The sequence below is a fragment of the Podarcis bocagei genome (assembly GCF_964188305.1).
Source record: "Podarcis bocagei genome assembly, chromosome: 16".
Taxonomy (NCBI): domain Eukaryota; kingdom Metazoa; phylum Chordata; class Lepidosauria; order Squamata; family Lacertidae; genus Podarcis; species Podarcis bocagei.
This window is the reverse complement of record NC_138142.1, coordinates 20,514,601-20,586,511: the sequence shown is the minus strand read 5'-3', so window position 1 is coordinate 20,586,511 and position 71,911 is coordinate 20,514,601. Positions and strand designations below refer to the sequence as shown.

Here is a 71,911-nt window from a genome sequence, read left to right as displayed (position 1 = left end):
TAACCCCCCCCCCCCCGCAAAGGTAAAGGGACCCCTGACCGTTAGGTCCAGTCGTGGACAACTGGGGTTGTGGCGCTCATCTCGCTTTACTGGCTGAGGGAGCCGGTGTACAGCTTTCGGGTCATGTGGCCAGCATGACTAAGCCACTTCTGGCGAACCAGAGCAGAACACAGAAACGTTGTTTACCTTCCCTCCAGAGTGGTACCTATTTATCTACTTGCACTTTGATGTGTTTTTGAATTGCTAGGGTGGCAGGAACAGGGACCGAGGAATGGGAGCTCACCCTGTTGGGGGATTCAAACCGTTCAGTGGTTTATCCCCTAAACACACACAAACCACACATCAGCCGACTTGCTGGGGACTGAATACTGCTGCTTTTGTCTGCACACCCCTATTCCCTACTATGAACAGGTGCCAACACAGGATTGAACCCCCACCAACCTGCCCATCAGCTGGCATCACAAACTGGGGGGAGGGAATGGACTTACTGGCTGAACTGGACTCCTCTGGAGGTCCAGGAATGGCCTGTGGGCTGGAGATTCCTCACCCTTGCAATATCTCATCTTTCTCAGGGCACTGCTGGGTTCATGAGCGTGAGACCAGCATTAAATATTGGAATCTGTTGGCTTCCTGTGTCATGGTCCTTTTGCTGAGCACCCTGGGAGCAGAGAGTTAGAATCACAGAACTGCAGAGTTGGAACAGATCCTCCTGCAGGATGGTTACATTATCTGTAGATGGCAGAAGATCACAGAAGCATAGGAGGAGAGCCCACCACCTTCTGAAGTAGTCTGTTCCACTGAAGAATGGCTTTTGCTGTCAAAAAGTTCTTCCTGATGTTGAGTCACAATCTCCTTACCCTTTGAAGCCATTGGTTCAGGTCTTCTCTTCTGGAACATCAGAAAACAAGCTTGCTCCACCTTCCATGGGACAGCGCTTCAGATGATTGATGTTGGCTATAGTATCGCCTATAGGGATGTGGGTGGTGCTGTGGGTTAAACCACAGAGCCTAGGACTTGCCGATCAGAAGGTCAGCGGTTCAAATCCCCATGACGGGGTGAGCTCCCGTTGCTCGGTCCCTGCTCCTGCCAACCTAGCACATTCGAAAGCACATCAAAGTGCAAGTAGATAAATAGGTACCACTCCGGCGGGAAGGTAAATGGCGTTTCTGTGTGCTGCTCTGGTTCTCCAGAAGCGGCTTAGTCATGCTGGCCACATGACCTGGAAGCTGTACGCCGGCTCCCTTGGCCAGTAAAGCGAGATGAGCGCTGCCACCCCAGAGTCGGCCACGACTGGACCTAATGGTCAGGGGTCCCTTTACCTTTATAGTATTGCCACTCAGTTTCCTCTTTTCCAGGCTAAACATACCCAATTCCTTCAACTGTTCCTAATGAGGCTTGAGTTTCCAGACCCTTGATCATCCTCTGCACACCTTCCAGCTTGTCAATATCCTTAAACAACGATGACTCCAGGTGTGGTCTAACCAAGGTAGAATACAGTGGTACCTCAGTTTAAGAACAGCCCTGTTTATGAACTATTCGGTATAAGAACTCCGCAAAACTGGAAGTAGTGTTCCGGTCAGCGAACTTTACCTTGGTCTACGAATGGAAGCCGAACAGTGGAAGGGCATCGTTAGTGGGAGGCCTCATTAGGGAAAGCGTGCCTTTGTTTAAGAACGGACTTCAGGAACGGATTAAGTTTGTAAACCGAGGTACCACTGTAGAGTGGTACAATTACTTCCCTTGATCTGGACGCTATACTTGTATTGCTGCAGCAAATAATTGCATTACCCTTTCCAAAGCTATTTTTGCTGCTGCATCACACTGTCTCGTTACCATCAATCTGTTTGAACACATAGACTGCTTATATTAATATGTAGGATTAAATTAGAATTGATGTGTTGTTCTTATTGCTAATGTGAGGTGATGTTGCTTCTGTTTTTCTTTCTGGTTTTGTGTGTGTGTGTGTCCTGCAAGGCATAATTCAGTGTTCTCACAGAACTCCAGTTACTGACACCCTCCCCCCCCTCCCACGGCCTCCTTTTATAAACGATTGCAGAGTGACAGCTTTGGAAAAGCTTTTTTCCTTTAGCAAATTTGTGTGTCATTTACCATGTCTGATATGCACTTAAGCTTCCTGAACTGGGCTTGGGAGAGGGGTGGGGGGGGGGAGATACAAATGTACAGATCTATAACTCTTATCATAGCAACAGGAAATTGGAGACAAGCAAAGCAAATCAGACACTTTTTTTTTTTAATAAGAAGAAGACCAGAAAATCCATTGATCAGAAATAGGCATCTTGAGCATGGCCAATCCTGTCAAGTAAGAAGGGGAAAAAAGGGCTAGGACTTTGGAGAAGAGCCGTGGCTCAGTGGTCAGAGCATCTGCTTAGCATGCGGAAGCTCGCAGGTTCAATTCCTGGCATCTCCAAGTAGTGATGGAAGAGAGTCCTGTCCGAAATCCTGGAGCTCCACTGATGGAAGAGAGTCCTGTCCGAAATCCTGGAGCTCCACTGCCAGTCCATGTAGCTAGAAGGGCCAATGATCTCACTCAATACAGTGGTACCTTGGTTCTCAAATGCCTTGGTACTCAAACAGCTTGGAACCCAAGCACTGCAAACCCAGAAGTAAGTTTTCCGGTTTGTGAACTTTTTTTGGAAGTCAAACGGGCCCCATTTGAGTGTTATGCTTCCAATTTGAGTGCCACACTTCTGTTTTGAGTGTTAGGCTCTCTGTTTTTGCTTTTTTCTTGGAGGCTCTTTTTTGTTTTGTTTTTGTGGCTGTGTGGAACCCATTTCAGCTACTGACTGACTGATTGTGTGATTGCAGTACATTGTTTATTGCTTTCATTTTATGGATCAGTGGTCTCATTAGATCGTAAAATTCATGTTAAATTCCTGTTTTAGGGGTTGTTTTTAAAAATCTGGAATGGATTAATGCATGGGTAGGCAAACTAAGGCCCGGGGGCCGGATCCTACCCAATCGCCTTCTAAATCCGGCCCGTGGACAGTCCAGGAATCATGTTTTTACATGAGTAGAATGTGTCCTTTTATTTAAAATGCACCTGTCAGAGCTGCTTCAAGATCCTAGCTCACAGAGGATCACGCTAGCCAGCGGTCATTAAGTAAAAGTCTTTATTGAGTTACAGTTTCCATTCCCAAGCTGCTGCGTGCAACTCTACGTCTAATGGCTAGATCGGCGAAGCTCCGTCTGAGTCTCCGCCCCTTGTGCACCAACTTAATATCCTAGCCCTGCTCCACCTTTTCCGCCTGACTGCTCTCCTCTGGGTCCCTCTGCCCCCCGGGGTCTCTTCCTTCCGGGATTCTTCTGACGCCGACCCCCCGGAACTCCCTGTCTCCTTGCGCCGGGCTTTAGGACCTGGCTCCCTTTCCTGGCTGCCTACTGCGTCACTTTCCTGTGCATTTGAACTTGGCGCGCGCGCCCAACCTTCCACTTTCCGTCTGACCGTTTCTTCGCTCCCCGATGGAGGTGTGGCCACTCCTGACTCGTGCCCTCCCCCCTGTTGCGAGCTGCCAGCGCTTGATCTCTGGCGCTCCTCCTCTTCCCTGCTCTCTGGCTGTGACGCTGGTCCCGATTTCCAACTGCTCTCCTCTGAGTCCCCTCTGGCTCTATCTTCCTGGGGTGTCCCCCTAGGCTCCCCCCTTGCCCTGACCACTGGTGCTCCTTTCTGTGAATCTTCTGATTCACTGGAAAGACTCGGAGATCTCGGGTCGTCGTCATCACTCATCTTTTCTTCTGCCTCCTCCCCCTCGCTCTCTGTTTCCTCCCTTGCCCTTGCCTCTGCTCCTGAACCCCTGACAGCACCTCTGGATTATTTGTGGGGCATAGGGATTCGTCCATCCCCCCCAAAAAAATATAGTCCAGCCCCCCACAAGGTCTGAGGGACAGTGGACCAGCCCTGCTGAAAAGGTTTGCTGACCCCTGGATTAATGCATTTTGCATTACTTTCTATGGGAAAGCGCGCTTTGGTTTTGGAACTCTTTGGTTTTGGAACGGACTTCTGGAATGGATTAAGTTTGAGAACCAAGGGACCACTGTATAAGGCAGTTTCCTATGGATATCCTCAGGCAATGCATCCTATTGAACCTCAATTAAGAAGGTAAATCATGGATGGACAAATCTGTCATTTTCACTTCCTCATTTTTCCATTAGTCTTCCACATCAGTTTGAGATATTTTTTTTTAAAAAAAGTCCTCAGGAAAATTCATCAGTATTTTAAGGCGATTTTCTCTTAATATACCCATTTTATGGAACTTTGCCTAATACACTTTTTTTTCTTTCTGCAAATAAGTTTTCCCTACCTTTTTTTGTCTGTTGTTTTCACTATAATATGCACTTTTATGCACGCTTCCATGCATTTTTGAATGCATAACTTGGCTGGAGAACTCCACTGCGCAATTCACATTAGGGTGAATCTGGGAGGATGGCTGTTTCCTCTGTATCATTTAAGGAAGTGCAAATGAGTCAGGTTCCCTTTAAATATGTGCTGAACCAAATTTCTCCTCCGCCCCAAGTCTAAACTGAGAATTCTCATTCATTATGACATGGTCTACAATATCAAATCCTGGCTTCATAAGCTTTTTGCAACCATATACCACCCTCCTTGTTTCTTTAAACCAGGAAGCTACAGGCAACAGCTGAACCAGGAATTATGTTTAATGGCTTCCTAACAACCTGGGATCTGGAAACCTGCTTTAAACCGCAGCTTCATTATCTAGCTTGTTTGGAAGCTGTTAACCATAGTTTCCAGCTGATTGCAGTTTCTGGCTTCTTTTCCCACATGAAGGGAAGAGGCAAATGGGGGTGCATAGTTAAACTATGGAACTCACTGCCACAAGAGACATTAGTGACCACCAACTTGTTGTATTGTTTAGTCATTTAGTCATGTCCGACTCTTCGTGACCCCATGGATCAAAGCACGCCAGGCACTCCTGTCTTCCACTGCCTCCTGCAGTTTGGTCAAATTCATGCTGGTAGCTTCGAGAACACTGTCCAACCATCTCGTCCTCTGTCGTCCCCTTCTCCTCGTGCCCTCCATCTTTCCCAACATCAGGGTCTTTTCCAGGGAGTCTTCTTTTCTCATGAGGTGGCCAAAGTATTGGAGCCTCAGCTTCACGATCTGTCCTTCCAGTGAGCACTCAGGGCTGATTTCCTTCAGAATGGAGAGGTTTGATCTTCTTGCAGTCCCTGGGACTCTCAAGAGTCTCCTCCAGCACCATAATTGAAAAGCATCAATTTTTCAGTGATCAGCCTTCTTTATGGTCCAGCTCTCACTTCCATACATCACTACTGGGAAAATCATAGCTTTAACTACACGGACCTTTGTTGGCAAGGTGATGTCTCTGCTTTTTAAGATGCTGTCTAGGTTTGTCATTGCTTTTCTCCCAAGAAGCAGGCGTCTTTTAATTTTGATGGCTTTAAAAGAGAACTGGACACATTCAGGGAAGAGAAGCCTATCAATGGCTACTAGCCCTGATGACTATGCTCTGCTCCATGGCTGGAGGCAGTAATGCTTTTAAATACCAGTTGCTGGAAACCACAGGAGATGAGAGTGCTCTTGTGGTTGTGTTTCTACTTGCAGGTTTATTGCAGATATCTGGGTGGCCACTGCAAGAACAGCTTGGGCCACTGGCTTGACCCAGCAGTCTCTTCTTATATTCTCATGGAAGGAAAGGGGCTATGGGTGAATGCATTGGACCTGGCATACTGAGCTGGGGTTTGATCACCTGGATGTGGCCGCTGCCTTTGCTTTCCCATTGGATCCCTGCAGTACGGCTGAGGCATTCCATTTCTGCCGTTAGTGGGAAGTGGAGCTTGAATGAAGGTTCCACATCATCTCTCAGAATAGTACCATCTTCTCCAGCAAAGCCTTTTCCTTGTGGCCGACTGCCAAGTTATAATGTTTCTTTGGAAATAAGTCCCTTTCAGCAACGGTTCGCTGCAATGTTGAAGAAAAAGTTGCTCTCTTGTAGTCAGGCCACTTAAGAGACTGTTGAAAGGATGAGTGATAGTCCTATTCATCAGTAACTCCTCTGCTCATCAGAGAGCAATAAAACAAGCAGGACCTGAAAACAGGGAACTTTAAATTAAAGGCACAGGAGACCCCAGAAGTCTCAACAACACTTTGCCCACCCCACATTAGATGGGTGGATGTTGCAGTTGTGATTTTGTTGAAGAAAAAGCACAAAAAAATCAGATCTGGGGCAAAAAACCACAAGGAAGGGCAAGACAGGGGATGCTGGATTTGAACAAACTAATAGTGACTGGGTCAGGAACGAGGAAATCTGGAAAAGATGGCAATTCCAGAGAACAGAGGGAGCATGAAAGAAGCCTGGGTCATTCTCCAGATTTCTAAGGTTGCAGATTTGGAGGGAAAGCAAACCCAGCTTAATTCATATTCTGAATTAAACGGTGCCTCCCATGTGTGGGAGGCCTAGGATGTGAAAGGCACACCAGGGCGGGGGGAGGACAGAGGTTCTGCAGATATAGTGCTGGGGGATTTGCTAACGACTCTTGGAGTTTACCCCATTTTTATTTATTATTTTAATCTGTTTCCTATTAAAAATTCATAATTTGGGGGACTAAGGGAGGATCATCCATTAGGTAAGTGTCAGAGACTTCTGCCTAGAATGCAGGCAGAAATGATCTCGAGAAAGTATTTTACGTAAACGAGACATCGTTTTCATTAGTAACACATTTCACATCCCTCTTTGCAGAGCTGGAATTATAGCTGAGCGCAACATTATGGCAAAGACACAGGGGTATGTGTCCTCTGATCCTGGTCGCACGGTCAAATTGCTCTGTCTTCAACAGGTCAGAGCTAATATCAGCTGCAGCATTTAAGAGAATTGAGTTAAATCTGCGGTCACTGTGCCTGGCAGAACTTAGCATGTCCTTAAAGTTAAGTGAGGCTTTAACAGGCTTTGCTGCTGTGGGCTGAAACACTTTATCTGGTTATAGCTGTGCAAGGTAAGAGAATATTTTCTCTAGAGCAGTCTTCCCAAGCCTGGATGACAATTCCCATCAACCCCAGCAAAATATGGCCATGCTGGTTTTGGCTGATAGGGGCTGTAGTCCAAAACATATGAAGGGAACCAGGTTGAGTTAGTATAGGTTAATGCCCAGAGCTGTACTTGTCTGGAAGTCCACAGGCAGTCTGGTAGTTTAAGCACCATGGAGAGCTCCAAACAAGCAAGTTGCTCCAGGAATATCTGGAGCTCTTCTTCTCAGTTCTGATTGAAATTGGGGGTTTTTTGGGGTGGGTGTGGGAATGCATCAAAATGCAGTATTTAATATGGTCATGCTTGCAGGGGCTTATTGGAGCTGCAGTTTCAAGTCCTGACTTGACTTGGATTGGGAGCCCACAGGGCACCAGCTAGGCTGGTAGTTTCATCAGCACACAGAGGGCACAGGGCTAATTACTGGTTTCAGCACCGCAGAGAGCTCCAAGTGAGCACGTTGCCCCAGGAATATCTACAGCTCTTTTCCTCATTTTGGATTGAAGTTGGTGTTTGGGGGAAATGCATCAAAATGCAGTATTTCACAAGAAACGACAGGATAGACGTAGATCGTTGCTCACACCATCTCTACACCGCCTCCGAAACCTGCAGTGGAAGCTCACAGGATGCAGAGCAAATGGGTATGTGTACACAGCCTTAGATTAGAAGCCAGGGGTTGTGCTGTTCATTATTAATATTGTGTCAACCACTCCAAGGCCTATCGGCCCATCTAATCCAGTATCCTGTTCTCACAGCGACCACCTTGAGAAACCTACAAGCAGGATTCGAGCACAAAAGAACTCCCCTTTTCTGTGGATTTCAGCAACTGGCACCCAAAAGCATCACTGCTTCCAACTGTGGAGGCAGAGCATAGTCACTATGGCTACAGCCATTACTAGCCTTTTCCTCCATGCACATGTCCAGTTCTCTTTTAAAGCCATCCAGGTTGGTGGACATCACTGCCTCTTGTGGGAGTGAGTTCCATAGTTTAACTATGTGCTGCATGAATGTTACTTACAGGACTGCACAGAGAGGTGCAATATGTTTCGGCAGCACAAAGAGACACATTCTGCACACACAAATGCACACACAGGGTCTTGGAAAAGAGCAGCTACTACCTCCCTCGCCACACATAACCTGCCCATCAAATTGACAGGCATCCCCCCCCAAGAAAAACAACAGTAAGGACTGTTGTCACCAGCATGCAAAAATTATGGTTAATAATGCACAGCAGGCTGAATTGTTTAATCTATACTTAAAAAAACAAACAGCAACCAAGAGCTCTTTATTTAGAAATTAGCAGTATGATTTATGCCTTTTATTATAAATGATGGCGAGCAATTCCCTCTTTGATTGTAACAATGGAACAATATTCACTCTGTCAGGAGCATTGCAAACAGAACCAAGACTCTCTCTTTTTAAAAAATAAACCCCCTCGGGCTTACATTTTTGAATAAATTCTGAGAATGTGCACATTATTTCAAACACCTTGGCGAATTGTACCAGTGGGGTTTTTGTCATGGCAACTTTTATTTCAGCCTTCCCCATCCTGGGGCCCTCCGGATGTGTTGACTATGACTCCCATCATCCCATGCTACCTGTCCTTGACCCAGATCACAGGGGACCATAGCTCAGTGGTAGAACATATACCTGTAGAAGATCCAAAATTCAAGTCTCAGCCTCTCCAGGTAGGGCTGGGAATGTCCTCTGCCTAATACCCCGGAAAGCTCCTCGCAGTCAGTGTAGACAGCCAGAGCTAGACGGACCAGGCTTCTGACTCAGTATAGTGATGGACCATAGCTCAGGGATACAGCTTCTGATCTGCATGCAGGAGACTCCAAGTTCAATCTCCAGTTAGGGCTGGGACATTATTACTTACTCCTTGCCATCATTACTTACTCCATGTATTCCACCTCACTCTGCCCAATGGAGGGACTCGCCTAGCACACCGAGACTGTCAATTGCTGGACGCAAGTCCTCACCATTATTATTATTATTATTATTAAAAAAACCCTTATAGAAAGGTCAAAGTCAGATATGGAAGTAAATGTGTGCACTTAATGTGTCTGGTCCCCCCCCCCAAAAAAAAACAGCACTTGCAGTGGTGGAGAGAGCAGGATGAAGATTACAACACACACAAAGGTTTGAAAACAACAACCCTAAACTCTTCCTCTTCCCTGCCAAAAATTGCCCCTGTAATACTAACACCTGTTAGCTCAAAGAGGGAAGCTTCTGTCGCTAGTTTCTGGCATCTGGATGCACAGATCCTTCCGGGTGCTCAGCACTTTCTGTCGGCTGTGTGCATAGGTTTCGGAAGAATGTGTGACAGTGAAAATCCTCAAATACATCTCACGGTTTTTCCGTTATCGGAAGTGGTCTCACAAATTACTAAAAGGCAGGTCTTAGATGCTGGTAGATGCCAGCTGCCACCAGGTGGGGTCGCCTTTGCTATCTGAAACTGGCCAGAGAGAATTCTGGTGTGGTTTTGCTATTGTACCAGCCTCAAATGGAAAGCTATACCTGAATATTCAGGCTGATAGCGTTTATTGGGTGGGAGAGTGCGGGGGGGGCAGTTGCCAAGCAAAGTGCACATATATAGTGCAGTCCACACCTTATTCTGGGTTCCATCCTTTTTTCGTCCTCAAAAGCTTACTTTTTTGATCCCAGGTCCCTGATAAAAAAACTCAGGATAGGTTTTTGACATCCCAGTTCTGCCAAATCGCTTCTTTTCCTCCTCACCCCTAATACACAAATGATTGACCATGGAAGAAGCTCCATAGTATTCTTCACCAACCTGGTGCCCTCCAGAAGTTCTGGACTACCATTCCCATTAGCCTCGGCCAGCACAGCTGAGGCTGATGGGAGTTGTAGTCCAAAACATCTGGAAGGGGACAAGGTTGGCAAAACCTGCTTTGCAGGTAGTCAGCATGGAACCCTTTGGATGTCATTGGACTTCAACTCCTATCAGCCTCAGCGAGCATAGCCAGTTGTCAATACCACACCAGTATCTCCTATGCTAGCTTATTTGGCAATAGCTCATCTGTTGATAAAAGCAGAGGGGGTGGTTTTGTTCTTTCGGTTAAATATATGTTTTTTGGGGGAAAATCCATGCTGGTCTTACAATATATTATCAACACAAGGAAAGCCCTGCTAGATCATGCCAATGACCCATCTAGTCCAATGTTCTGTTCTCACAAAGACAAACTGGATCCCCATGGAAAGCCCATAGTGGTTAGAGTGTTGGACTCTGGACCCGGGAGAGTAGGGTTCAAATCCCCAAGGTCACTGGGTGACCTTGGACCAGTAACTGCCTCTCAGCCTAGCCTACCTCACGCGGTTGTTGTGGGGATTAAATGAGGAGGGGGGGACCGTGGACGTCATCTTGAGCTCTCTGGAGAAAATGTTGGGATATACAGTGGTACCTCTGGTTGTGAACGGGATCCGTTCTGGAGGCCCATTCACAACATGAAAAGAGCGCAACCTGAAGCGCCGTATCTGCGCAGGTGTGCGGCACGACTTGGCGCTTGTGCGCATGCGTGAAGCACGATTTAGTGCTTCGGCGCATGCACGAGCGACGAAACCCGGAAGTAACCCTTTCCGGTAATTCCAGGTCGCTGCAGGACGTAACCTGAAAGAACGTAACATGAAGCAAATGTAACATGAGGTATGACTGTAAATGAAATGAGTAAGATATAAATAATAATATACCTGAGTGAAAGAGAACATTCCACACTTCCGAGCCCCAGCAAACTGGCATTCAGAGGCATATACCCTCCAGTACCGGAGGAAGAGCATAGTCATCTTAGCTAGTAGCCATTGACAGCCCACGAATCTGCCCAATCCTCTTTTAAACCCATCCAGGTTGGTGGCCACCATTGCCTCCTGTGGAAGGGAGTTCCATAGTATAACTATGCACTGCCTGAAGAAGTTCTTTCTTTGGTCTGTCCTGAACCTTCCAACATTCAGCTTCATAGGATTTCTATAAGTTCTAGCGTTATGAGAGAGGGAGAAAAAACCTTTCTCTCTCTCTGCTTCCTCCTTCCTCCTTCCTATGCGTGCTTTTTATAAACCTCTATAATGTTGCCTCTGATTCACCTTTTCAAAGCGGGCGGCTGGAGTGCTTCACTCACATAATCAGCCATTCATGGACATTCACTAGCTTCCCCCTAAAAGCAGCCAATGCACACTTGCCAACAAAAAAACTGAACATGTGAAAACTCCATAGAAAACCATGATACAGGTTGACACAATAGGAGGGTTCCATTGTTAGTATTGTGTCTTGGGTGGCCTAGTCATGCGTACAAGCCATCCCCTTGATGGACATGCACATATCTGAACCGGACAGGCCCAAATGCACAGGAATTCAAGGCAGAGAACTCCCATGATGTCCACTGCTTGCTTAGGCCAGTCCCAAGAGCAGGCAAAATGTAGCTCAGCAAAGAGGCCTGAGCTGTCTCACCTTATCCTCGACCAGAGCTTTGATTCACAATACAGTTACTAACAATTCCATCTCTTTCTGATGTTCGGGCTACAAGTGCTGTCCCAAAGATGCATGATTCATCTAGCCAGCATGATGTCTAAACTTCAAACTGATGAGTGGATTTACACTGAAGACATATCAGTTTTCTGCGGCATATAATACTCTCTGCAAAGCAGGGAATGTTCACAGGGCCATCTCTACCGGTAGGCAAGACAAGGCATCCTTGAACCACGGCAGCAGCCCCTGGCTGCTCCTCCTAAGACCCCCTGGCCAATTCCTCTCTGTTGGAGGGCATTGCATTAAGATTCAACAGGCAGTCCAGTCATCTTTGATACATGGAATCGGGACAGAGAGTTGTCTTCTCCATCAACTTAGGCAGCAAAATGTATCTGGGGGGACCTGCCTGTTCAGATATCTGTACTTTCTCAACATGCACTAAGTGGGACCACTCTTACTGGATGTGCCCCCAGTACCAACATGCCCTGCTCTCACTGCTGCATGCATAGAATCATAGAACTGTAGAGTTCGAAGGGACCCAAAAAATTATCTAGTACAACCACCTGTGATGCATGGAAGGCCCTTTCTGATGAACACCGAATGCTGAGGGGTTGTGACTGGCACGTGTTTCAGTCTCGATCCTACGGCCCCCTCTCATGCACATGAGGGGTTTCTGCTCAACAGCTCTAGTGTTAGGCTGGATTAAATTTAACGTGACCCAAAGGTGCCCATAGGGATTGTTGGGTGGAAGGCAGGGAGCCCAACACTAGGGGGCGCCAGAGCCAATGGCATGCAGAGCCAGCTAATTCTAATTTTGTCTCCATCCTCCTTCCGGCTGAGTTCTACAAGGGCAACACTGATGAGACTACAGAGGAGGAATTTTATGGCCAGGTCTCCCCTGCCCACCCCCCACCTCCTGCCCTGGACTGGCTGCAAGTAAGAAGGCAGGCAGATGGGGGCTGGCTGACGACAGACTTAGTTTGGTGGGGCAGTGCCCCATACTATGCTAACGTACCAGCTTCTGGTGTACTTTTCTGAGCAGAACACATTTCCAAAAAACAGAAGCGGAAAAGGGCAACAGACTCGAGGAAGAGGACCTGCTTGGCTTTTCTTTAAAGTTTAAGAATTGACTCATTGCGGCACAAAATACATTCATGGAAAGAAAGCATGGGAAGAGCGAAAGTCTCTTTGATCTAGCCATAGTATAACAAGAACCAACAGCTTGCAAGTTAAAAGTTGGACAAATTCAAATCAGAAATAAGGCACAATATATATATAGATAGATATCTCTCTCTTTCCCCCCTCCCTTCCTTCCTCTTTTTTTATTTTAAAACAACAGGGGAAATAGTTAACTGCTGAGGCAGCTGCCCAGGAATAGCAGTGATATCTCCATCACTCAGACGTATCCACCTCAAGACAAAACACTGTTGGAAAAGAGACCTCCCTTCTAGCCGGGTGACGTTATACTGGGCTTAGCGGAAGGGAAATTTGCAGCTGGAAAGATGGCGGAGTTGGTGATGTCAGTGGTGCTCTCTGGACACCTTTGTTTATATATACAGGATGTGACACCGTCGTGAGTGGATGGCTCAGGGCACAAAGGAGGTGGAGTCTCTTATGTCTCCTGGAACATTCTGGCCCAGCGCCCCCTTGAGGAGGAAGAAGGGATTTCCTCGTGCCTGGTGTGGCCTGCCGTAGCTCGTTCGCATGCAGTGGAGAAGAGAACGGCTGCAGAGGCCACACCAAGGCGCGGTTCCTCCTCTGAGCAAGCCGACCTTTGGCCGGCGTCCTCCATCTGAATAACCCCCAGGTCCACATAAGCAGGCTCTAGTAAGCCCCTCCCTCCCAGGTTTTTTTTTGGGAGGGTAGGGGGCGGGGAGAAAAAAGTGCATAGATGCCCCCAAAGGGCCTGCTGGGAAGGGGGGGAGGTCGGATGAAAATACAAACAGCAAGTGATTCGCGTCCAGCCCTTGGAGTGTTTAATGTTCATGCAGCGCCTGAATTTCAGATTGGAAAATCCTGACGCAAGTGTATTGCTTAACTGATTATTCAGTTTATCATAAATATATATATGTATATTATATATAATAAGAAGAATAATAATTTCATATATATATATATATATATTTGTAGGAGTCTAATATCTGGTTATAAAAGCACACGGTATTGCATCACTCAGATTTTAGGAGGTGGGGTGGGGTCTCCATGCACGTCGACATGCTTTTAAAGTTGAGTTTAAAAGTTCCACCGTGGGGAGGGGGTGGTGCCAGGGACTCCCCAGCCGGACTGAGCTGGGCCCACCCCAGGGGGAGACCATGCTATCTGCTGAGAGAAGACAGCAGCATCTCGGGTAAGGAGGGGAGCCCCCCCCAAATACAGGAGGGAGGGGAGGTGGGTTTATGGGTGTGTGTGCAGGAGGCTTGCCGTGGAGGAATCACAATTCCCCCCCATCCCACCCCTGGCCCTCGTGGCTATAGGTATTTATAGATATGTATAGTTTGTTTTCTCCATTTGTTTTTCAAGGAAGTCCATCTCTCCAATTATCCGTCCGTCCGTCCATCCATCCATCCATCCATCCTTCCAGCTGTGGCTACTTCATCCCACTTCTCAGCACCTGGTTGGCAGCAATCAACATGACACTGATGATGAACGCGATGGCAAAGGCGCAGATGAGGCTTTTGCGGACGCACGTCTGTCTGATCTGTTGGTTTGAGCAGGCTGAAGAAGAGGGAGGAAAGGTGAAGAGGAGAGGAGGAGGAGGAGGGTGGTTTGAACAGAGAATGAGAAAAGAGAGAGCATAAACGTCAGTGGCATAACTTTGGGATGGCGGTAGAAAAAGGATACCTGCTCAGCTTAAAGATTCTCTAGCCCAGGGGTTGGCAAGGTTTATCTCGCCTGGGCTGGTTCACTCCAGCGGAGATCCCTCTGTAGGCCAGATTTCGCACGCGTGTGTGGTTTCCAGTGCCTGCGCCTGCGCAGATGCAATTTCTGGTGTCTGCTTCTGCGCAGACATGATTTCTGGCACCGTGGAAGCGAGTCCCCGCACTGCTCTGCGTCGGTTTAGCGCAGTGCGCGGGGACTCGCCAAGCGGGCAGCTCAGTTAGGGGGTGGCTCGTGGGCTGGTTAAACGACCCCCGTGGGGTGCTTGTGGTCCATGGGCCTTAGGCTGCCTGCCCCTGCTCTAGCCCTTGAAGAACAGAACCTTCATGAGCACCAGTTCCTTAATATATATATATACAGTGGTACCTTGAGTTACAAACAGCTTAGGTCACAAACACTTCAGGTTACAAACTCCGCTAACCTGAAAGAGTTACCTCGAGTTGAGAACTTTGCCCCAGGATGAGAATGGAAATCATGTGCCAGCGGCACAGCGGCAGCAAAAGGCCCCATTAGCAAAAGCACGCCTCTAGTTAAGAACAGGTTCAGGTTAAGAACAGACCTCCGGAACAAATTAAGTCCATAACTTAGAGGTACCGCTGTATGTATGTATGTGTGTGTTTTACAAAATTTTATACATTTTATCTTTAACCATTTCAAACATGGAATAAAATTAGATTTTCTGCATCTTTTACCGTTATCTAACTGTTACATATCCATAGTTACCATCATTAATTCCACATTGCAAGTGTCATTACATCCCTGCCAATGATTTTAACTGTTTACAGTGGTCTTTTAAGTAAATTAATAATGTACTCCATTTTTTTAAAAAAAAAATACTTGATCTTCCTGGTTCTTCAGTTCCACTTCCACACCCATACAGCATATATTAACATCAGAGCTGTTTGGGAGAATAAAAGACACATGCCAGCAAATATTGCTAATCCCCTGGAAGCATGGACGCTGGGTTTCCAAACCATCAGACAATGGTAGCCAATAATGCCACTCTGAACAATTATTTTGGGGTCTTCCCCATGACTAGCAAAACCCAAATAGAATTGATGGGATATATATTTAAGAACATGTATAAAAAATAACATGTAAATATGTGCATAATTTATACAGGTTGCTGCCTACAGTTTTTCTTGAAGCAGGGCTATGGCAGGCACCCATTGTCTGCACTTCTCAGAAACAGTTAAAGACATTTTTGTTCCAACAAGCTTCCGTAGCAGGATAAATGGGTCTTTACCATGTGTGTGCTCTTCTTAGGGTTTCAGCCTTGTTTTAAATGTAAAGTGGTACTTCTGGTTACCAACTTAATTCATTCCGGAGGTCCGTTCTTAACCCGAAACCGTTCTTAACCTGAGGTACCAGTTTAGCTAATGGGGCCTCCCGCTGCCGCCATGCCACCGGCACACGATTTCTGTTCTATCCTGGGGCAAAGTTCTTAACCCGAGGTACTACTTCCAGGTTAGCGGAGTCTGTAACCTGAAGTGTTTGTAACCTGAGGTGTTTGTAACCTGAGGTACCACTGTATTTGTTGCTTTTGGTGTTTTAAACCGTTTTAAAAAATATTATCTTATGGGTAAATTGTCTTGAGACAGTGCTTTAGATGGTAATTAATAAATTAATTGTAATAATGATGATAATGGTAACTTGGAGCAGTTGGAAAGGATTTAGAGCACCAAGTAAGAATGTTGGTTGATTCAGTTCAGTGTTAGCTAGGCCAGGGGTGGGGAATCTGTGGCCTGCATGCGGCCCTAGGTCGGATTTCTTGCAACCCATGTTCTGATTTCACATGGGGGGGGGCTGATGTGTCATGTGCATGCCCTGTGGTTTGCATGTGTGACATGAACCTGCCCTGTGGCATGCGTGCATGGCCGCCTGGGAATTTTAAGGGGCCTGGCCCCCTCCTTGATTTTTTTTTGGGGCGGGGGGCTCATCCCCCCACGGCACACTTGGTGGTCAACCAGATATGGGAAACCCACATGCGGGACCCAAGTGCAAGACCAACTCTCCTCTCCAGTGCTTTCCTGCAACTGGTATTCAGAAGCATTAAGAATATAAGAAAAACCTACTGGATCAGGCCAATACAGTGGTACCTTGGGTTACATACGCTTCAGGTTACAGACTCCGCTAACCCATAAATATTACCTCGGGTTAAGAACTTTGCTTCAGGATGAGAACAGAAATCGCACAGCGGTGGTGCAGCGGGAGGCCCTATTAGCTAAAGTGGTGCTTCAGGTTAAGAACAGTTTCAGGTTAAGAACAGACCTCCAGAACGAATTAAGTACCACTGTAGTTCATCTAGTCCCATATCTTGTTCTTACAGATACCCGTGGGAAATTTTCAACCTGGAGCCCCTGCCCTCCCTGCAATATCTGGGGATCAGTTTCCAGCGATATATCCAACTTCTGAGACTTGCTCCTTCCTACACACTGACTGCCAACCCCCCGCCGCTCTGGACTGGTGTGATTTGGCATGCAAAGCCATTCTTTCTCCACTGGTCCCCTTGCAGCTACCATTGGCATTAGTATTCAAAGCAGCTCATAGCCTAAACAGAACAACCACTTCCCTAATTAAACAAAAGACGAGTGAGCAAGATCTAGCACAGGAACAGACAGGACTTGCTGATGTTGTGGCCTTGCCAGGGCCGGATCGACATGGGACATGTGGGGCATTTGTCCCAGTCCTCAGTCCTTTTGGGACACTGAACAGCTAACCACCTGCTCTGTCCTTCCTTTTGGTTCCCAGGTGCTGTAGTTTCTTAAGGAGAGTTAAATACTACAGCCTTTGTAGAAGACAACACAAAAGGATGGTTTCCCTCCCCACTTTGACGTTGGCTGCTAGCGGGTGAATCATGCCCCTGAATAGGTAAAGGTAAAAAGGTAAAGGAACCCTGGATGGTTAAGTCCAGTCAAAGGTGACTCTGGGGTTGTGGTGCTCATCTCGCTTTCAGGCTGAGGGACCCGGCATTTGTCCACAGACAGTTTTCCGGGTCATGTGGCCAGCATGACTAAACCGCTACTGGCACATGGAGGACCATGGCGAGCGCCAGAGCTCACGGAAACACCATTTACCTTCCCGCCACAGCAGTACCTTTTTATCTACTTGTGCTGGCATGCTTTCGAACTGCTAGGTTGGCAGGAGCTGGGACAGAGCAAGGGGAGCTCACCCCGTTGTGGGGATTCGAACCGCCAACCTTCTGATCGGCAAGCCCACGAGGCTCAGTGGTTTAGACCACAGCGGCACCCACCATCCCTTATGCCCCTGAATAGGTTGAGAGGAAAGGAAGGCCTGAGGGATGGATACCCCAATAGCTGGGAGAATGGGAATAGAGACTGACCATAACCAGTGGGTTAAAAGTGAAGAACGTCAATGAAGGACTGTAGCTCAGTGGTAGAGCATCTGCTTTGCATGCAGAAGGTCCCAGGTTGAATTCCTGGCAACTGGTGGTTGCTGAGCTAATTTGCCCCACTCAGTTTAACAGTGAGGGTCTCTAGGTGAGGAAGCTTCCTGAACCCCTGAGTACCTGCTGGAGGGTCGCTGTCTAGTTTGATTTATCCTGAGGACGGTCTGGACTTTATGAACATTATGCATAAGATCTGGTTCTTTCGGTGTAGCAGGGCTAGGGAACATGCCAGCCAGAGACCTTGTAGAACTGCTTCTTGCCCAGGTATATAGTACTGCAGGGGTAAAGAACCTGTGGCCCTCTGGACATTGCTGGACTACAGCTCCCACCATCCCTGACTGTTGGCTAAGCTAGGTAGGGATGATGGGAATTGGAGACCAACAACTTCTTTAGGGCCAAAGGTTCCCCATCCCTCTGAGTCGTGGATCAGATCTAGGTGGATGCAGAGAGGTACTGAGGGACAACCATGTGGCTTCCCAGAGTACTTTTAAAGGTAAAGGTAAAGGGACCCCTGACTATTAGGTCCAGTCGTGGCCGACTCTGGGGTTGCGGCGCTCATCGCGCTTTACTGGCCAAGGGAGCCGGTGTACAGCTTCCGGATCATGTGGCCAGCATGACTAAGCCACTTCTGGAGAACCAGAGCAGCACACGGAAATGCCGTTTACCTTCCCGCCGGAGTGGTACCTATTTATCTACTTGCACTTTGAGGTGCTTTCGAGCTGCTAGGTTGGCAGGAGCAGGGACTGATCACAGGAGCTCACCCTGTCATGGGGATTCGAACCACCGACCTTCTGATTGGCAAGTCCTAGGCTCTGTGGTTTAACCCACAGCGCCACCCGCGTCCCAGAGTACTTTTAGTTCAGTTTAAAGAACCCCTATCCTACCTACAGGGAGAAGCCAGAGATGATTGGCTCCTTCCCCATCACCTGATACCTTGGCTGGAAGGCTTCTACCTAGATGCTCCTGCCTATGGGATTGAAAGGCATGTAGTTGCCTTTTATGGCCAGCTGGTAGAAGGGTACGTACGAAGCTGCTGTCCAACTCCCATGGCTCCCATGATTCCCATGGCTCCCAAACTGAAATCCCATGGCATCCAGTGATCCAAGTGCTGGCAAAGATTTGCTTACTCTCCACATCAACCGGACACTCCTCTGCATTCCCCATGTGGCTTTCCTCCTCCGTCATGATGATGTTCTCGATGTCCTTCATGGAGAGGTGCTCGCAGAAAGTGTCGTACAGCAGCCGCTTCAGCTCGTCAACCGTCAGCTTCTGCATGTCGCACTGCAGAGGTAGGAACAGTCGTCACAGGATGGTCACAGCTCCTGAATCCATTGCATGGAGCTTTGGTTGAGCCAAGGAGCACACACATACACACACGTACACCAGGGTTAGCCAATGTGATGCCCTCCAGATGCTCTTGGACTACAATTCCCATCAGCCCTTGCCAGCATGACCAATGATTGGATATGATGGAAATTTGGGTTGTATCCAAGCAATGACTTCCGGTTCCATTTCAAACCACATGGACAAAGGAAAATATGCTCCCTGATGGCATTGCGATGTCAGGTGACTAGCAGGTGGGTGGCGCTATCCACCTCTCAAAGCAGCTATGGGCAGGGGAGGTTGGGGACCGTTTTACTGGCTTCATCAACTATAGCCACTCCTGGACAGGGATAGCCTGACCACTGTAGTCCACGCATTGGTAACATTGAGGCTGGATTGCTGTAATGCACTCTGTGCGGGTCTGCAGAATGCAGTGGCCAGACGGCTGACAGGAGCTTCTGGTCGAGGACATGAGACACTATTGCTAAAACAGCTGCACTGTCTGCCCATCTACTACCATGCCAGGTTCAAGGTTAATTTACAAAGCCCTGAACAACTTAGCTCTAGGGTACCACAGGGATAGCCTGAACCCTTATGCCCCAGATCAATATCTGAGATCATCTGCAGGAGCATCGTTGGCCATTCCCTGACTTGCTGAGACTCGTTTGACAACAACAAGAAACTGAGTCTTTAATGTTACTGGGCCAGTCTTGTGGAACTCATTGCCAATAGATATTCAGCAGGCACATTCTATGCTGAAAACCTTACTATTGTGCCAGGCCTATGCAGGCAATTAAGAGTACATCTTTCCAAAATGGTTAATTGATGTCTGTTTTAACCTTTGTTATGGTTTTTATTGTATGGTTTAAACAAATATCCATCCCACTGGCTAGAAATGGTGTTCCGTCCCTGGCTAAGAGGAATATGGTTCACGTGAAGAAACTACCGAGCCATTGTTAGGGCTTTGCATGAACAGGCTCAATGTTATGAATCTTAAGATAAAAGAGAGAAGCTCCTTAGTCAATGACTGGTGTTTGTAATTCTAGACCCAGGGATCTTTTAAAAAGAAGGTGGCAAGGCAATCACAGACTGGCTGTGTGGCATATTTGCACAAATGAGGCTACTTGAAAACAGTGGAGGGAATAGAGTGTTTTGATATATTGATTTGCTAGAAGTGATCCTATGGACATTGTTTTAAAGACAGGGTGCCAAACCCAGCAGCAGCCTCCTTCAACTTGGCTTTGAACTACAAAACCAGAGGGTTTGGACTACAATTCCCATCAGCCGCAAACCAGCCCTGCTGTATGATGGTAGGGTAGATAAGAACATGGTCATGCTGGCTGGGGCTGATGTGAGTTGTAGTCTGAAACATCTAAGGGCACCAGATTGGGAAGGCTGTTCTAGGATTTCATATAGGCTTGGGACAGGGAGGTTGTAGCCATCCAGATGTTGCTGGACTACAGCTCCCATCAGGCTCAGCCAGCATGGCCAATGGTCAGGCATGATGGGAGCTGTAGTCCAGCAACATCTGGTGGACCACAGGTCCACCATCCCTAATAAGGTAATGTCCTTCCACAGGGCACAATGCAGATCAGTAGTTTCAGTACCATGGAGAGCTCTAAGTGAGCTGCTTGCTCCAAAGAAGACTGAAACCTGTTATGACTTCACCATCACTTCTCCCAGATTCCATCTCTGCCTCAAAGAGTGGAAGGCCATGCAAGCTGGGTCTGATGGGAGTTTTAGTCCAAAACATATGGATGGCACCAGGCTGAGGGGAGGCTGCCATAAAATGTAGAAACACCCTGAAGAATCCCCATTCCCTTCCTCTGCGAGATGGAAATTGAGCTGGGAAGCATGAAGGAGCATGACATAATTAAGGAAAATGGTGATGCCTACCTCCTGGTGTGAACCAGCAGTTCCAGTCACCATGAAAAACGGGAAAATACGCATCTTCAGTACATATATCTGCAGTAAAATCAAGAAAGAGGGCCAAACCATCAGGTTTCAGGGGGCGGGGGGTGGGAATCGGTGTTTCCTTACCTTCCAAAACACAGTGTCAAAGTCAGTGCCGTGGAATTTTTCCGGGATGCCGGTTGTGGAAAGTTTGGGGCCAAGCAACGTCACAAACTCCTCAAAGTCCACTTGTCCATCGCCTGGAAATGACAGACACCAGCACAGGTGAAAACGAGGCAGCATCAGGTCCCCATGGCAGGTTAAAACCATATAAAAATACAATACTAAAATCAGTAAAAACAGTCCACAGGCAGGCAACTTCTTTGTGGAAGGCAATAACTGTTCTTAGCAATGTGTCATAGAAAACAACCAAATGGGCATATACTAGTGTTAGAAGCATGTGTTCTTACTAGGGGTTACCTGCTTGCATTGCTTGCTAACTACCTACGTGATGACAGTCTTACGTTTATATTTATATGGTAAGTTATTTCTTGCTTTTGTTTGTCTCTAGATAGTTTGAGAAGGGATATGTTTGCTTTTTAGCTTTGCCTCACACAGAGTGTTTTCTGAGGTCCAAATGATACGTTGCGTTAGTCACATAGCTTCTCCTGTAAGGTTGCTTTAATTATTTAATTAAACTAACTAACTAACTAACTAACTAACTATTAAGGCGATTCAAAGACATAAACACAGGGTCCATTTTTATGGGTCAGGGAAAGCCTGGGCTTGCTCTAGCGCCTTGATGGTTTTGATTGCCCTTTTCCTGAACTCCCCACCCCCAGCTCTGCAGTATCCTTGTTGACCTGTCTTCCAGGTGTGGTCACAGGATAGATTTGTACAACTGCATTATGATTCTGGCAGTTTTAAATAATAATAATAATAATAATAATAATAATAATAATAATAATAATAATAATAATAATAATTCTACGTCCCTTTCCAAAAGACCCCTAGCATGGAATTCACCTTTCCCCTCCACAGCTGATAGGCAGGCTGGGCCAACATTTTCATCAAGCTATTTGCCACGACCCCTATATATCTCATCCCTGGTCAGTCACCACCAATTCAGTTCCCATTAGTGCATGTGTTAGGAGATAAATATATATGCTAGCCAGATGCTTTGCCGCCATGTGTATCACTTCACACACTGCATTTTACTGCCTTTGATATTGCATCCCAGCTGCCTTGACAAACAGCCTTTCCTTCTGATTGGACCGCCCCCTCATTCCCTGCTGCCCCTGAAGAAACAGGCACAAAGGTTAAAAACTCCATTAGGTAACCAGCTCACAGATTAAAATCCAGCAAGGAAGTCAATAACCTAGGAAATAGAGTTGGGCTGAAAACACCATCCCTCTGGGGATCTTCTATCTACCCTGGTGATCTGGTGAGTAGATCAGATGAGCTGGCATGGCCTCTGGATAATTATTGGGGAATGCCAGAGTTAATTATCTCCATTACACGGACAGCTCTGTTAATCTGTCACTGCAACAAAGGCCGCCCAGAGGCAGCAGTAGAAAATGAAGGTATATTATTCTCCAGCTGATCAGTGCAGGAACACCGGAAGCTGCCTTATACTGAGTGGGAGTATCGGTCCATCCACCTCAGTATTGTCTACACTGACTGGCAGCTGCTTTCCAGGGGTTCAGGATGGAGTCTTTCCCAGAACTTCCTGGAGATGTCACAGATCGAAACTAGGACCTTCTGCATGAAAAGCAGATGCTCTACCACTGAAATACCACCCTTGCCCTAGGACCCATCTCATCTTTAGTGGAGAACAGCCATACTCAGAGATGCCAAGGATTGAACCTAGGACTTTTGGCATGCAAAGGAGATGCTGCGTTCCTTCACTGTATTGAGTCAGACTTTTGGTTCATTGACTGGTTGGTTCATTGTCTACATTGACTGGCAGTGTTTCAAGCGTGGAGTATCTGTTAGAATTCCTGCTCCGTGATTGCAGTCATGGGATTTTTGTCTACCACATGACGCTGTATGTTTTGACTCCACAGAGTGGGAAGTGATGGAGACAGGATGTTTGTGTTACTGTGTTCCGTGAAGTGGGACTATTGTCTTTTTTCTCTTTGCTGTCTGATGCTAGAGAGAGAGGGAGCCACGTTGCAGTGCTTCGTGTGTGTTTATATGTAAATAAAGTAGATTAGCCAAAATGCTGAGGTCTGTTACGCAAGTTGCGAAGACTCTGCGGATCCCTAAGTGTGCTGATGTCTGTTGGCATCGGTTGCTGTGATGTTCGGACAGAAGAAAGCTTTTGAAGCTCCCGAACGATCGACCAGGAGGGAGGGAACATGCCAGTCGGACATGTGTCTCTGCCAGGGTCCTACTCGAGAGTAGGACGAGCTCCTGACAGTATCCTCTCCTCCCCCATTAGCCTCAGAGGCAAGAAGAACAAACTGTTCATATTTTACGGCTTTTTATTCAGTCATCTGGTTGCAAGACAAAGGATCCACGTCTCCACGCGTAGGAGATGTTGGCTACTCTGAGTCCCTCCTCTTCCGTCTCCCACAACATCTTGGAAACCTACGGGAAGTCACAGGAGTCACATCCCTCTGCCTTCTCTGTTCTTGAATGCAGAGGGACCAGCGAGCCCTTGGACTAGGAGGGTCTCCCATAGTCTCCAGGGAGGTCTCTGCTGTCTGCTCTCTCACTTCTCCCTCCTTCTCCACTATCTCATAACTAGGTATTTCCTCATTCAGCTGTACATCATCCCTGTCTCCCTCTCCTCCCGAAACTGCTGGAGACATGGGGGTCGAAATTTCCCTCTCCTCCTCCTCTTCTGAGAGGAGCCGATCAGACCAAGGGCTCAATTCCCATTCCTCCTGTTCGGTCCAGTTCCTGACACAGTGGTTCTCCAGGGTTTCAGGCAGGAGGAGTCTTTCACCTGGAGATGTCATGGTTTGTTTGTTTGTTTGTATTCTGCCCTATGCTCACAGGTCTCAGGGCAGTTCACAACATAAAATCACAAAAATAAAATCACAAAACACAAAATAAAAACAAGAACAACCCTCTAACCCCTGCTCTCAACACATTTTAAAAGGGCATTGGACGTCCATCAGCCAAAGGCCTGGTTAAAGAGGAATGTTTTTGCCTGGCACCAAAAGGTGTGCAATGAAGGACTGAACCTGGGAGACCTTCTGCATCTGCAAAGCAGATACTCTGCTTCTGAGCAACAGCCCTCCAACTAAAGCTGTTTTCAGGCTGTGAACTTAGGATCAATTCAGACCCCGGGGGTGATTTTTGAAACTCCTTTAGACCACGTCAGCTTACTTGTTCACTTAGTCCACCACTGCCTGCTCTCACTGGCAGTGGCTTTCTGAGGTCTCAGGCTATTTCCCCCAAACATATTTGAAAATAATGTCCTTATTCAAGCTGATGTGCTTTTTGCCAGTGCAGAGCCAAGGTGGACTGGGTTATGCAGAAACTATGGATTACCTGTAGTCACCACTGGGCTGCTCAGAAAGATACTTGTCATTCCCCAGATGCTGGAACAAACCTGCAGCCAGTGTGTGTGAGAGAGAACCAATTTCCTGGGCAAGCCCCCTTGGCACACAGGAGTTGCCAGCCAGGGTATCACTACTGAGCTAGATAATATCCCTGTGCAGACACCTGCTCCTCAAATCCACTTTGCCACCATGGCTTTCCGCTGCATGCACCTACAATTGACTGCTACTAAAACATGGAGATAGAAAGCTGTATTATACTGAGTTAGACCTTGGTCCACGTAGCTCAATATCATCTACACTGACTGGCAGCATCTTTCCAGGATTTCAGGCACTGGTCTCTCCCAGCTTCACCTGGAAATGCCAGGAATTGAACCCGGAACCTTTGGCATGCAAGGCAGATGCTCTATTGACTGAGCTAAAGTTAGTAATATAGAAAGCTGCCTTATATTGAGTCAGACCACTGGTCCATGTGTTCCAGTATCATCTGTGCTGACTGACAGCAGCTCTCCAGGGTTTCCTTGCCCTACCCTGAGATGTCAGGAATTGAAATGGAGACCATTTGCATGCAATGTATGTGCTGTGCCAAAGGAAGCTAACTTGTACTGAGTCAGACCACTTGTCTATCCAGCTTAGAATTATCTACACTGACCATCAGTGGCTCCCCAGGTTGTCAGCCAAGGGACCTTCCCAGCACTACCTTGAAATGCCGGGGATTGAACCTGGGACCTTCTGCATGCCAACTAGATGCTCTACCACAGAGCTACAATTAGGAATGTAGCAAACTGAGTCACACCATTAGTCCATCTAGGTCAGTATTGTCTACACTGACTAGTGGCAACTCTCAAGGGTTTCAGACTGAGGATATGCCTGGCCCTACCTGAAGATGCCAGGGATTGAACCTGAGATCTTGTGCATGTAAAAAAGAAGCTCTACCATTCAGCTATGGCCTTTCCCCTAATTAAGCAGTCTTCCCCAAGCTTGAGCCCTCTAGCTATTTTGGACTACAACTCCCAGCAGCTTCAGGCGGTGCAAGAGGGAAATTCGTGCCTCTTTCTGCAACCTTCTAAAACAGTAGCTAATGGGGGCCATCACATAAGGTAGACAAGCAAAAGAAGGGATAGAATCCAGCTACTCCATGGGTGCCCCTTGCCCCTATGAATGGGCCCTTCCTGATTCTGTGGGCCATGGACCCGAGTCCAGTTGGCTTACTCTCTGGAGCCAGCCAAGTAGGGTCAGTTTTGCCACCTTTAATATCAATCCCTTCCATGGAAAGCAGCCCAGAGATAAGAGCAATTCTGAGCGCTGGCAAATTCACAGCTTGAATTTTATGGAGCTGTCAACCTTTTTTTACAACTCTGGGATGAGACTCTTTTCTGAAAGACAAATATTCCCTTTAGCTGGGGGACATCAAATCTGTAATAGCTCTGGCAATGGTCACATTAGAGGCACATCAGCTGGGGACGCTCATGAAGTTCAGTGCGGGAGGGAAGGCAGCCTGGCTGAGCAAGCTAGAAACAGAAGGGGGAAAGGTATGGGGTGAAGGTGGGATAAGAAGGATCAAGATTGAGCACCCTCCCCGAAACATGTCGCCTCTCTGTTCCCCACATCCATGCCTAATAGCATCAGGGAGAAGGCACAGGGATTTGACAAATGAGCACAAGGCTGGCCAGTAGTTTCAGCACCATGGAGAGCTCTGAGGGAGCTACTTGCTCCTAGAGTGCCTGGGACTTGACTGAAGCCGTTTATGCCTTCAGGGACAGATCACTCCTCCCAAATGCCATTTCTTCCTCTAGGAGTGGGAGTCTTTGCTGGCTGGTCCACAACATCTGGAGGACACCAGATTAGGGGAAGGCTAGTCAGGGAGGAGAGCACACATAAGAAACAGGGAGTTTGATTCAAAAGAGAAGAGCAACAAAAAGGGGAGGGGGAGCATCTAAAACTTTTCCCACCCCCTCCAAAAAGTCTTACCATCCATGTCTAGTCTCTGGATGATGACTTCCAGTTCCACCTCATTGGGCATGTAGCCAAGGGACCTCATTGCTGTGCCCAGTTCCTGCTTGGAGATGAAACCGTTGCCGTCCCGGTCAAAAACTTTGAATGCCTCACGGATCTCTGCAGGGAGAGGGAAGAGGTTGTTATTTAGGCTGCTAGGGTTTGTGACCAGGCCTTGTGGATAGGCATATTCGTCAATTTTGGTTTCTCAGGTTTTTTTCCCATTTTTAAGTTTAGTTCTCTTCATTTCCACATCAGGTTGCAAATTTTTCAGAAACAAGTCCACATGAAAATTCACAATAATTTTAGTTTGAATTTCTCACGACAGGCATATTTGTATGCAATTTTTCCTAGCGTACACGGTTTTGCAAAGCAGAATGCATTTTTGTATTATTGTTGTTTTTAAAAATGTATACATTTTAATGCACACTTTACCCCAGAATATGCAGTTTTGAACACATTACTTGGTTGAACACAATGCTACATTTCAACATTTGGCAAAGAGCAAATTTCAAAGGTCCAGTACTGATTTGGAAAATGAGAATCAGATGGTTTGCCTTTTGATACGAGTGGAATTGAATCTCACACCCATCCCTACCAGAGAATATAAGAATATAAGAGGAGCTTGTTGGATCTGGCCAGTGGCTCATCTAGTTCAACATGCTGTTCTCAGAACATCCTGGGCATGAGAACAGGGCTGCTCTTGACACAGCTCCTTTTAGAGGTCTTGGTCTGGAATCTTCCAATCTTCAGCTTCGCTGGATGTCCCTGAGTTCTTGTGTTATGAAAGAGGGATAGAACCTTTTCTCTATCTACTTTCTCCATGCTACACATAATTTTATAAACTTCTATGATGCCACCTCTCTAAACTAAAACCCCTAAACGGCTATGGTATTATTCAACATTATTTTGATTTGCTCTGAACCCCCATGATGGAAGCAAGTTGGATCTCGAATGCTTATGACGTTTTAGAACAGCTACCTGTCCCATGGACTGCAAGAAGATCAAACCTCTCCATTCTTAAGGAAATCAGCCCTGAGTACTCACTGGAAGGACAGATCCTAAAGCTGAGGCTCCAATACTTTGGCCACCTCTTGAGAAGAGAAGACTCCCTGGAAAAGACCCTGATGCTGGGAAAGATTGAGGGCACAAGGAGAAGGGGACGACAGAGGACGAGATGGTTGGACAGTGTTCTCGAAGATACCAGCATGAGTTTGACCAAACCGCGGAAGGCAGTGGAAGACAGGAGTGCCTGGAGTGCTCTGGTCCATGGGGTCACGAAGAGTCGGACACGACTGAACGATCAAACAACAGCAACAACCTGGTTCCATGCAAAGGGTGGCGTGATCTTCACTTGTTTTGTGTCCTTACTAGAACTGCATCAGCCTGTGCTCCTGTGTGCTGCTTCCAGCAGCCACCAGCCAGCCAGATATCTCTGGTGGGAGATGAACAGGGTGAAAGGGTAACAGCCATCCCTCTCTTGTCTTCCTCAGCATCTCATAAACCTCACTTGAAATTTATGGGCAGTAAAACGCCTTGCTTTCAGATTCATTCCAGGAAATTGGCAAGGAGATCAGGTTAGATGTCAGAAACAAAGCCAGTCCCTCCTTGCTTAAGCTACCATTTAATTACACACAAGAAACCCCATCCAGGCAAGGTGGCAATTTATTATTTATGTGTGGATTTATGGGCTCCTAACTCTTTGTGGCCTTGAGGGTGCATTTGGAAATCAAAAACTGTCATGGGGACACACACACACACACACACGTTTCACAGGAGAAAACCCAGTGAGGCACAGAATCCCCCCTCTTCCAAACAGACAAAACACTTAGGTTGCTTCTAGATGACTTGTTTATTGAGCATTCATTCTGATTTGTTTGGAGGGGAGTTAGACAACATCTGCTATTTATTGAACATGTATTCTGATTTGCTTGAAGCTGCATGCTCATGAAGGTTAAGGGTATCAGTGGCTAATAATCACGATGCCTCTACAGCAGGGGTCGGCAAGGTTCACCTCACCTGGGCTGGTTCACTCCAGCGGAGATCCCTCTGTGGGCCACGTGCATGAGCGTGTGCGGCCGCGATTTCCAGTGTCTGCATCTGTGCAGATGTGATTTCCAGCATCTGAGCATGCGCAGATGCAATTTCTTTCATCTGAGCATGCGCAGAAGCGATTTCTGGCACCGCGGAAGTGAGTCCCTGCACCACACTGCGCTGGTTTAGTGCAGTGTGTGGGGACTCGCCAAGTGGGTGGCTCAGTTCGGGGGCAGCTTGGGGGCTGGTTAAACGATCCCCATGGGCCGCTTAGGTTGCCTACTCCTGCTCTACAATCAGAGGCAGGGATACTTCTGAATATTAGTTGCTGGAAGTCACAGGAGGGGCGAGGGCTGTTGTGCTCCGGTCTCACTTGAGAGTTTTGCACAGGCATCTGGCTGGCTGTTGTGAGAACAGGATGCTGGACTAGATGGGCTACTGGCCTGATCCAGCAGGGCATTATTATTATTATTATTATTATTATTATTATTATTATTATTATTATTATTATTATTAATCCACCCATCACCCTCAGGTGCCAGGGTGGGTTACAACAATGGAAACAAACATTAATATTAACATACAATATTACACAAGATTAAAAACAGTTGAAAACAACTAATTTCTGTCTCTGTGTGTCTGTCTTTTATTAATTTTCTTAAGTTACATAACAAGCACCAACAAGTTAACAAAAGATGAAAGGATGTTATGAAATCTACCCCATAACAAGCTGAACAAAATCAGAAGAAAAACACCAAGAAGCTTCTATGCACAGACACCCACAAAGAAGTTCATATAAATGCAGAGATAGCGTATTTAAATTAATAAAAAGTGAGAACAAACATTTAACAGATCCATATTCTGGAGTACACCCTAGGGACTTTCTGTTTGCTGTCTGAAGTATTTGTATAAGCAATAAGCGATAAAATTCCACTGGTCTCTCGCAAACCAATTTCTGTGTTTATTTCCTCTAGCTATTCTTAGTTTACATGTGATTTTATCTGCTGAAACCTTTCATACCATGCTGTTAAATTAGCACCTTAATGGTCTTTCCTAAAAGGTGCAATAGTCACATGAGCAGCTTCTAATAAGCATCCTATCGTGGTTTATCTCTCAAGTCCATATTATCATCTGTAAATAAATTTAGCAGAGCAAGCTCTGGGGTCTTCCTGACATATTGTTGAGCAATTTTACCAGTTTCATTGAAAACCTGATCCCAGAACACAAATACATTGACACTTGTCCACTAAATATGTTTGGAGTTACCAGTTACGTTCTCATCCTTCACTTTCCAGCTGCTTTGTCACAAAAAATGGTCTGATATTTTGGGGAAGTGGGTTTGTTGCGCAAGAGCTCTGAATCCACTTTGACTGAGTGGCCTGAATTTGCTTGCAGGTGACTGAAACTCTGCATGGGCACCAGTATAAAGGTAAAGGTAAAGGTAAAGGGACCCCTGACCATTAGGTCCAGTCGCGGCCGACTCTGAGGTTGCAGCACTCATCTCGCTTTATTGGCCGACGGAGCTGGCGTACAGCTTCTGGGTCATGTGGTCAGCACGACTAAGCTGCTTCTGGCGACCCATAGCAGCTCACAGAAATGTCATTTACCTTCCCGCCGGAGTGGTACCTACTTATCTACTTGCACTTTGACGTGCTTTTGAACTGCTAGATTGGCAGGAGCAGGGAGCTCAGCCCGTTGCGGGGATTCGAACCGCCGACCTTTTGATCGGCAAGTCCTAGGCTTTGTGGTTAACCCACAGTGCCACCCGTGTCCCTCGCGCACCAGTGTACACCTCACCAAAACATATAGTAGACTTGGGTGTTTTACTTGCCAGGTGTGTAGCTCAAAAGGATGTGGGGGGTGGGCTTCCATTGCCGGTGGGGAAGCTGTTTCCACATCCTGCACCAGAGGGTCAATACAATGGGGGAAAGCAGGGGTGTAGGAAGGGGTGGGGGCGGATCACCCCAGGTGCCCTCACTGAAGGGGGTGACATTTGGTGCACCTCCCGCCAGCGACTCCCCAGCCTACCCCGAGCCATCAGGGTAAGGGGAGGAGCTGCGCCACTTTGCCGGCAGCATTCTCCCCTTCCCCCTTTGTTTTGACAGCTTGGGGGAGGCTTGGGAGTTGTGGGTGGGCGGCGTGGCAAATGTCTGTCATGGGTGGCTTGCTCTGCCCCGTGAGCGGCTCGCTCCGCCTCTGGCTTCAGGGCACGCACACTGCTCTAAGCACCCAAGAGGCTATCCCGTCCCATCCATGCCATGCCCCCCTCGGGAGTGTGGGATGTAAACACAGGAGCAGTCAATGACAACATTCCTAGAGTGTACATGTTAGAACATGGGGAGGGATGTCTGTCCAGCAAGCAGATAAACTTCCTAGGGACGGACTTCCTCCGCATGTGACCAGAGGTGGGTGTGGCCTCACCTGTGCAGGTAATGACAAAAGCACAGGGCAGGCAGCCACTCTCTCTCTCTGCCATTTTCCTTCGATGAGGAAGCATCTAAAGATGCTCTCTTGGCTCTCAGCCAAGAGAGGAGATAAGGACTATCTTGCTATAAGATAGATTCTGAATGTATGTAACTTTCTTAAGATGTCTGCCTTCTGGGATCATATTGTGAACAGAACGTGAGTAAACTCTTTTATACTTTTATAAAGACTGTGTCGTGTCTTGTATTTTCAGAGGGAACAAAGGGGAAATTGCCAGAGTAATTATTATAGAGGTTCTAGCGAACCTGTGCACACGTTACCGTTGCGAACTTAAAGGGGAATGTTTATAAACTCTGCTGATATTTTGGGAACTTGTTAGCACATGTTGGATAAGGATATAATTAGTCAATATATCCTCTCCTGCACCCCAGAACATTCCCACAGGGAGCACGTCTGCCCTGGGCAGCACGGGCATATGTTCTGCAGCTGGGAGGAGGTGGGAATGGAGGGGAGAAAGGACCTGGGCCAGCTCCTTCAAACAAATACAGTGGTACCTCGGGTTAAGAACTTAATTCGTTCCGGAGGTCCCTTCTTAACCTGAAACTGCTCTTAACCTGAAGCACCACTTTAGCTAATGGGGCCTCTTGTTGCCGCCACGCTGCTGGTTTGTGATTTCTGTTCTCATCCTGAGGTAAAGGTCTTAACCCGAGGTACTGCTTCCGGGTTAGCGGAGTCTGTAACCTGAAGCATCTGTAACCCGAGGTACCACTGTAGATGACTATCAGGGAGATGGCATTGTTAGGCATTTGTCAAGGCCCACAGTCTGTGGCTGTGCTGCGCCCAGAACACACACAGGTGTCCATATTCTGAACTAAAAAATACCCATAAGAAGAGCCTCTCTGGATCAGGCCAATGACCCATCTAGTCCAGTCTCCTGTTCTCACAGTGGCCAACCAGATGCCCGTGGAAAGCCCTTGAGCAGGATTCGAACACAAGAGCCCTCTCCCCTCCTGCAGTTTCCAGCAGCTTGTATTTAGAAGCATAGTAACTGTATCCGACTGTGGAGGCAGAACGCAGCCGTCATGACTAGCAGCCGCTGACAGCCCTCTCCTCCACGAATTTGTCCAATTCTCTCAAAAAGCCACCCGAGTTGGTGGCCATCACTGCTTCCTGGGGGGGGGGGGCGACAACTCTATAGTTTAACTCTGTGTGAAGAAGCCCGTTCTTTTATCTGTCCAGGCTCTTTCAACATTCAAGCTTCACTGGATGTCTGCCAGCTCTGGTGTTATGAGAGAGGGAGGAAAACATTTCTCTGTCCACTCTCTCCATGCTGTGCATCGTTTTATACATTTCTATCATATCGCCTCTAACTCTCCTTTTCTCTAAACTCCCAAATGCTGCAATCTCTCCTCATAGGGGAGTCTCTCCACCCTCTCGATCATTTTGGTTGCCCTTTTTTTGAACCTTTCATCACTCTACAATATCTATTTTGAGGTGAGACAACCAGAAAAAGTACAGTATTCCAAATGCAGTCGTACCATAGGTGGGTGGGTGTGGGTGTGTATGTATGTGTATATGTGTGTGTGTGTGTGTGTGTGTGTGTGTGTGTGTGTGTGTGTGTGTGTATATATATATATATATATATATATATATATATATATATATATATGACGACATTAGGGTATCAGCAGTTTAATTTTCCCTGTCTAGCAATGCCCAGAAACTACACACACACACACACACACACACACACACACACACACACACACACACACACACACACACACTGTACTTTCAGTCCACAGTAAATAAAACACAGACAAGGAACAAGCGATAGATTGGGCAAGGCTGCTTGAAAGACCTAAAGGGCTCTACTTAAAGAATCTTCCCCTGTGTGATGGCAGCTTGCGCCAGCTTCTTAAGACCCTGGGCACGTGGGCAGTAGAGCACTATGGCATGCCCACTGCACACAGATCCACTATAACTCCTCTCAATTACTGTTCCCATAAACATAAATGTCGATAAGAAAAATTGTACCTGGCTCCTGGGGTGTCCCCTCCCCCCTTTTAACACCAACCAACCTACACCGCAAGGTCCTTTAGTTAACTTTTTCAGACCTGGACAGCTGCAAACCAGTTTTGATGATGGTTATTCTTTTAGAACACTTAACTATTTTTCTGGTGTGTTCACAGGATCTTTGGTGACTCAAATTGACATCCGGTGGTGCTCGGAACTTGACTGCATTTGATAGCTCTATGTAATGAGATCTTGCACTGGACCATTTGTGGGTTGGTAGGCAATTGCGTTAAGTCCTTGATAGAATCTGACAGTGGACATACCGTCCTATTAGCTGCTTGGCAGTGCTTGATAGCTGTCAGCTTGCGTGACGGCCTGCATGATGTCTCCGTAAACACTCAAGAGGTGCCCGCATGTTGAACACCACAGTCATAGACTCACAGAACCATAGAGTTGGAAGGGACCATGAGGGTCATCTAAGTCAAACCCTCTGCAATGCAGGAATCGTTTGCCCAATGTGGGGCCCAAACCACTTACCCTGTGATTATGAGTCTCATGTTCTACCGACTGAGCTATCCTACATATGTCTGCTTAAGTGCATCAGAAAAGCCCTGCTGGATCAGGCCAATGGTCCAGGTAAGCCAGATGGCTGGGGTATTAACAATAAAAATAAAATCCAGCATTCTTGTTCTCTTAGTAGCCAACAAGATCCCTTGGCAAAACCCTCAAGTAGCCTTAAAAAGTAAAGGTAAAGGGACCCCTGACCATTAGGTCCAGTCGTGACCGACTCTGGGGTTGCGGCGCTCATCTCGCTTTACTGGCTGAGGGAGCCGGCGTACAGCTTCCGGGTCATGTGGCCAGCATGACTAAGCCGCTTCTGGCGAACCAGAGCAGTGCACGGAAATGCTGTTTACCTTCCCACTGGAGCAGTACCTATTTATCTACTTGCACTTTGACGTGCTTTCGAACTGCTAGGTTGGCAGGAGCAGGGACCGAGCACGGGAGCTCACCCTGTCATGGGGATTCAAACCACCACCCTTCTGATCGGCAAGTCCTAGGCTCTGTGGTTTAACCCACAGCGCCACCCGCGTCCCTCAAGTAGCCTTAGGACATTCCATATTCCAAGTTAGCATTTCACATTAAATTTAAAAATATCATCGCTCAGTGGAAGTCCATTTCAACAGCGGAGGCTGGTCTGTTAGGGTGAAAGAGGCAGTGACCCACCAACTTTAGTCTGCTCCCAGTCAGCCCCAACCTGCCAGCCTTCTTTCTTACAGCTTGCTCGGGGGTGGCCCTGCCTGTCACCTCCCTCCTCCTTAGTCTTAGTGTTGCAGCAGAGAGGAGGATGAGGGCAAAACTAGAATTAGTTGGCTTTGCGTGTCACGGGCTGTGGCGCCACCTGCTGTCCAGCTCCCTGCCTCCCACCCTATCAATCTCAATGTGCACCACGCACCACCATTTCATTTCAGTGGTTCACATGCAAATAAGGGATGCTCACAGAGCATTTAAGAAATCCTGCATAAAGTGATGAAGGGGGTCAAGGAAGGAGGTGAATCTCTTGTGTCCGCCCCATCCCGGGGCTTGAATTACATAACACCCTTCCTGCTATTCCACCACTTCTATTGCTGAAGAAAGACCTTTTTAAATGTTTCGAACAGAGCAAAGATAAATGGAAAGGAGAAGAAGTATAAATCAGTGTAGAAATTGGGCATTTGAACTAAATAGGAACATTAAACCTCAAACCGAAGTGTCACAGTGGGGTGTGTGTGTGTCCCAATTTCCTCTGCTCTCGGAAATGAATTCTTGGTTGGTAAGTTATGACTGTTGTTCAGCAGCTGCTGCAGCGAGGATGTTTTCTAGGCGGCTGAGGGCTCCGTGTGAACCCCTTTAGCTTGGAAGAGGTGAAATGGGCAAATGGAGAATTCATGAATACTGCTTCTGGCCTTTTTGGAGCACTCTGTGCAAAAAAGGAAGGGGTCAGCTACTGAAACAGCAAAACATAGGAAGCTGCCTTGTCCACTTAGCTCAGTGCTGCTGACACTGGCTGGCAGCTGCCCTCCAGGGTTTCAGGTAGCCCAACCTGGAGATGTCAGGTACTGAATCTGGGACCTCCCGCTTGCAAGGCAGATGCTCTGCCAATGAGCTATTGCCCTCCTCATTTTACTAATAAGTAAATAACAGAGCTGCCTAAACACCTTTGAGTGGTTTGAAGCAAGTGGTGAGAGAGAGAGCTCTACCACTGAGCTTCAGTCCTTCCCTTAAAATAAAGTAAAGTTCTAATCCTCAGTATTCAGAATAAAGGGCTGATTTAAATAAGAATGTAGGAAGTTGCCTTAGTCTTAGCCAGACCATCAGCAAAGCTGTGCTTTCCAGGGCTGATAGGAGTTGTAGTCCAAAACATCCAGAGGGCACCATATTGACAAAGGCTGGCTTGTTGGATGAAAAACCTTTTGGCTGATGAATAGCGTTCATTAATATAACTATCTACAAACCTTAGATGAGACTTTCTCTGCATCTCTTGTTGCAGATATTAATATTGTTGCAGTTTGAAGCAACTGGAAGCATAAGAACTGACTCCTTTTGGAATAAATCATTGCCCAGACCCATAAAAATATTATTTAAACTTTTACTGGCAGAACTCATTAAAATGAAACAGAATACATCAAATGTTATGTCCAAAATATGCATACAATGTCTTGTGCTGTCCAGTACAGGCTCAGCATCTCAGAAAATATGAAATAACCCAAAGAGACCTAAAAGCAAAGGTCTGTCTCTCCACAGCCAAAACAGCCAAACAATTCCAGCCACCAGGGTGTTTACTCTCCCTTCAGGAGAGCTTCATTTTACATCTTCACTTGAGTTTGGGAGACAAAGACTCAAAGGCAACTCCCTTCAAAATGGAGATTTGCAACCCAATACTTCTCACATAATCTAAGGTTACAACACTCAAATGTTAGCTACCAGAGAGACAACCATCAGTTAATTAATCATTAACTTAGCAAGAGTGCAAAGTGCTCTCCTTGGTTTCAATCTAGCCTCATGGTGGAGCCCCACGTTAAACCTTCTGTGATATACCTTTAGCTAAGGTTGCCATATTTCAAACAGTGAAAATCCGGACAGAAAATTTGTTTTCTTTCTTTTTTTGGGGGGGGGGGGTTGGCTGCTAAGTTGTTGACCTTTTTTTAAGAACCCAACAACAACAACAAATCTTTATTACGGTCATAGACCAGCATAAGAAGGGAGGGACTATTTTTTAGCTTTTGGGCTAAAAATTGGCAAAATAAATAAATAAATAAATAAATGACACTGCTGACATGGGCTGCCACACAATCAGGATTTTCCCAGACATTCTTACTGATTTATGCCCAGACACTGTATTCTGGATGTGCCCAGGAAATTCCTGACTTGTGCTAACCCTACCTTAAGCCATTCTTCATTTCTGTGTCAATTAAACCATTACCCTTAACACCTCACACCCAGGAAGGAATACCTCTTCTGAGGCTTGCCTGCTGGGACACATACCTATATAATCTAAAACAGTGGTGAGAGAATTCTCTCAGCCAGGGGCCCCCATTCCCTTCCAGGTGACCTTCTAAGCGCCATGTGCCAATGGTGGGCGGGGCTAGAGGCAAAAGTGGGCGGAGCAACTTTTGTATGGTAGGGTAGTTCCTACACTTTCTCACACATACCCTGCTCTTTCCTCCACCCAAGCTATAAGGAGGCTTTATCAGAGTTCAAGGGGACATCACAGCCAAGTAAAACCACCAGAGGTGTGAAGGAGGACCAGTGAGGGGTGTGGCGTGGGGGGAGTCCCAAGGGGCAGATAGAGAGGCTGGGGGGGGGGTTGTGGCTGCATGTGGACTCCTGGCCTGAGATTCTCCCCCTCTGATCTAAAAACAAAGAAAGAGCCCTTTTCGTCGTTCTCCTGGGCCGTTGTTCTATTTGCATGCAGATTTAATCAACCGGTTAATCCAGCGAAAACCATGCAATTAATCCGCAAAGATGCCTTTCGCCTAATTGCTTTTAAAGATGTGGTTTTGATTATATTTATAGCGCAGTTTGGAAAACTTCCTTCCATTCGGCTCCGTTCCCCGTCCTGACTTTGACAAGCCCAAGCTAACTATGACAAAGGCTTAACATCTGTCGTTCTCTGTGTGCTGGCACCTTGTCTGTGACAAAAGGGAAATTAGCCAGAGAGAGAGAGAGAAGGATCCATTTCCAAGCCATTATTCCCGAAGCCAACAAGGTTGTAGGGCGGTCCTGCCCACATTCTGCAGGAAGCGAGATACAGCCTCCGTTTCCAGCCAAGGCGAGAGAGGGGGAGAGAGAGAGAGAGAGAAAGGAAAAGGAAAAGGAGAAGGAGAAGGAGAAGGAAAAGAAGGTTTTCATAACCACACGGTTCGATTAATGTGTCTCATTTCAGTGCCTGGTTTGAATATTAAACAGAGAACCACCTCGAAAAGTCCTGGAAAGAGGGAAAGCTACGTGCAATTAAACATCATGGGTGATAAAGTACAAATATTGCCAAAGAATATTTGATTGGTGGTTTGGCAAATTAGGGTTGTGAAATTAATAGACGGAGCGAATCCGCAGGCACATAATACCGTTCGGCATTTAGGCAAGTGTTTTACACAGGCAAGCGTTTCATGGGACCTGCACGGTGAAATTAATTTCACTTGGCTGGGTGGGTGAGCACACGAGGGGGGGCGGCGGCGCTGGTTGCAAGGATTGGGAGCCCCCAGGGCAGGGGGTGGGGGGAGGGAGACTTGGCTTCAGAGTTGAAAAGCAGGTACTGGGAGCGGGGCGGGTTTGCAAGGAGAATGAGAAGATCCTGTAAAGCAGGTGACAGGGAACCATAAGCCCTCCAGATGCTGCTGGGTGGACTACAACTCCCATCAGCCCCAGCAAGCACGGATGATAGCCAGTTAAGCTATGGGACTCACTCTTGCAGGAACCACTGATGGCCAGCAACTTGGATGGCTTTAAAAGAGGATTGGATAAGTTCATGTAGAAGAGAGCTATGCAGGGCTGCCAGACAGAATGGCTATGCTCTTCCTCTATGGTCAGAAGCAGGAAAGCTTCTGAGGATTAGTTGCTGGAAGCCACAGGAGAGGAGAAGGTTCTTGTGCCCAGATTCTGCTTGAGATTTTCCCTTTGGAAACTGGCAACTTTGATAACAGGATGCTGGACTTGATGGACCTGATCCAGTAGGCTTTTCTTATTGTCTCACATAATTCAGAAGCATCCCAAGGGTCAAATGATCCCCACATCTGCTGGATGGCCATAGATCAAGGGTGGGAGAATACTCATCAGACTTCCCCATTTGCCCTTTGTAGCAATTTTGGCCAAATGGCCTTCCCTACATGTGCCGTCATATATGATGTCAGGTGTGGGCCAGGTAAAGATTCAGCTGGGCCAATAGGGGTTTCCAGGCACTGCTGATCAACTGATCAGCAACGACAACCAGCTGATCACCAGTGCAGGCAAAACAGGCCACTTGATGCCATCAAGATGGACAGAGGGGCAGGCCATATGCATTGTCCTTCTATCGTGTATCTTCAAGGACAGACTAGGGGCTTTTCGAATGTCGGAATGTCAGCTGAAAAGTTTGGAAGTGGAAGCTGGACTTGTTCATTCATCTAGCTCATTATTGTCTACACTGACCGGCAGAGGCTCTCCTGGATTCCAGACAGGGAGACATTCCCATCCTTACCTGAAGAAGTCATTGATTGAATCTGGTACCTTCTGCAGGCAAGGCAGATGTTGGACCACTGAGCTATGGTCCTTCATTATACTACATCAGACCGTTGGTCCATCCAGCTTTGTCTTGTCAACAATGAATGGCTGACAGAGTCTGTGCAGGGATACAGGTAGAGGTCTCTCCTAAGCCCTACCTGGAGACGCCAAGGATTGAATCTGCATGCAAAGCAGATGCTCTTCCATTGAGCTACATCCCTTTACTATACTGAATAGCACCCATCTAGCTCAGTATTGTCAGCGCTGACAATATTCTCCAGGGTTTCAGGCAAGGGGAATTTCTGGTTCTACCTGGAGATGCAGGGGATTGGACTGGGGATCTTCTGCATGCGGCGAAAATGCCCTGCCACTCAGCTATGGCCCTTTCAAGTTCAGGGAAGAGGCTTGCAATACCCTTGAGAGGAACAGGCTCCCCCTTCCCTGCCCTCCATGGCAACAGCCCTTTGTGAAGCTGGATAAATGAGTTAAAAGCAAGCAAGCAAAGGTGCCGTTATACAAGGACATGCATCGTCCATGGGGCACCTTCAGTCCTGTTCAAGAGTCTGCTGGTGCAGGGGAGGCAGGTGGCACTGAGCAGACTGTGAAACCAGGCGGGGAGACAGGACAATGGTGGAATTAATGAGGAGATCAATGTGGGGGCTGGAGCGTTGCCAGCCTCTGAGATGTGCACCACAGCCTGCGTCAGTGTCCAAGACCGTGGGACTCGCTCAGAGAACCTTGCGTAGGAAAACACTTCCCTGTCTCTGCTTCGTAGGTACTTGGAATCGGGCCCAGAAACAAACGGGCAGCCTGTGATTATTAACCAAAACTTTGCAGTTCTCTGCGCAGTGGCGTGAACCCCGGACACAACTAGCAGTTGCATTTGCCCCCAGAACACTGTGTGCATCCTAGGACTAGCTCTGGAAGGTGTCTAGGTTGGGCATTTGCCCCAAAGAGGGTCCACCCCAGCCCTGGCAGTGCCACTCCTTCCAGTTGCCACAGAGTATCCAAGACAATCTGATGCAGCCTGGGTGAATTCTCAGCTTGCATGTCTCACCCTCTTGCAGGTTGGGAGTGTCCATTGAAGGTGCCATTTCCATGGGCCCCCAAAATTATGGAACCAGTACCAGAAATGTGCATGCACAGATGCCATGCTGGCTGGGGAAGGTCTATAGCTCTTCTGGAGGAGCTTGACATGTAGAAGGTCCTGGGTTGAACACCTGACATCTCCTGGAAGGACAGGGAGAGACTCCCTGCCTGAAATCACAGAGGGTCACTGCCAGTAAGTGCAGAGAGCTGGATAGACCAGTGCGCTGACTGAGTATATTGTGGCCTTCTCTGCCTTGCCCTCAGGACTCTTCCCAGGCCACACCCTCTCTGCAGACCACACCCCTCTTCCTAGGCCACACCCATCACTGACCCTACTTCACACACTTCGGTGAATGTTTTTGCCTGGCTGGAATGTGCCCTTGAACTCTGACAATACCACTTGCTTCCCTGGAATTGCATAGAATTGTAGAGTTGGAAAAGATCCTGAGGATCATCTAGTCCAACTGCCTGCAAAGCAGGAATGAATATGCAACTGTCCCATATGGGGATCGAACCTGCAGCCTTGGCATTATCAGCACCATGCTCTAACCAACTGAGCTACCCAGGGTTGCTTTAAATGAGCCTACTGTAAAAAAGTCAAATCGCCATTCCACTGCTCTGGCTACTTTTCCTTCCAGCTCTGCAGACCACTTGCATGTGGCCCCCAAGAGGTTGTCCTTGGACTTCCCCTCTCTTCTCTACTGCATCTGACAGCAGCCTTACCTCTTAGGGTTGAGAGATTTGGAGCACAGCCCCATATGACAACTGTAGCCTTCAGGAAAGTCCCTTTCTAAGTTAAACAGCACCTTGATTTGAGCCTGGGAAGCAAGCCCCCTTCTCTCCATCTCAGCCCACCTGGGCAAAAACTCACTACAGTCGTCCCTCTACTTATGTATCCCACTGGATATGGAATCTTTGGGTTATGGCCACGGCAAACCCGGAAGTATATACTTCCGGGTTTCGCCGCGCACGCATGTGCAGAAGCGCTTTGTGCACCTTGTGCATTTGCAGAAGCGCTCAATCGTGCTGTGCACATGCACAGAAACGTGCCTCTATTTACGTAATTTTTGGGGTGCAAATGGACCCCCGGAACGAGTTAAGTTCGTATCTGGAGGGTCCACTGTACTTCTATGTGTTCTTAAGATAAACAGGATCATTTCCTACCTCCCTGTCTTTTCATCAGACCTTCCTGTACTCCTCAAAGCGGTATTCTCTTTGATGCTGTGTCCAGGCTTCTGAGGTGCCTGTGGCCCAAAGGGCATTATCAAAGACATTCTGGAAGTATAGTGTGTCTTCAGTTGGCTCGCCAAACTCTGGCGCAAAAAAGAGATCACTTGGGGGTTGTGCACAACTTGATGCCACAGCCTTTGAAGCAAAGAGATGAAAGGGAAGCTTGAGCACAACTGCTGAACATAAGAACATATGAGCACTTTCCCCACCTGCAATCCCCAGTAACTGGTATTCAGAGCCCTCCTACCTCCAGCCGTAGAGGCTGGACATAACGAGCCTGGCTAGTAGCCATCAATAGCTTTATCCTCTATGCGTTTGTCTAATCCCCTATTAAAGCCATCCATAAGAATGTGATAAAAGTCTGACTGGATCAGGCCAAAGATCCATCCAGTCCAGTATCTTGTTCTCACAGATGTCCCAAAGGGAAGCTCAGATGCTGGACCACTCTCTCCCCAGTTGCAGTTCCTAGCAACTGGTGTTGAAAGGCAATGCTGAGCTAGATGGACTCAGCATAAGGCACTTTCCTGTGTCCCAAATCAGCCTTCCCCATGGTGGTTGTTGCATCCCATAAGAACCCTGCTGGATCAGGCCCAAGACCCAATTATTCCAACATCCAGTTCACACAAACACCAGGAAATAGCGTTATGCCTGAACTACTCATCCCTTCTCTTATGCATTCTAACAGAACACTTCTGGGTTTTGTCAAACCACTGTTTCCCATTACACCCAAACCAGGAAACTATGGATAGCTGAAAAGCAGAACCAGAGCACAGAAGGTCTCTCCCCATTTGTGATTCCCAGCAGCTGGTACTCAGGGCCATTCTGCCTCCAACAGAGTAGGTTGAACGTAGTCATGCAGCTGGTAGCCATTGATAACCTTCCCCTCTTGAATTTGTTTTATCCTCTTTTAAATCCACCCAAGTAGGTGCCCGTTGCTCCCTCTTGTGGTAGACAATTCCATAGTTGTAACTCTGTGCTGTGTGAAGATTATTCTTCCTTTTGTCTTTCATGAATTTTCCGATATTCCGCTTCAATAGAAGTCGGAAGTCTGGACCAAAGGAGAAAGCAAGATGCAGGACCAAGGAGCAACTGCAGATACAGGAAAACACCGCAGATCAGGAAGACCTGCTTGGTCAAGCAAGGCTCAGTTGGAGCAAGAAGTCCTCTTATGCTCGTTCCTGCACGGGGGGCTCCAGTGGCAGCTTGGATCAGAAGAGTCAGTCTAGGGCCTGAAGGCACCGCCCAGAAAAGGCTACCAATGTAGCCTCAAGGTTTATCACATGGGGGAACTGTACAGAAATCAAGCAGTTATGGAACTCTGACACACAGCTGAGAACTGTGGGGCATAGTCTAGAGGTGTGGCCTTCCAGAGATTGCTGAACTACAACTCCCACCATCCTTGTCATTGGCTATGCTTGCTGGGGCTGATGGAAGCTGTAGTTTAGCAACCTCGGAAGGGTCCAACATCTCCCACACATGCTCTAGAGCAGCCTTCCTCAACTTGTGGGGTCCCCAGATGTTGTTGAACTACAACTTTCATCACCTCTAGCTAGCAAGGCCAGAGCTCAGGGATGATGGGAGTTGTAGTCCAACAACATCTGGGGACCCACAGGTTGAGAACCGCTGCTCTAGAGGCTTTCTGGACTTCATTGTTGCTCCATGTGAATTGGGATTATGCCTGAGAACATTGATCGGCCACTGGTGGGTTTGGACTGATCTAAGGTGGGTCACAACAGCACCACAACCAACATACAAAGAGATGGCAAAAATGGGTCCCCAAATGCATGGAATTGCATACTCTGCAAGCGTTCAGGGAAACAAGGGAGATCCCGTTTCCCCCCACAACAGCAAGGCAGTCATTTCCCTCCCACAGGCACACTTTACGCAGGAAGGTTGACTTTCAATGTCTTTGTGAGACATCTGTCTTTACAAGGAATCTCACCTAACATTACTGTTTTGAGAAATCCAATTTAAGCTTACAAGGAGTCTCAAAAGTCCCCTGAACCTAGTTGGAAAACCTCCATCCTATGACACTGATCCATCCACTGTATTCTTCCCAGAGTCCCTCCGGAATCCAAGAGCGTTGTAAATCCAGCTCTCCTGATACTGACGTCTCTGAGGCACTCAGACACCCCCTCCCTTCGAACACAGCAAGGGAATGATCACCACCTGCCGACAGAAGTCAATCAAGGAGCCAGATATGAATTAAGTGGACCATGTCCCCAAAGCTGGCTATTGAGGAGGTCTGCAAAGTCCTCCGGAGCCTGACGCATAAAAATGCATTCATTATACATTTGGTATGCAAGCGAGTCACGGCCTGATGGTGGGAAGCATAATCGGTGCCTCCAGGGGTTCCAGTGGCTCATCAACACACCTCGAGATGATTCAAGATGTGAAGTTCAAATGTGAAATGCACATTATTATTTTTCTAATGGACAGGTACTGCAGACCGACTCCCAGCTCTGGATTTCAACACCCTCTTCAATTTCAGTCAAGTGGAAACAGGCACATTAAATACACACAGTGTGTGTGTGTGTGTGTGTGTGTGTGTGTGTGTGTGTGTGTGTGTGTATGAGAGAGGGAGAGAGAGAGTTATGGTTCGGGCAAAGTGAGATGACCTTTCCTGGAAGCTCCTGTTTTCCCAGCAGGCATGCACATTTAGGGAGATGCTTCCTCAATGGCATATACAGTGGTACCTCGGGTTACATACGCTTCAGGTTACATACGCTTCAGGTTACAGACTCCGGTACCCCAGAAATAGTGCTTCAGGTTAAGAACTTTGCTTCAGGATAAGAACAGAAATCGGCCTCCAGTGGCACGGCAGCAGCAGGAGGCCCCATTAGCTAAAGTGGTGCTTCAGGTTAAGAACAGTTTCAGGTTAAGTACGGACCTCCAGAATGATAAGTACTTAACCTGAGGTACCACTGTAGTTAAGACTATGGAACTCGCTCCAACAGGAGGCAGTGATGGCCACCAACTTGGATGGCTTTGAAAGAAGATTAGACGAATTCATGAAAGGCTCTCAAGGGCTTCTAGCCACAATGACTTTGCTCTCCTTGCACAGCTGGAGGCAGTCATGCTTCCGAATGCCAGTTGCTGTAAGTCACAGGAGGAGCAAGTTGCTGGTTAAATTATTTATGTACACGACAACAGCAGCACAAATATTGTGTGCCCAAAGATGGAAAGAAGGAGAGGTTCCAGCAAAGGAAGATTGGCAAAGATTGGAGTACTGGCAGAACTGGCAAGATGAAGAGCAAAGATTGGAGACCAAAACGATAAAAAATTCCTTGAGGACTGGAAACCTTTTATCGAGCATTTAAAGAGCTATTATAGTGAGATGAAAATATGAGCAGGGCTTTAAATATGAGCAACAGTGTGAATTATTAAGATAAATAGGTTAAATTGAATGTATTAAATAATATAGGCGAAATAAGCAGCGTTCAAGAGTAAATATGGAAACCATAGAAGGGGAGGGCGGGAAGTCAATTGATAAAGTAAACTTATGGCTTATGTTAAAAATTGAAAAGTTTTTTTTTCTTTGTGAAACCTTAATAAATAAGCTTTTTAAAAAATCATGGAGAAGGGGGCTATTGATGGCAACTAGCCATAATGGCTATGCTCCACACCACCACAGTTGAAAGCAAAAATATTTACCAGTTGTTGGAAACAACAGGATAGGAGAGAGCTCTTGTGTTTGAGTCCTGCTTTCTGGTCTCTCACTGGCATCTGGTTGGCCACTGTGAGAACAGGATGCTGGACTAGACAGACCATTGGCTCTCCCTCTACCAGGCTTTTCTCATGTTCTTAGATCATGTCCAAAAGCTGGAGAAAGCTGTTAATTGTTTAATTGCACACTGAACTGGAGAAATGCCTGTATGTATATCGCTGAAGGGTTTAATACTGGCAAAATTCCATTGAAGCATACTGAAGCTCTCTGAGCTCTAACAGTTTGATAATTCAGTGTTGATGTTCTTTGCTTGGTCTCACATGAGTGTTTAACCCTAAATCATGTGAGTAGATCATTCAGTTGCAAATCTCCATCTTGAAGGGAGTTGCCTATTAGTCTTTCTCTATGACTGTAAAGACCAATGGGGGACGGACGGGACATGTTTTGTTGCAGCTGGAGCAGATGAAGGCATCTGGTTGTGCTGTTGCAGATGCACAATGGTGTTTCTTCTCTCTGTGCTCCTCCCAGTGGTCATTTCTCCTTTGGTCACTGTGATAGATAGACGACTTGACCTCCTGTCTCCAGGCACTTCGATTGTCTGCAAGGGATGGTAGGCTTGATGTTGCCAGCCATCATGTCCTGTTTGCAGACATCTTGTAACGCAGAGTTGGTCTGCCAAATTGGTTACCCAAATTCTGTTACCCAAAATTCTCCTGACACAGCCCATATGGAAGGCATTGAGGCGTCACTCCTGACGGTTGTAAGTTGCCCACAACTCACTTCCATAAAGTGGCATGCTCAACACACAAGCCTGGTAGATCTTCCTCTTGGTACTGGATGTTAGCATCACATTATTATTATTATTATTATTATTATTATTATTATTATTATTATTATTATTATTATTATTATTTCTTACCCATCTTCCACCCTGAGGTCCAAAGGTGGGGGACAGCACTTTAAAATTGAATATTAAAGACAGTTTGAAAGAAATTACAGTCACAGGAATAAAGTGGGGCCTGAAAATCTATATCTCAAGTGGCAAAGGCCAGGGTAAAGAGGTGAGTCTTTGGCATACAACAGGAGCAATATAATGAAAGTGGCCGGACACACCTTTATGGGGAAGGAGTTCCACAACTTAGGGGCTACCACAAAGAAGACCCTCTCCTAGGCCACCTGTCAACAGATACCTGAGGGTAGAGGGACTACTAAGAGGATCCCCCCACAGCCAGGGAAGGAAGGGGTCTTTCAGGAGTTTGGTGCCTGAGTCACTTGGGGCTTTAAAAACCATAGTGATTACCTTGAATTGGTTCCGGAAATGAACTGGCAACCAATACAGCTGTTTCAAAACAGGGGTTAGATGAGTTCTCCAAAACTAATTAAAAGCACCTTGGGTAGCAGAGCTGGGAAATACCTCTGGCTGAGACTGAAGTGTTTCTGTGAGTCAGATCAGCCAATGCCGGTCTCTATGAATCACTGGCTTGACTCAGCCTAAAGCAGCTTCATCTGTTACTGTGCTACAGTACATGCGAAAGGTTTTTGGGGAGTGCTGTAGCTCAGTAGTAAAAGCACGTGTTTGCAGGATGAAGGTCATAAGAACTTAAGAAGAGCTTGCCGGATCAGGGCAATGGCCAATTTATTGCAGCATCCTGTTCTCAACAGGGGCCAACCAGATGCACATGAGAAACCAGCAAGGAGGACTTGAGTACAAGAGCTCTCTCCTATCCTACGTTTCCAGCAACTGGTATTCAGAATGCTAGATGCCATTCCATGGTGGTAGTGGTAATGATTTATTGCCGACACTTCGTCCTGAAGTCTCAGGGTGGTTCAGGTCAAAGGCCCATCGAGTTCAGCATCCTGTTTTCACAGATGCCCCAAAGGGAAGCTCAAAAGCAGGGCCAGCAGTGCTCTTGTGATTTCCAGTAACTAGTATTCAAGGGCATTTACTGACTCTGGCAGTAGAGGTGGAATATAGCCATTATGGTTAGTAGTCATTGACAGCCTCATTCTCCATGAATTCGTCTGATCCCATCCAAGTTGGTAACGATCCCTGTGTTCCTGTGGAAACAAGTTCCGCAGTTTAACTATGTGCTTCATGAAGAAAGAATTGCTATTATTTGTCTCGACTCTTCCAACATTCAGCTTCCTTGGGTGTCCAGGAGTTCTGGTGTTATGAGGGAGGGAGAAAAACTTCTTCTTATCTATTTTCTCCACATCTTGCATGACTGCAGGCTTAATTTTGCACTCTGCTTCTCTCTCTCTCTCTCTCTCTCTCTCTCTCTCTCTCTCTCTCTCTCCTATCTATCTATCTATCTATCTATCTATCTATCTATCTATCATCATCTATCTATCTATCTATCTATCTATCTATCTATCTATCTATCTATCTATCATCTATCTAGATATAGAGAGATAGAGAGAGAGAGAGAGAGAGAGAGAGAGAGAGAGAGATAGATAGATAGAGAGAGAGAGAGAGAGAGAGATAGAATACCATAAAGAAGGCTGATCGCCGAAGAATTGATGCTTTTGAATTATGGTGCTGGAGGAGACTGCATGGACTGCAAGAAGATCAAACCTATCCATTCTTAAGGAAATCAGCCCTGAGTGCTCACTGGAAGGACAGATCGTGAAGCTGAGACTCCAATACTTTGGCCACCTCATGAGAAGAGAAGACTCCCTGCAAAAGACCCTGATGTTGGGAAAGATGGAGGGCCCAAGGAGAAGGGGACGACAGAGGACGAGATGGTTGGACAATGTTCTCGAAGCTACCAGCATGAGTTTGACTAAACTGCGGGAGGCAGTGGAAGACAGGAGTGCCTGGCGTGCTCTGGCCCAGGGGATCACAAAGAGTCGGACATGACTAAACGACTAAACAGCAACAACATCTATCTATCATCTATCTATATATCATCTATCTATCTATCTATCTATCTATCTATCTATCTATCATCTATCTATCTATCTATCTATCTATATCATCTATCTTATCAGTGATCTTTTTTTTAAAAAAAATTTTTTAAATTGATTTTTAGATATAATTTCCAACATATAGCATATTTTCTTATACAACATTTTGGACTTCCATCAACTACATCTGAAGATTTTTTTCAGTCCTTATCACTTAATCTGCATTTCATTAAGTTCACTATTACTTTTAATAGTCCTTAACTTATAATTCTATTCATAAATTTTCTCTGCAATATTTCACAAAGTCCTCCTTACAAAACTTCTTGTAGTCCTACTAGTGTAATCTGTTGATTACAGTTGCTTTTCAAATAGTTCACATATTTACTACAATCTTCTGAGAACCTCTGATCCCGCTGATTTTGAATCCTTCCTGTCATCTTATCCAATTCTGCATAGTCCATTAATTTCGTCTGCCATTCTTCTTTCGTCGGTAATTCTTCTTGTTTCCATTTCTGTGCCAATAGTACACTTGCAGCCGTTGTCGCATATAAAAACATTTTATTATCTTGTCTATTAATATCCTCGCCAACAATGCCTAGTAGAAATGCTTCTGGTTTCTTTTAATAAATGTATATTTCAACATATTTTTCATCTCATTATATATCATTTCCCAGAAGCTTTTCACTTATCTCTTATCAGTCATCTATGTATTTGCATGTATGCATAATAGATACATGCACATGGACCAGACTGACTCTTCATTAATCGACTTTAACCGAGTCCTCCAGAGCTGGAACACCATAGTGCAGTTCTACACCATGAACACCAGAGGCAGCAAAACTCTTTTAAACTGACCCCCATCTATCTTCTTTATTCAAAGCAATTGTTGTCAATGGAAAAGAGGTCCCTTGGGCGTTGGACAATGGGGACATTTGTCCCATGCGATGGATTTTACAGGAAGCAACCAGCCCTCTATACAAGGGTAGCCCTTTATTTTGACCACCACTGATCTGCCGTGACAGACCCAGTGGAGGCTCAAGGATGCGGTGGCAGTTATGGGGAATGGGGAAGTGGGGCTGGAGCGGGAGAGAGAAGGTCTGTTCCACTATCCCTAGCTGAGAAGCAACCTGAGGAAGAAAGAGAGAGGAATGGTGGAGGTGCAGGCTGGACTTCTCAGGTAGTGTCTAAACATCTACATCAAGTGTGGGGAATGTATGGCCTTCTGAGTGTCTTTGGACTACAATTCTCATCATCTCTGACTGTTGGTCATACTGGCTGGGGCTGATGGGAGCTGGAGTTCAACAACACCTAGAAGGCTGCAAAAAATATGCCAAGCAATTACCTTCATTAGTTAGAGTCAACAGAAATCTTGTAGTAAAAATTTGAACTATGGATTGAATAAGGACTTATAATAATTGAAGTTAGTGATGAGATGCAGAGTGAAAATTAAAACATAAAGATCCACAAAAGGGGGAGGCAGAGGAAAGTAAAAAGAGATACGATATTTGTATTTCATTTCTTTCATTGTTATTGTTTGTAAAACTGAAAATAAAAAATAAATAAATTCAAACACACACACACATCTGGAAGGTTGCAGGTTCTCCATCTTTGCTCTAAAGTTAGGGTTGCCATATTTCATGATCCAAGCACAGAAGTTGTTGGGCTGCTGGACATTTCAGTGTTTTCTGGACATATGGCAACCCTAAGTTGTTGAGCCAGGGAGCAGGCAGCAGACCTGACGATCTGTTTCTCAGGCCCTTCTCATCCTCCACCTGAGCAGAAGCTGGCACCCACCCATCACACACAGCTTGTGGTTCCTGTCTCCCCTCCGGTGGCTTTCAACACTTGGTTTTCAGAAGCATTTCTGCCTCTGACTTTGGAGGCAGAGCATAGCCATGATGGCTAGTAGCCATCGATAGCCCTCTCCTCCATGAAAGTGTCCAGTCCTCTTTTTAAGCCATCCAAGTTGGTGGCTGTCACTGCTTCCTACAGGTGTGAGTTCCATTGTTCAATGGAGTAATGGCATTACTGCGAGACACAAGAGGATATGGTGGAAATAGGTCTGATGCCTGAAGTGCGACATAATCTTGGCTTGGTCCAGCAGATACTCACTTACAGAGCAAGGTCTATGGCTTCAGTTAAAACAGAGATGGGAAACTGTACCCCTCCAGGTGTATCTGGAATACAACTCCCATCCTCAGTTGGTTAATTACCTGCCCTGGGCAGAGTTGTGCTGATAGAATGATAGAATTGTAGAGTTGGAAGGGACCCCAACTCTTAGTATATAAAGCCCTTAATGGCTTGGGACCAGTTTACTTGCGGGTCTTTTAGTGTGGCAGAACCCACACTTCGGAACTCCCTGCACATTGATATCAGAGGGGCACCTTCAGAGTCTGCCTGAAACATTTCTGTTTAGGCTAGCCTATCCAGACACATAGGTGCTGATGTGGCTTAAGCCCTTTTACTGTTATTTTTTATATTTTTAAACGTTTTGAATTGTTTTAAACTCTTTTTACTGCTAATTTTAACATTTCCTTCTTTGTGAATATAATTTTATTAAGTTTTCTGTTTTACAATTTAAAATACTCATTTTACATCCTTAAAATATCAATGACTTCCCTTCTTTTCTTTTCATGGTCCATTTTACATACCATAAATCCCTGCATATTTTACAAAAACTATACTATTCAGTATTCCATTATTGCATCCATCAAAACTTGTTTACACTGTTGGATTTATCTTAATGCTATCAGCATTTTCAGCTGTACACAATTATTTCCCATTTATTCAATAAACGTTTTCCAGTCTTCTTTACATGTATGTTCTTCTTGTTCTCTTATTCTATAAGTTAAGTTTGTGAGTTGTGCATATTCTCTTAACTTAATTTGCCATTCTTCTTTAGTTTAGGACCTTGCTCATTTTCCATTTTTGGGCTAACAAAACATAGGCCACAGTAGTAGCATACATACATAACCTTTTTTGACACCTGGGAATTTCAGTCTGAATTATCCCCAACAGAAAGGACTCTGGTTTGTTGGGGAAAGTACTTTTAAAGGGATGACAAACCTAGACGGCATCTTAAAAAGCAGAGACATCACCTTGCCGACAAAGGTCCGTATAGTTAAAGCTATGGTTTTCCCAATAGTGATGTATGGAAGTGAGAGCTGGACCATAAAGAAGGCTGATCGCCGAAGAATTGATGCTTTTGAATTATGGTGCTGGAGGAGACTCTTGAGAGTCCCATGGACTGCAAGAAGATCAAACCTATCCATTCTGAAGGAAATCAGCCCTGAGTGCTCACTGGAAGGACAGATCCTGAAGCTGAGGCTCCAATACTTTGGCCACCTCATGAGAAGAGAAGACTCCCTGGAAAAGGCCCTTATGTTGGGAAAGATGGAGGGCACAAGGAGAAGGAGACGACAGAGGATGAGATGGTTGGACAGTGTTCTCAAAGCTACTAACGTGAGTTTTACCAAACTGCGGGAGGCAGTGGAAGACAGGAGTGCCTGGCGTGCTCTGGTCCATGGGGTCACGAAGAGTCGGACACGACTGAACAACTAAACCACAGCAACAACCTGGTTCCATGCAAAGGGTGGTGTGATCTTCACTTGTTTTGTGTCCTTGAGTCGGACACGACTAAATGACTAAACAACAACAACTTTTAATTTTAACATTTCCTGTAAACTGCTTAGAGGTTACGTAACAATCAAGTGGGATATAAATTCTGTTAACTAACTAACTAACTAAATAACATTATCTCTGACCATTGGGTCATGTTTCCTTGAGGCTAATGGGCATTGGAATCTCTCTCTGATCTAGATTCCAGATGTCTCCACCACCTGTGGTGTGGATCCTGTTCACCCTGGTAATTCAATGGAACTGATAAGGGAGGAATAATGAATCCCAAGAGAGCAATGTCCCTTTGCTGCCAGGAATTCCCTCGGTATGTACGGAAACTTCAGACACAGTCAGACAGAGCAAATTTGGCAGCCCTTGAAGCATACTGTGTGTGTGTGGGGGGGAACACCCTGTTTTATATCAAATGCAGCAATTCTTAAACTGGGATTGCACTGCAAATGTAGAAGCCAGAAACTTCTTCCCTGTAGGCTCAAAGAGTAACACAAGCCATTAAGTTTCTCTGAACTGATCTTAAGCGGACCCCAAATTGTCCAGGTCTCAATCAGCCCGCACAGCAGGAAAAGCAAAGTGAAGTCCATACAAAAAAATGCAGGTGGAGGGAGGGCTGGCCCCCTGTGCTTTTGTATATAACCCCAGTTTTTAGATACAGTTTTTAGAAGGCTGTAGAGGGGGGTGTATGGAAGTATGTATGGAAGTGAAAGCTGGACCATAAAGAAGGCTGATCACCAAAGAATTGATGCTTTTGAATTATGGTGCTGGAGGAGACTCTTGAGAGCCCCATGGACTGCAAGAAGATCCAACGTATCCATTCTTAAGGAACCCAGCCCTGAGTGCTCACTGGAAGGACAGATCGTGAAGCTGAGGCTCCAATACTTTGGCCACCTCATGAGAAGAGAAGACTCCCTGGAAAAGACCCTGATGTTGGGAAAGATGGAGGGCACAAGGAGAAGGGGATGACAGATGGTTGGACAGTGTTCTCAAAGCTACCAGCATGAGTTTGACCAAACTGCGGGAGGCAGTGGAAGACAGGGGTGCCTGGCGTGCTCTGGTCCATGGGGTCACGAAGAGTCGGACACGACTAAATGACTAAACAACAAGAGGGGGGTGATTTTGGTTTTAACGGGTGGGAAGGCAAGACAGTTTTCATCAAGGCCCCATCAGTTTTCTAACCAATGACTGGTGCATTTGGCAAAAGGAAAGGGAACACAGGAAACTCCCTCATTCCGAGTCAGTCCTTGGTCCACCTAGCTCAGCATTGCCAGGACGGACCAGCAGCAGCTGCCCAGGTTTCAGGCGGGGCGTCTTTCTCAAATTAACCAGGAGATGCCAGTGATTGAAGTTGGAACCTTCCGCACGCAAAGCAGAGGCTCTATGGCTGAGTTATGACTCTTTCCCTAAACATAAATTAAGATTCTAGTCCTTATGGTTCTTCTTCTTCTTCTTTTTTAAAGGACTGAATTAAATAGGAACGTAGGAAGTTGGTATAGACTGAGTCAGAACATTGGTCTGGCAGCAGCACTCCAGGGTTGCTATTATTATTGTTGTTGATGTTAATTATATTTATATATTCTGTATCATAAGATCTCGGGGTGGTTTGCAAAATAAAATTAAAACAATTAATTAATTAGAGTTTCAGGCAGGGTTGATGTCAGGAAACTCTCCAAGCCTTACCTGGAGATGTCAAGGGTAGCACCTGGGACCTTCTAAAAGCAAGGCAGGTGCTCCAACCACTGAGCTATGGCTCTCCCCCCGGTGCCTCTTTAGTGAGGCTGGCACTCTCTTCCCACTGCTATCATTCCTAGTGGAGATGCCAGGCACATCCCCACCCCCCATTTATGGCAGCTGCCTCCTCTTTGGGCCTAGATCCGAAGGCGCGCCAGCCGAGCTCTGATTCACAGCAGCCGTTGGAGAAGCTTTGACAGCCCACTCAATAAATATAAACAGAGCCCTCTAAACATAATAAGAAAAAGCAGAGGAGAAAAGATTGCATTTATGGGAAGATATGTTCTCCTCCTCTCCCCTCCAGCTACAAACATTTTGCTATGCTGAGGGCGTTTTTCCCCATTCTCCAAACACCGCCGGAGGCGTCTCCAGTGAAGATCAGTTGAAGCTCCCTCTGCCCTCTGGGTCTCCAGAAATCTCTTCCCTCCTTTGTTTCTTCTTTGCAGCCCAAAGCTTCTGTTTTGTTATTTTGCATCAAAAAAAGCAGCTACATTGCACTCCATAAGTTTACTCCTGGTGTAATTGCACAATTCCCCTGGGCACCACCACAGAGATCCTTACAATTTTTTTTGCCTCTTGTGGCCACAATAAAACTGGCGCTTCTAAATAACACCAGTTCTGGACAACCGACAGGCGGCCAGTACAGTGGTACCTTGGAAGTCAAACGGTATCCGTTCCGGAAGACTGTTCGACTTCCAGAACGTTCAGAAACAAAGGCGCGGCTTCTGAGTGGCTGCAGGAAGCTCCTGCAGCCAATTGGAAGCTGTGGAACCCACGTAGGAAGTTTGGGTTCCAAAGAATGTTTGCAAACCGCAACACCCACTTCCAGGTTTGCGGTGTTTTGGAGCCAAAACGTTCAACTCGCAAGGCATTTGGGACCCAAGATACGACTGTATAGTGCTTTCATGTTCTCACCTTTCTGCCCCAATCTTAAAAACGAAACCTCATGGACATCTCACGAGGCTGAATGTTAGAAGATTCGGGACAGCTAAAAGAAAGATTTCTTCACCCAGTGCATAGTTAAACTATGGAACTCACTGCCACAGGAGGCAGTGAGGACCACCAACTTGGATGGCTTTGAAAGAAGATTAAACAAATTCATGGAAGGCTCTCAAGGGCTGCTAGCCACAATGACTTTGCTCTCCTTGCACAGTTGAGGCAGTAATGCTTCTAAGTGCCAGTTTCTGGAAGCCACAGGAGGGGCAAGGTGCTGTTGCTCCCAGGTCCTGCTAGCGAGTCTCCCTTTGGGGGCATCTGGTTGACCAGATGCTGGGCTAGATGGGCCATTGGCCTGATCCTGTAGGCCATTGGCCTGATCCTGTAGGCTCTTCTTATTGTTCTTATGCTCCAAATCCCTGGATGTCATTTTCCGGAGGATTCATATACCGTATTTTTCGCTCTATAAGACATACCAGGCCACAAGACGCACCTAGTTTTTGGAGGAGGAAAACAAGAAAAAAAATATTCTGAATCTCAGAAGTCAGAACAGCAAGAGGGATCGCTGCGCAGTGAAAGCAGCAATCCCTCTTGCTGTTCTGGCTTCTGGGATAGCTGCACAGCGTGCATTCGCTCCATAAGGCGCACACACATTTCCCCTTACTTTTTAGGAGGGAAAAAGTGAGTCTTATAGAGCAAAAAATACGGTAGATATTACCGTATGTATGGGGGGAACAAGATTTTTTGGGCCCATCAGCACGACCATTTATTTGGCTGGGGCTGATAGAGGTTGCCTCCCAAAACACCTGGAGGGTATCGGGTTAACAAACACTGGCCTAGTGCAATTTTTTTCTTTCTGAATAACAATCATTTCCATTGAGCATCTCAGCCCAGACCTACACCTGTCCTTTCCTGCAAAGAGAACTAGAATTCCATCTCGATTACCAGCTGCGCTCAATTTCTATTTACCTGGGCTGCGACGCATTGGACTTTGATCTACTCTTATCTCCCGCGGTGTCCAGAGCTGTAAATCACCCCAGGAGGACCAGGGAAATGCAAATTCGTTTTCTTTACCCACCAGGCATGATGTGGATGTAGAGCAGTGAGGTTTCTCAGACAGGAACCTCCAGGTGCAAGTAGCATCACCCTCCCCCCCCAGAAGGTACGGACGTGGTGTGGGTCATGGAGAAGAGAAGGAGAGATTTATTTCCAAAAGACCTCTTCTAAATTCTCCTCGGTAAATTGGATCCAGGCCGAGGATCCGATTACCTGCAAGTAAAGGTAAAGGGTAAAGGGACCCCTAACCATTAGGTCCAGTCGTGGCCGACTCTGGGGTTGCGGCGCTCATCTCGCTTTATTGGCCAAGGGAGCCGGCGTACAGCTTCCGGGTCATGTGGCCAGCATGACTAAGCCGCTTCTGGCGAACCAGAGCAGCGCATGGAAACGCCATTTACCTTCCCACCGGAGCGGTACCTATTTATCTACTTGCACTTTGACGTGCTTTCGAACTGCTAGGTTGGCAGGAGCAGGGACCAAGCAACGGGAGCTCACCCCGTCGCGGGGATTCGAACCGCCGACCTTCTGATCAGCAAGCCCTAGGCTCTGTGGTATAACCCACAGCGCCACCCACGTCCCCTTACCTGCAAGTAACCCACTGAATTCAAATGGGACATACTTCTGAGCAGACGTGGTTAAGATTGCATTGTTAGCCATGCTTGCACATTGGAACATAAGAAGGTGCCTTATGCTGAGTCAGATTGCTGGTTCACCTAGATTAGTGTTGCCTACACTGACTGGCAGCAGCTGTCCAGGTAAGAGTCCTTCCTAGACCTACCTGGAGATGTCAGCTTGGGACTTTCTGCATGCCAAGCAGGTGCTCTACCACTGAGCTGTGGTCCTTCAGTGACTTACATAAACCAAGAGGTCTTAAGTGAGGCAAATTGATTTCAGTGGGACTGCTCTCAATGAGACTAATTTAAACCCAGCCCTGTATTTTAATCTATTTCTTAAATTTATATACTGTCCGTCAGGAGTGCCAACTTGGCCCTGCAACTGTGGGTGCACAGGGCTGTGGGTGCCATGCAGTGTGCATGGCACTGGCACCAAAATTTGTGGGAGCCCGGCCCCTTCATGGGGAATTTTGTGGGTGCTTGGGCACCCAGGGGACCAGGGAGTTGGCACCTATGCCACCCATCCCAAAAGCTCAGGGCAGGGCAAATAATAAGATACAAGATACAAACACAAGTTTTAATATAGGAAGCTGCCTTACTCCAGGACAGACCACTGGTCCATCCAGTTCAGTGTTGACTGGCAGAATCTCTCCATGGTTTCAAGCAAGACTCTCTCCCGGCCCTTTCTGGAGACACCAGGAATTGAACCTCATATTTTCTGCATTCAAGATGGATGCTTTCCCCCTAAGCTATAATCCTGCCCTCTCCACACTTCTCTGTATAAGATTCTCATTTGTGGGATTATTTCCCCTGCCTTTTTTGCGATGAACAAGCTATTTTGTACCAAGCAGCCCAACAGAGGGAGACTTGAACCCAGAATTTTCAAGCCTCCCGGCCTATTGACATCAGGCAGGTGCCTTCACTGGTTTCTTTTCAGTGCCTGCTAAAAACATTTTTGTTTAGACAAGCATACTCAGATGTGAGTTGGTTTTTTTAGTCTATTGTTATTTTAAGTCTTAAATCATTGTTGTTATTTTTTCTTATTGATATTTTTTATTGTTTTAGCATTTTTGTAAACCACTTTGAGGGGTGTTTTTTTAAAAAAACAACAACAACTTTGTTATGCAACAAATAAATAAAAATGGCTGCTGCTACTGGCAAAGCAAAATCTTATTCGTATCAAGTTATTTAATAGAATCATAGAATTGTAGAGTTGGAAGGGACCCTGAGGATCATCTAGTCCAACCTCGTGCAGTGTAGGAATATGCAGATGTCCCATAGGGGGATTGATCCTGTGACCTTGGAGTTATCCGCACCACACACTAACTGACTGTTGTTGTTTAGTCGTGTCCGACTCTTCGTGACCCCCTGGACCAGAGCACGCCAGGCACTCCTGTCTTCCACTGCCTCCCACAGTTTGGTTACACCCATGCCAGCAGCTTCGAGAACACTGTCCAACCACCTCGTCCTCTGTCGTCCCCTTCTCCTTGTGCCCTCCATCTTTCCCAGCATCCTGGTCTTTTCCAGGGAGTCTTCTCTTCTCGAGATGGCCAAAGTATTGGAGTCTCAGCTTCAGGATCTGTCCTTCCAGTGAGCACTCCACAAAAGCAATTTCCAGCATGCAAACATGCCAACCGTTACTTCAAAAGAACAAGCCCCTTTCCCTATGATACCCCTTGTCCCCATATTTGAAGACACATTTTTTATTATTAAAAAAAAATTAACTTTGCAGGAACGTGCACAGACAGATAGACAGGATGCTGTGTGCCTGAGCCTTTTCTCCAGCCACTCCAGATAATAAATGTAGCTGAGAATGTTCCGAGCTGCAGCTGTTCTGTGAAAAGCACATCCAGATCCATTGTGAGATGAAACTTTATGTTAGGGTTGCCTAATTTGCACGCCCTGCTTCAGAACCCAGTGCGGAACATCCCCTTTCAAGAAACCTGCCGTTCCATTCTTCTCAGATTTCCATTCCGCCTGCTGGATCAGGCCAAGGTCCCATCCTGCTCAGTATCTAGTCTTCACAGTGGCCACCCAGGTTCCCCAAAGCAGGACCCGAATGCAAGAGCACTTTCCCCTCCTGCAGTCTGCAGCAGCTGATATTCAGAAGCATTAAGTACCAGAAAGGACCCTGCTGGATCAGGCCAATGAGAGCCCATCTAGTCCAGCATCCTGTTCTCACAGTGGCCAGCAAGATGCTGTTGGAAACCTGCAAGCAGGACCCGATTGCAAAGGCACTCTCTCTCCTCTTGCAGTTTCTAGCAACCGGTCTTCAAAAACGTTATGGCCTCCATCGGCAAATAAACAACATTTGGCATGTGCTCAAAACAACCTCCAAGGGAATAACCGTGATTTGTTTGGAAACAGGGAGCCAGGAAGAGGGGATGCCCTCGCTCAATGAGGACATCTGGAGTGTATGCTATAACCAGCAATCTGTTTGGAAAAGGGCATAGTGCAGGGGTCAGCAAACTAAGGCCCGGGGGGCCGGATCCGGCCCAATCACCTTCTCAATCCCGCCCACGGATGGTCCAGGAATCAGCATGTTTTTACATGAGTAGAATGTGTGCTTTTATTTAAAATGCATCTCTGGGTTATTTGTGGGGCAAAGGAATTCGTTCATTTTCCTCCTCAAAATATAGTCCAGCCCCCCACAAGGGCTGAGGGACAGTGGACTGGCCCCCTGCTGAAAAAGTTTGCTGACCCATGGCATAGTGTTTGTAGGGGGTGGGGGAGAGCAAAGCCTCCCAAACTCACGCTGTCTGCAGCCAAGATGCTTAGAAAGCTGGGGCAATTCTAATCTGTTTTACTAGTTCAACAAAGGTCCGTGTAGTTAAAGCTATGGTTTTCCCAGTAGTGATATATGGAAGTGAGAGCTGGACCATAAAGAAGACTGATTGCCAAAGAATTGATGCTTTTGAATTATGGTGCTGGAGGAGACTCTTGAGAGTCCCATGGACTGCAAGAAGATCAAACCTCTCCAGATCATGAAGCTGAGGCTCCAATACTTTGGCCAACTCATGAGAAGAGAAGAGAAGACTCCCTGGAAAAGCCCCTGATGTTGGGAAAGATGGAGGGCACAAGGAGAAGGGACGACAGAGGACGAGATGGTTGGATAGTGCTCTCGAAGCTACCAGCATGAGTTTGACCAAACTGCAGGAGGCAATGGAAGACAGGAGGCGGTTTTTTGTTTGTTTGTTTTTTTACAATGAAGCAATGTATAAATTTCATGAAATAAATAAAACAGGAAGCCTTGGCCAGGCTCCCAAAAGCTTCCTTATGCAAACCAGGAGCAGCAAACCACCAGCCATTTCACCCGCCTGCTACCATCTTTTAAAGAGCTGAGCTCCTGCTGAATGTCTCCCTGCAGGCAGGAGGAGCTGAAAGGAGACTGGTCAAATAATAGCACAGATTTGCAAACAGGCAAAATTTCAGGGGTTCCCACTAACAATGCTACAAGGTTCAAAATGGTCACTATGTGAAATGAAGCCGAAAACATCTGTTCTCATAGTGAGTCAACAGTGTGATGCAGCAGCAAAAAAAGCTAATACCATTCTAGGCTAACTCAACAGAAGCTGAGTGTCCAGATCAAGGGAATTAATAGTACCACTCTATTTTGCCTTGGTCAGAGCCCACCTGTGTCCTCTTCTGGGCACCATAGTTTAAGGATGAGATTGACAAGCTGGAAGGTGTGCAGAGGATTGATCAAGGCACTGGAAGCCAAGCCTCATTAGGAACAGTTGAGGGGACTCAACTGGTCCTGAATTTGGAGGACTCCCTGGATCTGAATGGGGTAAGTGTGCCCCTGAAGGACCAAGTGTGCCGCCTGGGAGTCATTTTGGACTCACAACTGTCCATGGAGGTACAGGTCAATTCTGTGTCCACGGCAGCTGTCCGCCAGCTCCATCTGGTATGCAGGCTGAGAGCCTACCTGCCCTCAGACTCTCTCACCAGAATGGTGCCTGCTCTGGTTATCTCCTGCTTGGACTACTGCAATGTGCTCTACGTTGGGCTACCTTTGAAGGTGACCTGGAAACTACAGCTAATCCAGAATGCGGCAGCTAGACTGGTGACTGGGAGTGGTCCCCAAGACCATAAAACACCATTCCTGAAAGACTTACATTGGCTCCCAGTACGTTTCCAAGCACAGTTCAAAGTGTTGGTGCTGACCCTATACGGCCTTGGCTCAGTATATCTGAAGGAGTGTCTCCACCCCCATTGTTCTGCCCGGACACTGAGGTCCAGCTCCGAGGGCCTTCTGGCGGTTCCTTCCCTGCGAGAAGTGAGGTTACAGGGAACCAGGCAGAGGGCCTTCTCAGTAGTGGCGCCCACCCTGTGGGACGCCCTCCCACCAGATGTCAAGGAAATAAACAACTATCTGAGTTTTAGAAGATATCTGAAGGCAGCCCTGTTTAGGGAAGCTTTTACTGTTTGATGTTTTATTGCGTTTTTAATATTCTGTTGGGAGCCACCCAGAGTGGCTGGGGGAAACCCAGCCAGATGGGCGGGGTATAAATAATAAATTGTTCTTGTTGTTTGTTTGTTGTTGTTGTTGAGGGAGTTGAGTATGTTTAGCCTGAGAGGAGAAGACTGAGAGGTGATAGGATAGCCACCTTCAGATATCTGATGGGCTGTCCCATGGAAGGTGGAGCAAACTTGTTTCCTACTGCTCCAGAGGGTAGGACCCAAACCGATGGATTCAAATGGTAAGAAAGGAGATTCCAACTAAACATTAGGAGTAACTTTCTGATGGTGAGAGCTGTTGAACAGTGGAATGGACTCCTTTGGGACGTGGTGGACACTCCTTCCTTGCAGGTTTTTAAGCAGAGTTGGGTGGCTGCCTGTCAGGGATTCTTCAGCTGCGGTTCCTGCATTGCAGGGGTCAGACTAGACAACCCATTGGCTCCCTTCCGACTCTACAGTTCTATGATTCTATAAAAGCATCACCGTCAAAACACAGTTGGCTGGGCAGTTATTTTGGGAGAGATTCACCATCAGTTGTTTACTCCAAGAAGATCTCATGGAGGAAGACCGCGTACACATTGTATATTGAGAGCACATTTAAAGCACATGAGTTTAATCCTGAGAACTGTAAAATGGAAATGGTAGCTCTGAGAGGGGTATACTACAGTTCCTTTCTTTGTGCTTTAAATGTATGGTGTGTCACCAAAAAGTGAATGGATGGTTGTTAGGAGTGGAAATAACAACAGAACTCCCAGACTGAGAAGGCAATCTACCAACTCTTGGGGGGTTGGGTAACAAAAACAATGAGGAATGGTTGCTGTTTTCACCAGAGCCAGTTCCAAGGTGGGGCACACCTCACCAGCAAATCACCTTCCATTGAGCCCCTTCCTACATCACTGGATGCTCTCCTTTGTGGTGGCCCTCAGTGAACTCACCTGGCTGCAGCAACATCAGCAAAGCTCTTATCAGTCCACAAAGAGCCGACATTTAAATTTCCCACAATACCCCAGAGTGACACTACATTGGGTGCCCTGTGGATTGTAAAAATGGCAGCTCCCAGATTTACAATAAGGCACCCTCAGTCATCTCCAAGATTAGATGGCATAGTCTGAACCAGATTTCAGTTCTCAGCTTGTAAACTGATACCGCCGGCATTTTCTTGTGTTGAACGTCATGGGAAACTGTGGCTTGACATAACCAGAACTGAAGAGCCGGATATGAACCACAGTGGGAGCAGGGTGAGAGCATGTTATGTCACCCTGGTGCTCACTAGCTGATGAAGCCAGGATTCGTTACAGCACAGAAATCTCTAGATTAAATAAATAAATAAATCTCAGGTCGATCTGGGGAAGCCTTGAGTAATCACACATCTAGAATCTGCAAGCCCACAGGGCAGTGAGGGGTGGGATGTTAGCTGGAAGATGAAATACAAACACAGCTTGCAAAGAAAGGGTTAAGCACACTTCTTATCTGCTCAGAATTGCAGCCCCCAGCAGCTGCTTTTCATTTAAAAAATGAACAATCACGGCCTCATTACACCTGTTTGAGGGTAACAAACAACTCGTTCCTCAATGCCACACAGTGTGACTGTAATCAGAAGCCACAAAAATGGCTCTATGTGCCAGCTATGCACGCCAAAGGTACATTTTCTCCCCCTCTTCTCTCCCTCCCACCCACCTCCATTGCATTGGTAACATTGCGAACACAGCTTTGCTAATGTCAACAGCAGTTTCCCAGAGAGGTTCCAAAATGACCACAGCAAAATGCTGTCCAGCTAGGCTTTATTTTAGCAGTTTCATATTCTCGGGCATTTTGGGTTGAGTTCTCCAGTGCGTATATCCAAAGGCAAGATTTTTAAACAAGGCTGAGAAGCCTTCCTCCACCCCACCCTAACCCTGTCTCACACAGTAAAGAATTTGAAATGGTTGTCTCTTGTCCTGAACCTTCTCCATCATTATCATGACAACGCGAACCACGAGAAACGTATCAGCAGTGATAAGCAACTGTAATCTGCTCTGTATTGCCACCAGCTCCTGTGTTCTCCAGGTTATAGCCCCCTTGCCCGTATTATGTAAAAAGCACAATGATGCACTTTGAGGGAAAGATAGTCTCGCCCCTGTGTTGCATAATCCATGCAGCTTGGGAAGAGCAAACCATCACTTTCCCAGCCCTGTCGTATCGTACGAATCAATGGTACTGTTAGATCGCAATGAAATCACAGCAGCCAACTGCTAGGCAACATCCCTGCCAGAAAGGTCTTGAGGAGTCAGCCCCAATTTGCTGAGATTTCACCCCAACTCTTTGCATCGTTCTGAGGCAACCTGAGCATCACACAGGGTGCCTCACCTAGGCAGTTACTGAGATGGCAATTTTTTTTGTTATTTCTTTCCGGGGACTGAAGAAGTGGTGGAGAGATGCAGTGCAGACAGGTCCCTGCTCTCTTGCAGAGAACTCCAAGGTACCGTATATCTTCATGCCCTTCAACATTTTGCAGAAAATAATAATAATAATAATAATAATAATAATAATAATAATAATAATAGGAACTCATATGACACTCCCAGCCTCATCCCAAGGGATTCCTCCTCACCCCTCCATGGGAATGGAGATACCAGCCCATTTTAGGTTTCTCTGCTTTTCGATGTTTCAATCATACATTCAGTCTGTCACATTTCCGCAGTAATTCACGATTTATTTCTTTATTGCAAAATAATAATTTTTAAAATCCTCAAGGAAAATCCATCAGCATTTTTGAATAAGTGTCTTCTAATAAATACTTTTGTGTGTGTGCTGTTTTTGATTAATATACACATTTTTTTGCAAGCTACGTCCCCTGATCTAATGTATTTTTGTAGGTTACTTCCACAAATATATACATTTCCAAGCCTCCCCCCTAAGATATGTGTTTTTTGCACACATCGGTTGGAGTACTGCACTGCAAAATTCGTAGGAGGGCAAATTTCGAAGGGTATTCTGCGCACCAGATCACGTACTGGTTTGAGAAGAAGTGCGATTAAGAAGCTTCTTGCTAAATCACAAACAAAATTGGGTTTCTCTTTGTTGCCTATTAAAACTCACCACCTGCCGTATTATTACAGATTGCTATGCTCCAAATACTGCTGTTTCTCCACATTCTCTGTTCCTTGATTCTACAATTGTCTTTCTCCCATTAATCCAAAAGACGAGCAGGTGTTCCTTTTTGCTGCTGCTGTTGAAGGTGCACAAGAAAAGCACGCCCGTCCTCCACACTGCGGTGATGTTGACAGCTTGGAATCTATGCCACCAGCTCCATTCTGTGAGGTGCCAACCTGTCCTCTGCATGGGACCTTAGTGCTCATGCATAGTTTTGGTGCATCTGCATGCATGTGCACTAAGGCTGAGATGAACTCCATTCCATGCTGCTGAATTTCGAGAGACCTTGGAGGAGGAAAGGCTGTAGCTTGGAGGTAGAGCACTGGATTTGCATGCAGAAGGTCCCAGGAGCCCAAGCCTTGGTACCTCCAGGAAGACTCCACCGTGAAACCCTGGAGAACCACTGCTGGTCAGCGCAGACAGTGATGTGCTAGATGGACCATTATCTGCTTCAGGTAGCTTTCAGTGCTCCTGTGTGCTAAGGAAAGTGCCCTGGCTCTGTGGTGGAGCACCTGTCTTGCATGCAGAAGGGCCCAGGTTCAATCCTCAGTACCTCTGGAAATGACTCTCTGACTGAAGCACTAGACAGCTGCTGCCAGCCAGTGCTCACCAACCAGGAGCACTTGGAAGATCTCTGGATGGTTTGCAGTTGATCATCTAGGGTTCCTGATTTGCCTGGTTAGGGCCACTTTCATTCTGTACATTTAAAGCACTATGATGCCACTTTAAACTGTCATAAAAGGTAAAGGTAAAGGACCCCTGACAGTTAAGTCCGGTCACGAACGACTCTGGGGTTGCCGCACTCATCTCGCTTTACTGGCCGAGGAAGCCGACATTTGTCCACAGACATTTTTTCCAGGTCATGTAGCCAGCATGACTTAAGCACTTCTGGCGAAACCAGAGCAGCACACGGAAACGCCGTTTACCTTTCTGCTGGAGTGGTACCTATTTATCTACTTGCACTTTGATGTGCTTTCGAACTGCTAGGTTGGCAGGAGCTGGGACTGAGCAGTGGGAGCTCACCCTGTCGTGGGGATTCAAACCGCCGACCTCAGGGAGAGTTGTTAGAAGACCCCCCCCCCCATTATTTTGTCCTAGAGCCACAATTCCCAGAATTCCCTGTGAAGGGGAATTGACTCTTGGAACTGTAGCTGTGGGAGGAGAACAGTATCAATAGGCACCCATGTGTCAGATGATCAGATATGAGTCAAAAGATGCTACGAGCTATGGAAAAACAGTTTGGAGAAAAACCTCGAGGAAGGCACCATGGAAAACCCATAGCCCAGTGGCAAAGCAGATCCCAGGTTCAATCCCTGCCGTAGTAGGGCTGGGAGAGATTCCATGTCTGACACCCTGCAGAGCTGCTTCCAGTCAGTGCAGACCATATTGGACTAGATGGACCAATGGTCTGATTCCTATTTAATTCAGTTCTTTCTTTTAAAAACCATAAGGACTAGAAACTTAATTTATTTTTAGGAGAAGGGCAGTAGCTCAGTGGTAGAGCACCTGCCTTGCAGGCAACCGGTCTCAGGTTCAATCCCCAAGGGCATCTCTAGATGAAGCAGTGAATATTACCTGCCTGAAACCCTGGAGAGCTGCTGCCAGTCAGTGTCAACAATAATGAGCTAGATGGAGCAATGGCCCCACTCAATGTAAGGGAACCTCCTCTTCTCCTTTGTACAGGCATCTTCCAATGTTCCATCCTGCCTCCACTCCTTTAATAGTTGAGTACAAAGTGCATTTGAGCAATCATCATTGGCATGGCGAGCTACACCTACTGAAATCCCCCTTTCCTTTACGCAACTATGAAAGGCGCAGGGGACCCATCTTCTTTTCTACCTGCTTCCTCCACTGCAAACTAGGTGATCAGTGGATGTATTGTACTCTTGTGACACACAGAGAGAGGTGGTCTTGGGGATGCCCCTGCCGACCCACTTATCACTGCTGCATCAGAAGGAAGCCAGCGCAGATACCACCACGCCGTGTCCAAGGTTTGCCGTCTGTTCCACTGCATGTATGAGGCAGTAATATCAGGCTCTGCAGTCGAAAGCCATCTCTGTGAAGAGCAGAATCAACAGCAGAGTGTGCAGATTTGACCCTTCCTTGAGGATGTCTCCAAATGCACCCCTCTACTCTCTCCCATATGGGGACGTGGGTGGTGCTGTGGGTTAAACCACAGAGCCTAGGGCTTGCCGATCAGAAGGTTGGCGGTTCGAATCCCTGTGATGGGGTGAGCTCCCGTTGCTCAGTCCCAGCTCCAGCCAACCTAGCAGTTCGAAAGCACGTCAAAGTGCAAGTAGATAAATAGGTACCGCTCTGGCGGGAAGATAAACAGCATTTCCGTGCGCTGCTCTGGTTCGCCAGAAGTGGCTTAGTCATGCTGGCCACATGACCCGGAAGCTGTTCGCTGGCTCCCTTGACCAGTAAAGAGAGATGAGCGCCACAACCCCAGAGTCGTCCGCGACTCGACCTAATGGTCAGGGGTCCCTTTACCTTTACTCTCTCCCGTAGGGTGAGAGGTTCTCTTCCACCGTCTAGTATAAATTGTTGCATCTGAGGTCCCTGCTTGCAGGGAGAGCCTTGTAGTAGGGACAGGCTGTGGATTCAGGGGAAGAGCATCTTTTCTGCATGCAGAAAGTCCCAGGTTAATCCTAGGAATCTCCAAGCAGGGCTGGGAAAGGAAGACTTCCCCGATCTGAAACCCTGGAGAGCCACAACTAGTCAGGGTATACAATCGTGAGCTAGGCGGACCAATGGTCTGGCTCAGAATAAGACACCCTCCTATGGCAGGGGGCCTGCCTTTCATGCTGAAGGTCCCAGGTTCAAACCCTGGCATCTCCGGGTAGGGCTTGGAACGTCCCATCTGAAACCCCGGAGAGCTGCTGCAAGCCAGTGTAGACAATACCAAGCTAGATGAAGTAATGGTTTGACTCACTGTGATTTAGCTTCCTTTACAGGACATTCCTTCCATGCAAAAAGGTTCAGTCCCTGAAATTTCAGGCTATGGGTTTCTGCCTGAAACCCCAAAGAGCTGCTGCCAGTAAGTGTAGACAATATTGGACTACATAGCCCAGTGGTCTGACTCAGTATAAGGCAGCTTCCTCTCTCTCTCTCTTTTACTAGCAATTATAGGCACATGCAGAGGAAAGCCGTGATGGCAAAGCGGACTTTCAGAGCAGGTTTCTGCACAGTGATATTATCCAGCACAGCAGCGATGTCCCAGCAGGCAGCTCTTGTCTGCCAAGGGGGCTTGCCTAGGAAGTGGTCCTCTCCTCTCTCTGGCTGCTAGTTTGGCACAACTGATGGGGAATCATTGGGGAATGGCAAGTATCTTTCCATGCATTGCCCAGCAGTGAGTAAAGGCAAACCATTGTTTCCGGATGACCCAGCCTTGGCTTGGATAGGAGCACCTTTTAAGATGTGTGTCTTGTGTTTTAATTCTGTGTTTTCATGTTATGAAACACCCTGTGAACTTTGGATGAAGGGTGACATATACATTTAATAATAATAATAATAATAATAATAATAATAATAATAGTAGTAGTAGTAGTTCTAGGAAGGAAAAAGCCACCCCTGCCCTTTCTAAACAGAGCTTCTAAGGATGCTGGAAGCACCAGAAAATGCAGCCCAGCATTCACTAGGGGAGGCAAGAGGAACAGAAGAACATAAGATGGGCTTGCTGGATCACACCAATGACCCATCTAGTCCAGCATCCTGATCTCACAGTGGCCAACCAGATGCTCCAATGGGAAGCTCATAAGCAGGACCGAAGCGCAAGAGCATTCTCCCTACCTGCAGTTTCCAGCAACTGGTATTCAGGAGCATGGGGGCCTCCCATGGTGGAGGGAGAACATAGGCATCATGGCTAGTAGCTATCCATAGCATTCTCCTGTATGAAGAGCTGGTGGTTGAGCATGATTTGAAGAAGGCTGCTGGTTCAGCCTCCCTAGCTAAAAGGGTCAATGGCCTGAGACCCCAGGGAGCAACTGCCCCTGAGAGTAAGCAGCAGGAGTTAAGTGAACAAGGCAAGCTAAAAGAGGTTCAGAAACCGCCCTCAGTGTAGCCTCCAAAAACAGCTTTAGAGGAAGGACTGAAACCCCCAAGAACCACTGCCAGTCAGTGCAGACAATATTGAGCTAAACAGACCAATGACCTGACTTATCCTTAAGGTTAGCTCCTGAGGATGAGAGGCATCCTAGGCATCTAGCTCAGCGGTAGAGCAGCTGCTTTGCATTCAGAAGGTCCCAGGAGGGCTGGAAAGGACTCTTCTCTGAAACCCCGGAGAGCTGCTTCCAGCCAGTGTAGGGAATACTGAGCTAGATGGACCCAATGGTTTGACCTGACATCCTTTGCATGCAGAGCCGGTGCTCTGCCACAGCAACTGCCCTCCACTATACTGAGTCAGGCCATCGGTCCACCTAGCTCAGTATTTCCAACACTGACTGGCAGCTGCTCTCCTTGGTTTCAGATGGGCAACATTCTCAGTCCTGCACGGAGAGGCCGGGGATGGAACCCGGGACCTTCTGCACTCAAAGCATTTGAACTACAGCCCCTCCCACAGAGATAAGACTAGCAGGGCAAGATCCTTAAGGACCTTGTTACTTTTCGGATAGGGACTTGTTGATCCGTGCTCAGTCACACGCAGCATCAGCCGCCCCCTTGCCCCCCCCGGCACACACTCAAGAGCTCTGACCACTCGGCCCCTTCCCCCCGCTTTCCCTGCCCCACTGCCAATCTCCATTAAGCCTCTCCTAAAAAAGAAAAATAATAATAACAAACCCGCTGGCCCTGCCACTCTCTGATGACTTTGGCAAATCGATAGATTGACTGAGGCAAGGAAGGGAAGGCGGCGGAGATGGGGGGGGGGGGGCTGGTTGCGATTGAGTGTGGAGGGTGGGGGGGTTCTTGAGAGGCTTCTCCTCCGCTTCGCCTTCAACCCAAACAGATTGGATTCTTCAAGAGAGGCGAGCAGAATTTCAATCGGGGGAAGCGCAGTGAACGGTCGGGAGCTCTTGAATGGGGGGGGGGGGGCGAGCTGTGGAAAGGAAGTGATGGGGGGGGGTTGAGAGATCCCCTCTTCACAGCCTCAGCTCACGGGTGCAGCAGGCACAGACACCCCCATACATACATACATACATACATTCTTCTGCATTGGGGCCACCGCCGTCAGGCTTGGTGATGCCCAAGGTAGACCGGGTGGTGGTGGGGCACCCCACCTGCATTAGGGCATCCACAGCCCCAGGTGCATCTAGGAGGGGAAGGAGGGTTGCTGGCGTGCGTGCTTCCCAAGTTACAACTCCAGGATGAAGCCAGGAGTGGGTGCCTTACTGGCGAGAGAGACGCATGGAGGAGTCCGTCTCCTTCTGGACGCCCGGCGCAAACCCTCCATGCACACCTCCGCTACCTGTTCCACCAGCACGCACGGACTGCAGAAAATCTCCCTTCCCACAGAGAGCGAGAGCGAGATGGTGGGTGCAAAAGCGAGGGGGAGGAAGAGAAAGGGGGCGCGGACGGAAGTTTTCTCCCCACCTGCGACACCCCCCATCGGATACCTGCCGGCCTCACAGCCACCTGGAGCTGGTCCTTCCACCACCCCACTTCCTCCACCCTTCCCTCAACAAACCAGATCCCTTTTTACGGGGTTGGGGAGCTTCCTTGTCCTGAGGCTGCTCGTGTTTCCGCCTCACTTCCGGGACCTGATCCGGACTTGGCCAGGCTTGCACCCTCTTCCTGACCCCTCTCTTTCCTCGCCCTCCTGCCCTTTGTACTCCCAAGTGACATCTACAGTATAGGCGCAAGCACACACAATCTCTGACACGCGAGCACACAATAGCTTCGCCAGCCAGCCAGCCATCTCCTTCTGGCTGATGCGTATTTCGGGGTTTACCCCCAGTTCCTCGACTGCTGGAATCCCTAGGACCAAAAAAACACACAAACAAACCCCAAACGGGTCCCATCCTGCCCTCTCCTCTCTACCTGCAACACAGACCCAAGTCAACACTGAAGGATACCCCGGGTCTGAGATGCCACCATCTCTACCTTGGTTGTTTTTCACCGCTGCGGACCATCTCTCTCATCCCAAGAGAGAGAGAAGAAAGCAACCACCACCACCCGGTTTGGTTTTGGTTTTTAACGCTTGTTCCCAAAACAGACTCACCTTCCAGTTCATCTTCAGGTATGTCAACAGGATGCTGCTCCGTTGCAAGGATATTGGGGATGGTATAAATGCCCCGGTACATTAACGCCGCGGTGACTGGGTGGAAAGGCATGGTGGCAGCCGCTCTCAGAAAGCCAAACTTTAATCCCAAATGTCATAGGAAGCGACCTGGCCGGACACACAGCAGCGCAGTAAAGGGAGGCACGGCTCGCACCTGCCACGGGGCTACCTGTGGTCTTCCCGGAGCCAAAGAGAGAAGCCAAAGAGAGAAGCCCTCTCCTTGTCCCCAACCACAGCAGAAACCGCAACTCTTTTAATAAAAAAAATTAAAGTGGTTGTTATGTTGGTCACAACAGATCCTTGGCGCGGCAGATCCCGACGACTCCGGCTGAAATCGGAGCCTCGCCACCCCGGCCTCGAAGAGATTTAGGGCCACGGTGGAAAGGTCTCTCTCTCTCTCCAAAAACCGCCTCCGATGCTGCTTCTGCACAGGTGAACAGCACAGCGAGACTTTCTCCTGCTGTCCGCATCCAAATAACCAGGTGGCAAAATTCCGAGGGCGAAAGGATTCCTTTCCCCCCACCCCCCTCTCCACCAGCCGCAGCCAATTCCTAAACCCCCAGCCTCGAAACCGGGGAGGAAGAGGAAGAATCAGTTGTTCTCCATTCACCAGCAACTCTCTTGTCCCTTTGCTGCTGGCTCTGAGCGTGTCACAACGCAAGGCTGCAATCCTTTTTCGCTGGAGCCTGAAAAAAAATACTCAGCTGCAGAAGACCTCGTGGAGCTAGATGCTGCACAGCATGGCTCTAGGCCAGCTCCCTGAGGTTGCACATGGGGAGGGGGTGGGAGAAGAGGAGGGGGAGAGGGTGCCACCCCAGTGGCAAGTTTTTCCTCGGTAGGAGTTCAGTGGCAGACTCTTTCTATTTTTTTTTAAATTTAATCTCCCTTTCTCTTGCAGTCTTTGCCTCTCCAATCGGTGTAGCTGTGTGGCTTCTTCCCCCTTTTGCTTGCTCCCTCGGTCTCCCCCTCTCACGCGCACACACACACCCAGCACACGTACAATGCACACATGACTCCCCCCACTACCAACCAAATGAACATCTGAGTGGCGGAACATCTAAATCAATAGGAGGAAAAGATCAGCAACATGCAGGAGAGAGAGAGCGGGCGGTGGGGGCAGGGGAGAAACATTCACCTCCTTGCTCAGATTCCACCCACCCCTCATCTCACACACACCACACTTGAGCACTGCACATTTGGCTGCCCTTGGGGAGCACACCGCACCCACATCCAGAAGGCAGAAAGGTTTCCCCTGCCCAGTAACAACACCTTGGAACAGAGGGTGCTGGCTTATATACCGAGCTCAGTACTGTCGACACTGACTGGCAGTGACACAGTTCTCTCTCCCAGCTCTACTGGGATATTGGACCTCGGACCCTCTGCGCGCAAGGTAGAAGCTCTGACTGCTCAGCTACTGCCTCCCACAGCCAGTGTGGGTTTTGTGTCTTCCTCCCAGCCCTGGAACACACAGGCTGTTGGCTTAAGAACACCTGGAGCCTGGCCAAGCAGTAGGTATAAATGAAAAGAACCCTTCGTTCCTTCTGGGTGCTGTTTTGGGCCTCTCAAACCATCCTTTATGTGGGTGGGAAAGGAAGACAATAGACACACAGGGCAGTGGAGAACCAGTTTATTGAGCACTCCTGATTTGTTTGCAGGGAGGTTAGACGACGTCGGCTGTTTATTGAGCATTTGTTCTGGTTTGCTTGCGGGGAGGTCAGGCAATGTTACATCGAGCAAATGTGGTTTCCAGTGCATTTCCCAGTCACTTTCCTTACTGCAAAAAGATGTGGTCTTTTAAGGAGGTAGGTCTGTTGCACAAGAGCTCCAAATCATCTTTGATTGGGCAAACTGGTACATGATTGTAGAGCCCACCTGAAAATTCTAAAATGGCAACAGCCAGGAAGTGCCCGTACATCCCTACACACACACACACACACACACACACACACACACACACACACACACACACACACTTGCCTCAAAGTGAGCCAGGCCTGGGGTCCATCTAGCTCTGTATTGTGTACACTAAATGGCAGCAGTTCTCCAGGGTTTCAAACAGGAGGCCCCAATGGAGTTGCTGGGGGCTGGATCTAGGGCCTTCTCCTTGCAAGGCAGCCACACACCTTGTATGCAGACAGCCACACTCAGTTTGGTCTTGCTGTTCTCTTTCGTATCTTTTGTAGTACATGTTCAAAGGCCTCCCACTTTGCTGGCCAAGCATTTCATCTATTTTAAAATCCCCTGCATCTCCTAAAGAAAAGGAGCCATCGTTTGATTGCAGAGGGGGAGCCCAAAATGGTAGGGAGGTATGGGAAGGGATTAAGAAGAGAGAAAGTACAGGCAGTACTTAAAAAAACACCACACCATCTCCATTGTGCTCATTTGTCCAGAATTCAGACTGCAGCTCAAGGGCCTTTGTTGGTTGCGCCCCCTGGTCTGTAGAGCACTTAACACCCAGGACCCAGCACATGCAAAGTGGGCACAGGCACCAGCCTTGTTGGCCCTAACCTAAAGTGTCTCCAGCTGGGA

The 71,911-nt window shown here is 47.2% G+C and overlaps 1 protein-coding gene across 2 annotated transcripts; it reads right to left on the bottom strand.

Annotated features, from left to right (window-relative positions):
- Positions 1-14,013: 14,013 nt before the first annotated feature.
- CABP7 (calcium binding protein 7) lies at positions 14,014-70,402 on the bottom strand. Of its 2 annotated transcripts, XM_081175167.1 has the most exons (6): positions 69,323-70,402; positions 26,479-26,622; positions 21,143-21,255; positions 20,999-21,067; positions 18,907-19,060; positions 14,014-14,208 (listed from the first exon to the last, which is right to left on the bottom strand). In XM_081175167.1, exons 1-6 carry the CDS (start codon positions 69,432-69,434, stop codon positions 14,081-14,083), a joined length of 720 nt encoding a protein of 239 aa, XP_081031293.1. In that variant the 5' UTR covers positions 69,435-70,402; the 3' UTR covers positions 14,014-14,080. The 2 variants fall into 2 exon arrangements, with proteins under 2 accessions (XP_081031293.1, XP_081031294.1); XM_081175168.1 differs by lacking the exon at positions 20,999-21,067 and having other exon boundaries at positions 69,323-70,397.
- Positions 70,403-71,911: the final 1,509 nt, after the last annotated feature.

Coding starts and splice junctions, on each gene's coding strand:
- CABP7 (XM_081175167.1), bottom strand. CDS start 69,434: ATGCCTTTCCACCCAGTCACCGCGGCGTTAATGTACCGGGGCATTTAT. Junction 21,256..26,478: donor CCAGAGACTAGACATGGATG/GTAAGACTTTTT, acceptor TGTCATTTCCAG/GCGATGGACAAGTGGACTTT. Junction 19,061..20,998: donor CTGCTGGTTCACACCAGGAG/GTAGGCATCACC, acceptor CTACCTCTGCAG/TGCGACATGCAGAAGCTGAC.